Here is a 60948-nt window from a genome sequence, read left to right as displayed (position 1 = left end):
GATGTTCTCTACTAAATCCTTTCAACAAAAATAGTGCAATATCGCGAAATGATCAAGTTCGACACATAGAATGGACCTGCTATCCCTGTTTAAATAAGAACATCTCTCATTTCAGTAGGCTTTTAAATGACAGAAACAGTTCTTTCTATGAACAACCCTATTCTTATCCAGTCAGGAAGAAACTGTTGTAGCGTGCATACACACACTACATCACCATGACGACACACATACAACAACTAGCTAGGCCTAGATCAGGGGTAGGGAACCTATGGCTCTAGAGCCAGATGTGGCTCTTTTGATGACTGCATCTGGCTCTCAGATAAATCTTAGCTGACATTCCTTAACATGATAAGTAATTAACAATTCCGCTGGTAATCACATTGTTAAAAATAACGTTCAAATTATAAAACATTCTCATGCATTTTAATCCAACCATTCGTTTTCTGTCACACCTGTCCAATATGCCGCATTAATGGTAAGAAGTATTATATTTATTATTGGTTAACTTTAAGAATAATAATGTTATTAAAAAGAATAAGAGACCCATTATACTCTAAAAATGTTGGTCTTACTTAAAAATGCACTCATTTAGTTGTATTCAGCGTTAAAAAATATTATATGGCTCTCACAGAAATACATTTTGAAATATTTGGCTTTCATGGCTCTTTCAGCCAAAAAGGTCCCCGACCCCTGGCCTAGATGCACACGGTATTTTCAAATTCAGTGTCATCTTTATCGTGGATTTCAATGACATTAAAAGGTGTTAAGACAAACTCCATGTTCCATGATTTTCATACAGCCCCAAAACAATGTGGCATGGCATTAGGGACTTAAGTAGGGTGGGCGCGTCTGCAGGCTGAATGGGAAAATCAGACTAACAGAAACGTGCGTAACTTTAAGCGTGTAAAACAACTCTTATGCGCAAACGGGAGAATAGGGCCCTTTGAGCTTTGTGATTGACTGGCAGCATGAATAGTGGTAGTATATTGATGAATATTAATGTAGTACTCCCTTCCAGACTCACTTCCTGGCAATGTTTTTAAAATTAACATTATGTGCAGAAAAAAAAATCACACTGATGTGTGCATTTTCATAGAGAGCATTTTTTTTAAAGCACCTGTGATCCCTCACTTTGTTGAGTTTTCTTCCCACAGTCAAGATTTGTCTCTGTAGTAAAATGTAAACAGTCTGATTAGGGCAATATAGAGTTGGAATTGTCTAAACCTGCCAAATCAGGGGCCACACTTCTGCCAAGGTCCCATTTCATTGAAAGGATTTAACACTAACTTAACCCTAAGGGTATTTATTTATGCTGTGGCTTTTTATGGTTAGCAATGAGCTGGCTCACCCCACCCAACTCCCACCCCTGTCAGACAAAAGGAATAGAAGTATGTCTCAAAGAGCTGCCTGTTGGGGCGCATGGGAATTGGGTCAGATTTAGGTTTACTTCAGCAGTGAAATACCACGGTGAGTGTAATGCTAACTCTCTAGTCTACAGCAGTGGTTCTAAAACTTTTTTCACTAAGTACCACCTCAGAAAACACTTGGCACCACCAAATGACCAACATTAAAATACAGTAGTGTAGTAGGCCCAAGTATTAATTAAAAACAAAGCAGAGGTTTTATTCAACAAGTATATTAAAATTAGAGCCATCATTACACACAGTTTGAACAGTAACACATTGTTTGAATATTTGATTCACTGATTCTTTGGCGCACCACATGATGGATACAGCAGTTTATGAATCACTGGTCTACTCTCAAAAACTACATTTCAGACAAGTTGCTACTTATTTCCTACACTTTGAATCATGCGGTTAATAAAGGGGTGTGGCTATTTTATGGATTTTTCTTTGCTGACGACCATAATAAAAATAGTATAAAACAAGCAAATACACTGAGAAGGTGTTTTGTTGTTTGGGCTATGGTGCAATCTTTTGGATGAGTTTCCTTCGATTTACTGGTGGTAGTGCTTTCAACCAGAAGTAGAATGCTGTTCAGTCTTCTAGCCATTTATAGCGTTTTTACTGGTATGGATTCTTCATTCACAATTACAGGCAAAGTTTGTAAGTTTTACAATATATCTAAAACTGTTTATACTCACTAAACCGTCCCATATGTTATGTCTGTAGGATTTTTTTTAATGTATATTTGTACATGCTATCGTAATGAACAGCAATAAATCAATCAAACTTTATTTATAAAGCGCTTTTCATACATAAAAGAAATGCAACGCAAAGTGCTTTTCAAAGTTAAAAACAATACCCCGGTGACCCATATCCCCATTATCACATACGTACGCACGAACACAGATACCAAACACAAACACACACACACACACACACAACATACACACTAATGCAACTATATGGACCAATGATTGCATGGCTGAGTACAGAGGGGACGTGAGTAAACACTATCACAGAAGCCATCTGCACCAGGAAGTCAACAGACCATGGCCCCCAGGACGCTGACACAAAAGCACCCCCACATGCACGGCCGATAACCCCTGAGGCAGATGGCTCATCTGAGGAACTTCAGAAAATAACAATAACACAACTTGTAAAATAGTAAGAGCCGTGTGTAGAGATAGATAATACAATACAAATAAGACATGTAAAGATTGATCTAACAAAATAAAAATACAAATATATATATACATATACAGTAAATAAATAATAAATAGAACTAAATAAAATCTTGCATAACAAATGAAGCTAACATCGATAGCATTATATAATATGCTAACACATTTACAAGTGTTTGTGCTAGTATTATTAACTTACAATGACATTCTTTTTGTATTGTTTCAGTTCCACAAATTCCCCAGTAAATTCACCAATGCGGAATTATTGGGTCTGTTTTGTCAGATTTGCTACTGACAGTTTGTTTGTGTTTTAGGTTCTCCTCTGTGTGTTTAGTATTTCCTGTCCTTAGTTCCTGTCTAGTGCTCTTATTTTGGTTCCGCTTCCTGTTTGTCTCCCTGTGTCCTGTTTTCACTCAGCTGCGGCTAATTGGCATCTGGTCACACCTGATGTCAATCAGCCAGCTCCTACTTTACCTGCTTTGTTCCTCCAGTCAGGGCTGGATCATTGTATTGTATTGTATTGTTATTGCATCATGTCACTCTTGTGTCTTTGCTACCTGTCGTGTCTGGCACAATTTCAGCTATTACCTGTCGTGCTACATCTTGTCCTGGTCGTCGTAGCGGTAAGCTGTTTTTGTTAGCCATTAGCTATTTCCAGTATTTCTGTTTGTTATCCTCTAGCTTCCATGCTAAAGTTCCTTTTTGTTTCTTGTTAGCTTCTATGCTAAAGGCCGTTTGTTTATTATCCGCCCATGTGCGCGCTTTTGGTTTGAACCCTTTGTTTGATTTTGTCTTAGTATCTTTATTAAATCATGTTTGCTCACTCCATGCCTGCCTCCATCTCTGCATCTTGAGGTTCGACACCAAATAACTCTGACATGTTTAAGCTGATTGGAGAGCTAGGTTCTTATTTGTTTGATCAACTGTTTTACTGCCGTGTTACAGACACCCTTTGGAAACAATTAAGGTATTTAAATAAACATTTACAGAATATTTTTTTGTCATTTTGCAACGTATATACACTATATTGCCAAACGTATTTGGCCACCTGCCTTGACTCACATATGAACTTGAAGTGCAATCCAATTCCTAACTCATAGGGTTCAATATGATGTCAGTCCACCATTTAAAGTTAAAGTTATAGTACCCATGATTGTCACACACTCTAGGTGTGGCGAAATTATTTTCTGCATTTGACCCATCACCCTTGATCACCCCCTGGGAGGTGAAGAGAACAGTGAGCAGCAGCGGTGGCCGCGCCCGGGAATCGTTTTTGGAGATTCAACCCCTAATTCCAACCCTTGATGCTGAGTGTCAAGCAGGGAGGCAATGGGTCCCATTTTTATAGTCTTTAGTATGACTCGGCCGGGGTTTGAACTCACAACCTACCGATGTCAGGGCGGACACTCTAATCACGAGGCCACTTTTGTAGCTAATGTAGCTTCAACCCTTCTGGGAAGGCCGTCTACAAGGATGTGTAGTGTGTTTATAGGAATTTTCGACCATTCTTCCAAAAGCGCATTGGTGAGGTCACACACTGATGTTGGTAGAGAAAGCCTGGCTCTCAGTCTCCATTCTAATTCATCCCAAAGGTGTTCTATCGGTTTCAGGTCAGGATTCTGTGCAGGCCAGTTATGTTCATCCGCACCAAATTCTGTCATCCATGTCTTTATGGACCTTGCTCTGTGCACTGGTGCACGGTCATGTTGGAAGAGGAAGTGGACCGCTCCAAACTGTTTCCACAAGGTTGGAAGCATGGAATTGTCCAAAATGTTTTGGTATCTTGGAGCATTCAAAGTTCATTTCACTGGAACGAAGGGGCCAAGCCCAACTCCTGAAAAACAACCCCACACCATAATTCCTCTTCCACTAAATTTCACACTCGGCACAATGCAGTCCAAAATGTACCATTCTCCTGGCAACCTCCAAACCAAGCTCTGTAGCAACTGACTGTGCAGAAAGTCTTTGCACTATGAGCTTCAGCATCCACCGACCCCTCTCCGTCAGTTTACTTGGCCTACAGTATCACTTCATGGCTGAATTGCTGTTGTCCCCAAACTCTTCCATGTTCCTATAATAAAGCAGACAGTTGACTTTGGAATATTTAAGAGCGAGGAAATTTCTGGACTGGATTTGTTGCATAAATCCTATGACAGTTCCACGCTGGAAATCACTGAGATCCTGAGAGCGGCCAATTCTTTCACAAATGTTTGTAGAAACAGTCTCCACATGCCTAAGTGCTTGATTTTATACACATGTGGCCGGGCCAAGTAATTAGGACACCTGATTCTGATCATTCGGATGGGTGGCCAAATACTTTTGGCATTATATTGTATTTGCGGTTTATAATCCAGTGTGTCTAATATATGAAAACATTTTTTTTTCTCTAAAATGTAGTGGGTGTGGCTATTATACTGGTGCCTATTTAGTCCAGAAAATGATGTTGCAATACACTCACTGAAAATGGATGCATCTTTTTTCAGAAAACGTTGCTTGAAATTGGAAATCGGACCTAAAGTCTTACTGAAACCCACTACTACCCACCACGCAGTCTGATAGTTTATATATCAATGATGAAATATTAACATTGCAACACATGCCAATATGGCCTTTTTAGTTTACTAAATTGCAATTTTAAATTTCCCAGGAGTTTTTTCTTGAAAACGTTGCGTAATGATGACGTGTACGCGTGACGTCACGGGCTGTTATGAAATATGAGCGCTGCACACACACACAGCTCAAAGTCGTCTGCTTTAACGGCATAATGACACAGTATTTTGGAGATCTGTGTTGCTGAATCTTTTGCAATTTGTTCAATTAATATTGGAGAAGTCACAGTAGAAAAATGGAGTTGGGAAGCTTTAGCCTTTAGCCACACAAACACACAGTGATTCCTTGTTTAAAATTCCTGGAGGTGAAACTTTATTATGGATCACAGCGCGGTCAAGCCAACATGGATGCCGACCAAATGTCAACCAGTAGGTTTTGGTGAGAAAATTGTGGTTAAAAAGTCTGTTCTTACCGGAGAAAAGTGGAGCTTGTGCCGTCCATAGCTGCCGTCGACTCGCCTGAGACACTGCGCGTCAAGACACCCGTGGAGACACCCTTCCGAGTACCAGGTAATATTAAACCCACTAAAACACTAGCAACACAATAGAAAGATAAGGGATTTCCCAGAATTAACCTAGTAAATGTGTCTAAAAACATCGGAATCCGTCCCAATGCAATCGCGTTTTTTTTTACTTATTTTTTTTTTTATCATTTTCTTTTTTTAGTCCGTCGCTATTATTATCCTCAAACATGAATATTTCATCGTCGCTCAAATAATGGGGAAATTGTCGTTTTCCCGGTCCGAATAGCACTTTTAGTTGGAGGCTCCCATTAAAAACAATGTGAATATGTGAGGAGCCATTGTCATTGTCTGCGATTTCCGGTAGAGGCAGGGCTTTTCTCTTAACACCGAAAGTTACGAACTTTATCGTGGATGTTCTCTACTAAATCCTTTCAGCAAAAATATGGCAATATCGCAAAATGATCAAGTATGACACATCGAATGGACCTGCTATCCCCGTTTAAATAAGAAAATCTAATTTCAGTAGGCCTTTAAGGTACTTTCTGTTCAACCACATTACGGACGATGGCACATTGAGCCCAAAGTTGAACTATTATGTCGCAGCTGGAAGTGTTGAGGGCAAGACGGCAATGATTAACACTCTGCTGAGACAGAGGCGCCTGTCAGGTCGATGAAATGACGACTCGCCAGACAGAGTGTATTTCCTTTTTAAAACAAACCAAAAAAAAGCAGAGCTGCACGCAGAGCTCCATGTTTTTCCACCAGTCACCCTTGAGACGTCTGCATTTCACTCGGTGATATTGCAGCTTTGACTCCCGAGACTCTCAGCAGCGGCCTTTAATCACACGTTACCTCTCCCGTGATGACAGAGCAGGCAACTCTAGTGAAAGCCAAAACATTGCACTGACCAATTAGATTTGAAATGCCACACTAATGGTGACGTTAGTGGCAGTAGGCACTGAAAGTGACATGCTTAGCTGGGTACTGAGGGAATACTGATAAAGGTTAATGTACCCAGAATGCTTTGCTTTGCACACCATGACTCCTCCACACGGGAAAAAAGGGGGTTAACAATTTGACAAGATTAATTTCCTAGGTTATGTATCATTAATTTAATCCGTGTGTTGTGTAAGTGAGGTAATTGATGAGTTGATTATGCATAAATTGAGCCCTGGAAATAGATCATGTTTACCAGGTGGTATGCATAAAATTAAAAAATGAAAAAAAAAAAGCTTATAGGGATTTAAAGTTAAAGTACCACTGATAGTCACACACACACACTATGTGTGGTGAAATTACCCTCTACCTTAGACCCATCCCCTTGTTCCACCCCCTGGGAGGTGAGGGGAGCAGTGCTCGGGAATCATTTTGGTAGGAGGTAATGGGTAATGGGCAGGGTTTAAACTCACGACCTACTGATCTCAGGGTGGACAGTCTAACCACTCGGCCACTGAGCAGGTTTAAATCAAATTAAAACACATTTATCAGATATAAATAGTAAGGGGTGTTCCAATCAGGGATTTACGCTGCCGGTTCTGATACCAATCATCCATGAATAAAATTGTTCGTTACCAATACTGTTACCCATCACATGAAGTAACTGTAAAAGTTTCTAGTTATTTATAACCAGTCCTATTGGCATTTGAAAATTATCAGCATGATATTTAAACTAAAAAAAATAAAGTCACTAATACTAATACTATTACTCATTTGAGCGTTTAAGTCCCATCTTAAAACTCATTTGTATAGGCTAGCTTTTAAATGGAACCCCTTTTTTACCAGTTGATCTGCCATCTCTTTTCTGCTCTGCTCCCCTTTCCTTTGTAGAGAGGTTTTTAGGTGACCACAGATGACGCGCTAGCTGTTTAAAGTTGGGACCACTCATCTGTGCATCAGTTGGGGACGTCTTGAGTAGACTTGTCTTCACTAAAGATGATCTCCTGCTGGCCCCACTATGGACTGACTCTCACACTTTTAACGAGATCCACTTGACGCCCATTGCACCGTTCGCCCAGGATGGGGGTGGTGGGTGGGCGCGGTGGCTTTGGGTGTCCGCTGTCCCCGTATCTGCGGTCCCGTTCAAGGCTTCTCACTGTGTTCCAATGGGTTGAGTTTTTTCTTGCCCTGATGTGGGATCTGAGCCCGAGGATGTCGTTGTGGCTTGTGCAGCCCTTTGAGACACTTGTGATTAAGAGCTATATGAATAAACTTTAATTGATTTGACTCCTATGTTTTTGCCTTTATAGTCACCCTTTGTCCATTGATGTATTCCCTGAATTTACTCTCGGGCGGTATAGCTCGGTTGGTAGAGTGGCCGTGCCAGCAACTTGAGGGTTCCAGGTTCGATCCCCGCTTCCGCCATCCTAGTCTCTGCCGTTGTGTCCTTGGGCAAGACACTTCATCCACCTGCTCCTAGTGCCACCCACACTGGTTTAAATGTAACTTAGATATTGGGTTTCACTATGTAAAGCACTTTGACTCACTAGAGAAAAAGCGCTATATAAATATAATTCACTTCACTTCACTCTCGTGTCGACTATATTCTGATAATACCATTGGTGTCGACAATGCCAATTCATGGAGGGATCCGCACTACTTACTGGATGTACCTTGCACTTCCCAGTACTGCAAAGCTGACACATTAACAGTTACCGGCTGTTACATTATCTTCTCTACGCTTATTCATCTACTTGGTAATTTCCTCTTAATAACTGCAGTAAGGCGCTTCTTAAAATAGATCATGGATTATGTTTCAACTTTTAAGATATCTTAGCTGCTTAGCTGCTTAGCTTGCATGCCTGCTCCTGCTTGTTCTCGGTGTGTAACGTGACTCTCAAGACCAGGGGTCGGGAACCTTTTTGGCTGAGAGAGCCATGAAAGCCAAATATTTTAAAATGTATTTTCGTGAAGAGCCATATCATATTTTTTAACACTGAATACAACTAAATGCGTGCATTTTTTAAGTAAAACCAACATTTTTAGAATATAATAAGTCTAATTATTTTTAATAACATTGTTATTTCTTGAACAGGTGCGGTAGAAAATGGATGGATGGATTAAAATACATTAGAATGTTTTATATTTTGAGCATTATTTTTAACATCGTGATTACCAGCGGAATTATTCATTACTTATCGTGTTAAGCAATGTCAGCTAAGATTTATCTGAGAGCCAAATGCTGTCATCAAAAGAGCCACATCTGGCTCCAGAGCCATAGGTTCCCTACCCCTGCTCAAGATACTAAGAAAAGCAGTTTATTTTCTGCAATTGTGAAGATTATTATAAACTTAAGGAATTGTTTCCACACTGTGCATGGAGACACATAATTGCCCGCTAGCGAGTCAACCACACACTAAACAATACTGGGTTATTTTGATAACCCAATTTATGAGTTGCGAGTGTTAGGTTATATTTTGGATTTATTTTTATGAACATCAATCAATTTTTTGGGTTATAAGGGTATTATTTTAACTCAATTCTGGATTTTCAAAACTATGAACCATTTTTGGGTTGTTTTTTTAATGACTAATGCATTTTTGGGTAAAAGGCTTTTTTTTATTAAAAAAAAAATTCTTGAAGGGAATTTTATTATAGATTAATCTCATTAACATTATATACAATCACACGTCTTATGTACGTGAAAATATACGAGCATGCTGTATGGGACTACTATGACCATACACGACAATTATTGTAAAAAAAAAAAGTCATATCAGTCATATCTTGCTTTTGAGTATATTTTAATGGAATAAAATGATTCTGATCAGTAGTTGGGAAGGAGTAGGACAAACGGGCAGTGAAATTTATAGGTTTTAATCAACTATTGGGTCGGGGAGCGCTAAATTCAGCAACCAAATAGTTGGGTTTGGAATAACCCAACATTGTAGTGAGCATAACTCAGCTTTTGTGTTGAATACATTCAACTCAATAGTTGGGTTATGAATCAACCAACATTGTGTTAGCATAACTCAACTTTTGGGTTAAATAATTCACTCCAATAGTTTGATTGGGAACAATCCAACATTGAATTATCATAACTCAACGTTTTGGTTAAATAATTTAACGCAAAAGTTGGGTTAAAAAAATGAACCCGAAATCCATTCATACATCCATTTTCTACCGCTTGTCTCGTTCAAGGTCGCAGGGGGTGCTGGAGCCTATCTCAGCTGCATTCGGGCGAAAGGCGGGGTACACCCTGGACAAGTCGCCACCTAATTGCAGGGTGAACCCGAAATGTTTAGTTCAAATAACTCAAATAAGGTATTCTTCCTTTTCTGAACCAACTGAAAATAAATAGTTCCAGCCAGAAGGGATAGGGATTGAGCAGCGATGGCAATCACATACTTTTTCGAGAAAATTGGCCAAATCAGATTGGTGGCCAATCGATCGGAATATCCCTAATGATTAGTAGTATTGGTGTGAAAATATTTTTGTGTATAATAGATCACCACTATTCATAGGGGTTACTTTACAAGACGCCTAACAAAATATTTGCAAAGACCACAAGTAATTCTAAAAATGCCTATTTTAGATATTGTAAACTAGAGGCAAGAGGTTCACAATTCCTAGTAGGAGACCTTTGGCAGATTCTTAAAACAACTTCAAAAATATGTAAATCAACCCCACAATTTTTCTACAAATGTAAATGTGTTTGAAGATAAATTAACATTGAGCCAACACATGGCAGTGAACAGACAGATAGAGGCAGAAGACATCATATTGGGAGTGGCGTGGATCAGATGGTACAGCGGTCATCCAGAAACTTGAGGGTTCCTGGTACGAATCCAGCTTCTGCCAACCTAGTCACTGCTAGTGTGTCCTTGGGCAAAACATTTCACTTCACCTTGCTTCCAGTGCCGCTTACACCAGTTTATGAATGTTTAATGGTGCTCAGCCAGGTTTCTGTCAGCGAATCACTAGAGTTCTTCCAAACAGTGCACCTGTTTATTCACCTGTGCATTCCAACGAGGAGGAGCAACCACCATAGCTGGTCTGCCATTTTTTGGTCGTGGTCCCCGTGATTGACCGACAGCCCTTTGTCAGTTAGCAGTTAGTTTATACTTGTTTGGATGGGAAAATCGGAATCGTTTTGAAGCCTGTTCAGTGGCCTTGTGGTTAGAGTTGTGACAACTGAGTGAGCAGCACAAATAGAATACAATTTAATATTTATTAATGAATTAGTCATCTTTGTTGTTAGTAAGAACATTCCTAAAATAACTTAAGCTGCATTTAGATGTCGAAGAAATTAGAGCCCTTAAATATGTTTATGCTTTATAATCCGACTAATCGTAAAGATAATCGTTGAATAATCAACTATCAAAATAATTGTTAGTTGCAGCCTTAAAAGTCGGATGGGATTGGCTCCACTCTTGTTGTACTGAACAGGATTATTATAAGCGATAAAACAGGAATACACAAGTTCAGTACAGTTTGATATTGTAAACATGATTTATTTTAATTTTGTTTTTCCACATGTTTCTCAAAATGTCAAAGGTAGTTTTTTGTTACAGATGTTCCTTCACTTTTATTTCTACATCATTTACATCCTTGTGGAGGTCCTTGGAGAGTACATGTAACACTGAAGGACTGCAAATCTTAATTGGTTACTGTTCACTCTTGCGAGCGTGAACATCTGGAACCCTTTTGTACTGTAATAATTTAATCAGAGCAACCATGTACTCTGTTCAACTCTAGCAAAAATAAACTTCACAGGATAATGAATCAGTAAAGTGTCCATTTCTTCTCATTTTATTGCATTTTTTGCAGATAAGTCAAAGTCTGTATTGATTCATTCATTTTCACATTCATTTAAAAACAAAAAATAAAACACATTGGACCACTAAGGTCTGTGTACCTTCCATTCATTCTATTTCCAATTCTCAAACCCAAATCAAAAAACAAAGTTAGGGCCGTTTTTCGATTTTTACTATTTATGAGGGATTTGAAAACAAACAGAATAGTGTTGATTTTCATAAAAATATTGCCATAAAATTTGATTTTGTGCTGTTTTCTTTCCATTTATGTTTATTTTTCCAGATAAACACAACAATCCAAACCACGTTTTTCCAAAATGCAAAAACCTGTGTTTATCAGTGTGATGACAAATTGAACTTCCGTGTCTAGCATGTTTTTAGCATAACAGTAGCACATTTGTTCAGCAGGCGCCCTATTGTCATTTAAAAAAAAATGTCATTAAATAGCTGTCCAACTTTTGTTTTGGAAATAAAAATAGAAAAAATGGGCCAAAATTATTTTTTTGATTTGCTTTGGCGAATTGGAAATCGAATGGACGGGAGGTACACGGACCCACTAAACTAAGCAATACAAAATACATTCAATGTTGAAGATGCAAATTTTGCTGTAGTATAAAATGTTAACTGTTGCTAAGTATTTGTGATGTTTATGAAATGTATTGTTTTCTAGAATTGCAAAGGAATCAACCCTAAACTTCACATGACCGCACAAACCAATCAAGTTATTGTCTCTGGCAAATAGTTCATATTGCAACATTGATGTTTGACATGCATGCATTTTTTTTTTAGCAACTATTGCATATGGTAGTGAGCTGTGCAGTAAATGCTTCTTATAGGTAACCACAATTTCTGGATGTTATGATGTTCGTACTAGTCACGATCCAAAGATTCGTTACTATTTTGGAATGTGCTAGCAGCTCTTTGGTGGCCATGGCTTTTACTTCACCCACTCAGGGTTCAGCTTTGTAGCAGTAGACACCAAAGAGCTTCTGCTGCTTGTCTGGGAAACCAACAAAGCGCACTGCAGCCTCCGTGGGGCTGCAGTTCTTGCGGGGTCGGGAGATTGGGTAGCGGACGCTGCCGTCGGCCAACCAGCCGGCGTCGCAGCGATCATAGCCTTCGAGCTTCCACGCAGAGAACATGTGGCCCACCTTGGCGATCTCTGCGCCGTCGTCAATGCAAGCCTGCACTGCCTCGTCGAAGGTGAGGCTGTTAGGCTGCGTTAGCCAGTAGAAACGTCCTGAAGGCGGCAGACAAAACAGAACATTAGAACAGGAATCACGTTTCAGTCTCATAAATAAAAGGTTGATGCGTGTCAGATTTATGTCCAATTGGAAATCACACTGCTGCAAAAATGTCACAAATTGGCCCAAACACAACAATGAATTATGGTCCACATGTGGTCAAGATCTGCTCGCCAGATGTATCCTTGTTTATTCAGACCATTCTCCTCACCATTCTGCTGAAACCTTTAATAGTTCTGATAACTACACCAGAGGTGTGTATGGTGACATGAATGGAGACCATGGACAGATGTATCAACCAACTACAGCAGAGCCTTGTGCTGACCATCATTTTCTCCTCGTATTTTATTACTACGAACTTACTCCCACCCCAAACTGAATACTCACCCTTCAAGATGGGAGAGTAGCAGAACACGTCAAAGCGGCTCAGGTATTTGTCACGCTTTCCATAGTTTCTGACGCCAGCTATGCTGTTGGCGCCGCCGCAGGGCCCTCTTGGCTTTGTGATGGGATACTGCACGGTGCCATCATGCAGCCAGCCAGCATTGCACCAGTCCAGTCCGCCTTTCCATTCATCGAACAACTGGTCAAAGGTGGCGATCGTTGCTTCCTGATCCAAACAAGCTTGCATCGCCTCATCGAAGTTAAAGCTGTAGCGGCCGAGAGGTGGAAAGTAGGGAAACACCACACCTACGACGGAGGATATTCAGTTATAATTGTTAAGATTGTGAAATTGTTCAATGGAAACAATCGATAATCATATAACAACAATGTAATTACCATCAAGGAGGCCAGCTCGCACCTCCAGTTCAACCTCTTGTACAGTGTCCATCATCCCGTTAATGATCTCACAGCGATATTTTCCAGTGTCATCGGTCGAGACGTCAGTCATCACCAAGGAAGCATCATCACTATCCAGCTCCTGCAGGTGGACGCGATCCTCGAAGCTGCCGTAGGTCATCTTGTGGAAGCCCATGGAAAGCAGTACGTCTTCATTCAGAGCCTCATCCTCCTCTACCTTGGTCCATTTGACTCGAATGCCGACGCCGAAGAAGCTCTGAGCACTTCCTGGAAGACGACATGGCAATGTGACGGTGGCCCCAAGGTCGGCGGTCACCTTAACTAGAAAAAAAGAAGAAGATTGTTCAGTGTCATTTTGTTTGCCATTACTCCAATAATAAATGTAACCACTGAAGCGTATCAGTGAGTCAGTTGAAACTAAGTGGAAGACATGTTCTCATTCATCCAGGTCATTTTACTCTATGGGCTTTCCATCGATCGCAACTGTATCGTTCAGTTTGTATTTAACCTTTTGCCTCGCATCCGAGCAGGCCTCATCAGTTCTTCCACATAGACTTAGATTTATCATATCTGACCAATGGGGTGGGCTGCATGGAAAACTTGATGAATGTGTAGCTTGTCATCCGTTTACTCGGGACATCCAATCGATGACAGTTCAGTTTGTCTTAGACAACACTTCGCATTTCATTCGAGCATACTTCACCAGTCCATGTTTATAGACTTGCATCGGTTGGATCTAGTCAGATCGAGACATTCATTACACCTACGTACTGATTAATGTTTCCTAGCAACCTACTCTCAAAATGGCTAGACATTTATGTTGTCCCATGGGCTTTCACAATCTCTGTATCCGCCATATCTAGACCTCACAAGTCTTTTCTTAGATAAGTGGGCCTGAAGCAGCCAAGGGGTAATGACTCCCTCTAGGCAATAATAGGGCGCAGATGGACAGATATAGACAACCTTTGACCCCCTTTACCGCAGATACAGCCCTGAACAATCAGCCTAGTAATTGAAGTCAGGATCTGCAGTCTGAAACCGTCTGCGAGTGATTTTGACGGAAAGTTGTGTTGTGAATACACAAACTGGAGCTGTGCTTGGACTTCACTGTCACTGGATCTAAAAGATTTCCTTCCTTGGCAGTGAGTGTAGCCACTGTTGTCTTTCCATCCCCACATAATTGGTCTTTTTGCACATTTACACTCAAAGGATTTAAACCAAACAGCAGACATATCTTTGTTCAGAGGCTGTAACATCATTAATATTCAGCTTTACTACATAGGAACATAGCAGAAGCACCATTGACCATCTACCCTTTGGCTCAAATTACACCATATAAAAAAACACTAAAATGTTCATTGACTGTTAATTTAGGATTATAGTATTGTAATATGAGGGTTATAGTTACTCCTTTGTGTGCTAAAAACTGTGTATACTGTAGATTTTACTGTCACAAGGAATGACTCAAGCCTTTGCCATGCCTCATAAATATACATTTAATGAGGTGTGCTTCAAACCGGAGGGACTTGAAAATTCTTGGAACAGAGGAAAGTGACGTCAAGACAGACCCTCATCATGTAACTCATAAATAGAAGTAAGAAACGTGTGCCCCTCTATTTTCTACTGATAACAAGTGAAATGACATAAAGTGTTTTGTCTTGATTAAAGGAGACTTAGTATGCAAAATCAACTTCGTCTTACCTATTGGTACCGGTTTTGTGTATTTGGGATCTCCTTAAGTCCCCAAAATGTTTAATCAAACAATGGAGGCATTGCAGAGATATTCATAAAACGTTACTTGCCTTCCTTCATATTTCGTCCAATTAAGCCTTTTGGAATTTTCCCCAATTTGGGAGGTTTTTGCCAGTTGTGAAGTCAGTGGATATCTCCATATATGGTAGAAATTTACCTAAAGAGCTTTGCGCAAGTCCGCCATTGTAGTCTGACATTGTAATCAATGAGCTCTTTTTTTTCTCTAGTGTCAACATATTTATTTCTTCTTACAATATGTCATTTTACTCTATTTTTTCAATTTTTTCCAATTTTACTACTGCAATGTAACACAGGCTGCACTTTGTTCACTCTTGGTTTAATTACATCCTTTATATTATTTTGCCCTTCCTGAATGCTGGAATTTAGTTTGACAGATAGGTAAACACTCTTTTAAAGTGTACATGCAGTGCAATACATGAAGTAAGCCTGGCATAAACTGGGAAACATTTCAACGCAACCACAGAGGGTAAAGGTTTGCTCTATTTCCGCTAGCTTAATGCTTACATAGAATGGAAGCCCCCATTGACAGGCTAACAAAATTAGCAATATGATATTTTTCAAACCTTTAACGAATGACATTTTATTTATTGTCATTTTTTTTTTTGCCAAGTAAGGTATTTCGACTAACAGACACATAGTCACCCAACTAAACAAATTTGTACTGCAGAGGCCAGTCTGATGCACGCATTGTGCGTTAATTCGCTACAGAAGCCTCAAGAATCAAGTTGTATGAAACTTGATTGGCAAAAGTTGGCTGCACATTTATCAATTGGAAGATGAGAAGTTATCATTCTGTGTAGCAAAATATTAAAACAAAAAGAAGAAAAACACATGGGAAACACTGTTGGTAACCTAAAGAAACACACCCAGTTTCTAGGAAGAAGCTTTAACATCTTCTCTTCCTTGGCTGCTGGCATGTTTGTGTCGTTATGGTGGAATAATTAACAAGCACAGCTGGTGCAAACACCGCGCGCCAACACCTACTCTCTAATTCCAATGTACTCGCCCTTGTTGTTGCTGAATAATGAGCACAAACATAGAAGGTGGGCACAACACTGTTGCATGGATGCAAAGAAGTCATTCCCAGCAGGCCAGCCTGTCATGTTCAATACAACTCATATTTAATAAGGATATAAGTCCTCAACATCTGATCTTGTAACATGAACTCCAACTCAGGCTTTGGATTCAGGCAATTTCCAGGCAAGCCTTTTTGCTTCCAAAAATCCTGGCATCCCATAGGGAAACACCTACAACTAGAATCACACGTAACAGACTATTTATGTACCTTGCAGAGAAACACAGTCGGCCGACGTTCAGCTTAAGGCGCCAGACGTTGGACTGTGGGTTATTAATCTCAACTCGGTTCCTGTCAGAAGGCCCGTTACTGTGGCAAATTGCCAAAAAGCTCAGAGCGCCATAGTGAATCAGTAAGTGTAAGGGCAGACGGCACCCTGTGAACACACAGACAATACGGTTCACATGGTTTTACTGAGGCTATACCCTACTGCAGTGTGTTTCAACCTTTTTTGATTCAAGGCGCATTTTTTTTCATTGAAAAAATCCCGAAGCACTCCACTAGCGGAAAACATAAAAAATGAAACTCAGCAGCCGATATTGACAATAAAAAGTTATTCTCGCAATTGTCGGATATACATTCAAACCATAACCAAGCATGCATCACTATAGCTCGTCTCAAAGTAGGTGTACTGTCACGACTTGTCACATTTGCCGTGACTTATTTTGAGTTTGTTGGTGTTTTACCTGTGTGTAGTGTATTTGTTCTTGTCGTGCGCTCCTATTTTGTTGTTGATTGCCATGTCATGTACAAATGTACTTTGTGGACACTGTCTGCTGCTACACACGCTGTAAGTCTTTGCTGTCATCCAGCATTCTGTTTTTGTTTACTTTGCAGCCAGTTCAGTTTTTAGTTTCGTTTTGCATAGCCATCCCTAACCTTCAATGCCTTTTCTTAGCGGCCCTCGCCTTTAGTATATTTTTGGTTTAAGCATTAGATACCTTTTAACCTGCACGCTGCCTGCCACAGTCGTCTGTATATTGTGATCACTACAAACCATGTTCCCGACATCCACAAAGCAATTAGCTACTTGCTGCCACCAACTGATGTGGAAGAGTATTGCACGGTTACTAGACGACACAGACACTCAACAACGGCACATTATTGGCTAATTATAATTACTGGTTTGCAAAAAAAAAAAGATTTTTAACCCCATTAGGTGAAATGACATCATCTCCCACGGCACACCAGATAGTATATCACGGTACACTAGTGTGCCGTGGCACTGTGGTTGAAAAACACTGGCCTACTACATGGATGTGGCAACTCCACATTGGAGATATGGTGGCCTGTCACCATGTTATTATTACTTTTATTTATAACAGAAATGTGAGTTATTTGTACGGTTGTCAAAATTGTCATTTCATGAATTTGTTATTAAGTTTTCCTAGTAACATTACAGGATTTTAACAAAAATAGGAAAATAAATACCGCACTGATGTTTTACTTATTTTATACCACACACACTTTTTTTAAAAGTTGACACCAAATGGCAGGAAAAACTCATTTGCAGAGGTCATTCTAAAATGACTTTACTGTTTCGCTTAATTATAACTGACCTCATAATCCTTATGTGAATTATATTTATATAGCGCTTTTTCTCTAGTGACTCAAAGCGCTTTACATAGTGAAACCCAATATCTAAGTTACATTTAAACCAGTGTGGGTGGCACTGGGAGCAGGTGGGTAAAGTGTCTTGCCCAAGGACACAACGGCAGTGACTAGGATGGCGGAAGCGGGAATCGAACCTGCAACCCTCAAGTTGCTGGCACGGCTGCTCTACCAACCGAGCTATACCGCCCCTTATCATGCTGTAATGTGAGTTGGTCTTACTTCCTAAATGCTGTGTGTCTAAACTCTGCTGAGCAAAAAGTGCCAATTAAGACTTGTTCAGGAAAATCAAACAGAGCATTTGCAAAAGCGGTCATATTTTGACAATGTAGAACAAATCGCAAGTGGAAATAGAATGTAAAGCAGCATATCAAACAGTAAACCAGATGACTGCTATGTACAAACCCCATTTCCATGAGTTGGGAAATTGTGATGGATGTAAATATAAACAGAAGACAATGATTTGCAAATCCTTTTCAACTTATATTCAGTTGAATGCACTACAAATACAATATATTTGATGTTCAAAGTCATTAACTCTTTTTTTTTTTTTGCAAATAATAATTAACTTAGAATTACATGGCTGCAACACGTGCCAAAGTAGTTGGGAAATGGCATGTTCACCACTGTGTTACATCACCTTTTCTTTGAACAACACTCAACAAACGTTGGGAACTGACGAAACTATTGGTTGAAGCTTTGAAAGTGGAATTCTTTACCATTCTTGCTTGATGTACAGCTTAAGTTGGTCAACAGTCCGGGGTCTTGTTTTCGTATTTTACGCTTCATAATGTGCCACACATTTTCGATGGGAGACAGGTCTGGACTGCAGGCGGGCCAGGAAAGTATCCGCACTCTTTTACTACGAAGCCATGCTGTTGTAACACGTGGCTTGGCATTGTTTTGCTGAAATAAGCAGGGGCGACCATGACAACGTTGCTTGGATTACAACATATGTTGCTCCAAAACCTGTTTGGACCATTCAGCATTAATGGTACCTTAGCAGATGTGTAAGTTACCCATGCCTTGGGCACTAATATACCCCCATACCATCACAGATACTGGCTTTTGAACTTTGCGCTTATAACAATCCGGATGGTTATTTTCCTCTTTGTTCTGGAGGACACCACGACCACAGTTTCCAAATATAATTGGAAATGTGGACTCGTCAGACCACAGAACACTTTTCCACTTTGCATCAGTCCATCTTAGATGAGCTCGTGCCCAGCGAAGCCGGCGGCGTTCCTTTGTGTTGTTGATAAATGGCTTTTGCTTTGCATAGTAAATTTTTAACTTGCACTTACAGATGTAGCGACCAACTGTAGTTATTGACAGTGGTTTTATGAAGTGTTCCTGAGCCCATGTGGTGATATCCTTTACACACCTGAGGGATCAAAGGTCCGTAGTATCATCGCTTACGTGCAGGGTTTTCTCCAGATTCTCTGAACCTTTTGATGATTTTACGGACCGTAAATTCCCTAAATTCCTTGCAATAGCTCGTTGAGAAATGTTGTTCTAAAACTGTTCGACAAGTTGCTTACAAATTGGTGACCCTCGCCCCATTCTTGTTTGTGAAATACTTAGCATTTCATGGAAGCTGCTTTTATACCCAATCATGGCACCCACCTGTTCCCAATTAGCCTGCACACCTGTGGGATGTTTGATGACATTCCTCAACTTTATCAGTATATATTGCCGCCTTTCCCAACTTCTTTGTCAAGTGTTGCAGTTTTAACTTAAAATATGTTGTGTTTGTAGCATATTCAACTGAATATGGGTTAAAAAGGATTTGCAAATCATTGTATTCCGTTTATATTTACATCTAACACAATTTCCAAACTCATATGGAAACAGGGTTTGTACTTTTTCTAATTAGTATGCGACTCATATTGCTTATTAAAAAACAACAAAGGCTGTAACGTGTGCTCAGCTGTGCAAACAAATCACACATGCACTTGTGAGTCACTGGCCATTGCGGGAACGGTTTTAACATTTGTAAAAAATATGTTTTTAATCTACCAGTTGCGATATCCACTGAGTCAGCATGCAGTGGACATATGTGTGTGTTATATATATATATATACATATATATATATATATATATATATATATATATATATATATATATATATATATATATATATATGTATATATATATATATATATATATATATATATATATATATATATATATATATATGTATATATGTCTATATACATATATATCATATATAAAGATATACATGTATTAACATATATATGTATATATATATATATTATTATATACGTATATATGTCTATATACATATATATCATATATAAAGATATATTTCATGTAAATATATACATACATACATACATATATATATATATATATATATATATGTATGTAAGTGTATGTGTATATATATGGATACATATGTACGTATATGTGTTCATTTGTATGTATGTACATATATCAACATGCATATATACATACACATTTTACATACACACATATGTATGTATATATATGTATATATATACATATATATAAACACACACATATATATATATATATATATATATATATGTATATATATATATATATATATATATGTGTGTGTATTTACACATACATATATAAATATATACACATCCATTTATATATAATTATATATACACACATACATATATTTATATACACATTTATATGTATATATAATTTTAATTATATATGTATAATTATATATTGAATATATATAAAATGTTGATATGTATATATTAATATGTACACCATATTCAATATATATATAAATACAAAAAGAAAAAAAAAATATATATATAAATATATATATATATATATATGTATATAAAACTTCATACACACACCCACACACACACAGAGAATGCAGTCAGTGCAATCACGCATGTGGAAAGTTGTAATCCATTCAATCATACACTTCCCGCTAAAATTCAGAACAACCAAAGGGCTCTTGAGTATAAAATTGCACGCAGCCCCACATCCACCAGACAAGGTCACCCCCATGACCCTATTCTGCAGTGCAACCAGTCGTGTTCATGGTTCTGCCTCACTTCAAGAGCATTTAGAGCAATTATTCATACCGCACAGTGTGGTGGTCTGCATGTAGCAGGTTAATGAGCCAAATGTTACTACTCCAGACCCCTCTAACCCAGTGACCTCTTGGCTTATTACCAAGAACAAGTCATTTCCGGATAAGAATGTAATCTTACCTGAATATGGTGCATCAATGTCCGTCAGCTGAGTGTACACACTGCCTGCCAGGGTTAAGGCGAGCAAGGTGATGTACAGCAGACTCGTCATGTTGTCTTTTTTTCTTTAGTAGTAATTCAAAATGAAATCAAAAATGTAATGTTAATACTTGGCGCTTATTATTAAATTTTGGGCTGGAATCTTCTTTTCGGTGCAGCAGCCACCTTTGATGCTACTGGAAAGTTTGGGCCCCTCCGAGGTCTTGACAAGCGTCTTTTATTGAAGGCTTGTACGGATCAGACCACTCCCCTTACCATTAGCCCATCATCATGCACAGCTCTTTACAGGCTCCCTTTTGGCACATTATGTGGAAGCCCCCTCCTCCACCTTGGCAGAATGGAGGACTTGACTGTGTTCTTGACAACCAGCACGTAGACAATGTATGTATTTATTGAGACTATTTTGATTCGTTGCTTAACTGCAGTGATTCATTTATAAAAACAACTCCCTTTATTGAGTGATTGATTGCAAACCACATTTAGAAGCTGATGAATCAGTATAAAGTAAGATCGGACAAAGGGTTATAAATAGTAGGACAGTCCTATATGTGTGCTTTAATACCCATCCAACCATCCATTTTTCTACCGCTTATTCCCTTTGGAGTCGCGAGGGGTGCTGGTGCCTATGTCAGCTACAATCCGTTGGAAGGCGTGGTACACCCTGGACAAGTTGCCACCTCATTGCAGGGCCAACACTGTCTATCTGTGTTTTAATACTATACATGTTTTTTTAGTCTACTGTCTAATAATTATCTTTAAAACAAGTTATGTGTGCTTTAGGCTTTTATGGAAACACAAAATCCGCAAGCAGTCCTTAACAATTCACATGTGTACTTTGTTCCCTCCATCTAATGAAAACAATTTTCCCTTTAAATGGCTGTTAAAAGTGCAGTTACACTCAGTTTTAAAAAAATAAGAAGCTTTTTAGTTTTGCTTATTTGAATGCTCTGATATCTACGGATGGGTACTGAATTTGGTACTTTTATAGTGTAGGTACCAACCAAAGTCCATAAGTTCAACCGGATACGGTGCCTTATTTTGATACCTTTGTTGAATAAAAGCACCCTGAAAGATCTCAGCCGGTCTGCTCCTGGGTAATGTTACACTTTTCCATGCCAACAAAGCAAGAAGAAGGCGCTCAAAAGTAGAGTGCGGCTCCACTTTTCCAAACTCCCAAGCTCAATGCTATTTTACACTGAATCTGCCATTGACCTGCTTTTGATTAGCATTTGTGATTTTACATTGCGAGTAATGATTCGGTATGTAAATCATTAACTTACTCAACTATTAATTTATGATAACTGTTGTATTCATTACTCATTGATTTAATTGTGTTACCAATTTAGAACGGGAAGTGACCAAGAGGTACAATTAAGCTCTACTTCTTCCTATTCCTTTTTCGGAAATGTTGTAATGAGAAATAAAAAAAAATACAGTATATTGTATCATATTGTAACTGTATGCATTTTCGAAATAAACTTAAACAACAACAACACCACCTCCAAATTTGGTAATGAAAACTACAACTAAGATGGACGTTACAATCAAACATTTGGTGTTTAAGAAGTACAATACTTACAGTTTAAACCAGGGATCCCCAAACTACAACGTCCCCCCAAAAAAAAACAATAATATATTTTTTTAAATTATTATTATTTTTAAATCTGTCCTATCTAATCCATTTTCTACCGCTTGTTACTTTCGGTGTCTCCTAGCTGCTCAGGCAAATCATATTGTCTAAAAATGTATTTTCCCATGGATAACGTGACATGTGAAGTGAAGTGAAGTGAATTATATTTATATAGCGCTTTTTCTCTAGTGACTCAAAGCGCTTTACAAAGTGAAACCCAATATCTAATTTTTACATTTAAACCAGTGTGGGTGGCACTGGGAGCAGGTGGGTAGAGTGTCTTGCCCAAAGACACAACAACAGTGACTAGAATGGCGGAAGCGGGGATTGAACCTGCAACCTTCAATTTGCTGGCACGGCCGCTATCATCATCATCATCATCATCATCATCACCAGCCCCCGAGTCAAAAAGTTTGGGTACCCCTGGTTTAAACACTTTGTGAGGCTCCACAAAAGAAAAGGCTGATACATTCAACCTAATTGCAAAGACTACTTCCTGACTAATGCAACACACCGTAGTCTGTACACCGTAGTCTGTACACTACTGCCATCTAACGTCTTAGAATTGCAACCACAGGCAACGTCTACGACATAATACTAGCAAATGAGAGATAGAAGTGTAAGAAAACAAGGTAACGATTGTAAGTCATTTAAAAATACATTTGATTTTCTTTGTTAAGAATTAACATTCATTAAGATATTTGAACTAACTAACTAACTAACTAACTACCTTATGTGGACCCCGACTTAAACAAGTTGAAAAACGTATTAGGGTGTTACCATTTAGTGGTCAGTTGTCCGGAATATGTACTGCACTATGCAATCTACTAGGGCTGCGTATCTTTGGGCGTCCCACGATTCGATTCAACATGGATTCTTGGAGTCGCGATTCGATTATAACTCGATTTTTTCGATTTAACGCGATTCTCGATTCAAAAACAAGATTTTTCCGATTCAAAACGATTCTGTATTCATTCAATACATAGGATTTCAGCAGGATGAATGATCTTTATTGTCATTGTGAATGTACAGGTACAGGTCCAACGAAATTTAGGTTGCTTCCCTGAGGTGCTTTGCATTTAGGAAAAAGAAGAAACCACACAATACACAGAAACAACACAATATACACAATATGCAATTTACAATATGGCCTAAGACTACTCTAAGAGGCAATGTAAAAAACGAGACAATAAAAAGTATAAAGTAACTAGTAAAACTGACTAGAGAGGAGTAGCGCTGATTCCCAGTGTGCTGAGGGGGTGGGAGTCAGTATTTCTTACCTCCTATGCTGTGCAGGCTTTTTATTGTGGATAAAATATGTAAATAAATGTGGTAAATATTGTCCAGTTGGCATGTAACCACTGATTGCACAGTCCCGGATTGTGATTGACCGGTGGCTTCCTCATGTTGCACATGAGGGAGTTTTTATTTTTAATTTTATTTTATTTTTTTTACATTCCAGCTACGTTTATTGCAGTTATGGTCCGGGGGTAGAAACTGTTCTTGAGTCTATTTGGGCGGGTTCGCATGGTTCTGAAACGTCTGCCGGAAGGCAGTCGTTCGATGTGGCTGTTGCCGGGGTGGGATGGGTCCTTGAGTATGTTGGCTGCCTTCTTCAGGCAGCGGGAGTTGTACAGTTCTTCCAGGGAGGAGAAGGGGCACCCGAGGATTTTTTTTGGCCAAGTTGACGACCCTCTGGAGAGCTTTCCTCTCTGCTGCTGTGCAGCTGCAGAACCATACGCAGATGCAGTATGTGAGGATGCTCTCCACAGAACAGCGGTGGTCTGGTGGTGATTCCTGAGTACTCTCAAGAAGTAGAGCCTCTGCTGTGCCTTCTTGACGATGGCCGTGGTTTTGGTCCTCCAGGACAGGTCCTCCTCCAGTTGAACTCCCAGGTAGCGTAGGGATGAGGCACTTTCCACACAGCCCCCATCGATGTACAGGGGCTGTATGGCAGTTGTTCTCCTCCTGCTGTCCAAGATCACTTCCTAGGTCTTGAGCTGGTTCAGCCTCAGGTTGTTCACCCTGCTCCACACTGCGAGCTGCTCCACTTCGTCCCGGTATGCCGTCTCCTCGACCCCAGAGATGCAGCCCACCACCGTTGTGTCTACCCCAGTCTGCTGACATGGTAGCAGAGTAGTAGATTTTTTTTTAAAAGCTTTTATAATTGTAAAGGACAATGTTTTATCAACTGATTGCAATAATTTAATTTAGTTTTAACTATTAAATTAACCAAAAATATGACTTATTTTATCTTTGTGAAAACATTGGACACAGTGTGTTGTCAAGCTTATGAGATGCGATGCAAGTGTAAGCCACTGTGACACTAATGTTCTTTTTTAAATTTTTTTACAAATGTCTAATGATAATGTCAATGAGGGATTTTTAATCATTGCTATGCTGAAATTATAACTAATATTGATACTGTTGTTGATAATATTCATTTTTTTTCATTACTTTCGGTTTGTTCTATGTCGTATTTGTGTCTCCTCAATTGCTCTGTTTATTGCAGTTCTGAGTGTTGCTGGGTCAGGTTTGGTTTTGGAATTGGATTGCATTGTTATGGTATTGCTGTGTATTGTTTTGTTGGATTGATTAAAAATGAGAATTGATTCTGAATCGCACAACGTGAGAATCGCGATTCAAATTCGAATTGATTTTTTCAATCTACTAATAAAAGTTTCAATCAATCAATCAAAACAAAAGTACCAAAGATTAGTGCCATTAAGTACTACAGCATTATTTGCTACTTAAACATCGTATTTCTCAAAATTCCCATAGTTTTAAGGGCTATTCTTTTTTTTTAGTAATTGACTTTACATCATAATCTTAATTTTAGCATAAATAATTATTCTACTTTAAAAATGTTAAAAGTGAGACAATAACTATTCAAATAAAATATTTAGGTTCTCCCCATATCAAAAATCTTTTTTTAAAGATTCTGCAACATCCCGAGGATGTTAATTTAAGAATTGCAAGTAAATAATGCTTGTTTTCAGAATAAAATACTTGAAGTCCTGCTAATTCCTACGTATACAAGTCTTAAAGCAGGATATCTGTGAGGATTGGGTCGCATTGTGATGCGGATTCATTCTCTCAAAGATGCAGTCCGCCCTTGGACACAGCGTGAAGGTAAGAAACAAATGATTTATTAAAGAATAAAACAGACTTTGAACAAAACAAACAGAACTAGCATGGGAGCTAGAGAAAACTAAAAGGGCTTAGCATGGAAGCTAGCAAAACGAAGGCTTAGCGCTGAAGCTAGCAAGTACAGCACTGGTAATCAAAGTCGTCACTGTTGTGTGAAACATAAACTACGAAACCAGACAGAATCAACAAAGGAGGCAGGCTTAAATGAAGACAGTGATTAACATAAACAGGTGTGCGTCTGGAACCCGCGGCAGGTGAAAATAATACGTTACTATGGTAAAAAACAGAGGAGCACAAACTGGAACTGAATGAGTCCAAAACAAACAGAAAACACTAAAAGACTCAAAAATCTAAATCAAAACATAATCCGGGCAGCGGATCACAACAACATCTTTTTTTTTTTTTTTTCAAGATGGCGCCGCTGTAGTGGCTGCTGTTGGCAGGAGCTCTGTGCTCTTGTGTTCATGTGTTATTATATATATATATATTTTTTTTTTTTCTGCCTTTTGGTCCGGGACCCTTTGGGACGAGGGGTGGCACTTTCGTGACCTCTGCGGTGCTTTTTGTGGACTTTTGTGGAGCCGTTTGGCCATGGAGACCAGCTGCTGGGTCTATGCTACACCAGAGTCAGATTGGAGAGACTGGAGGAGATGTGGATGAAGAGACAGGGTTGTGGAGCTGGCACTGAGCACTGGGACGGACAAGTGTCTTGGCTGAATGAGCAGGTATCGGACACCTCTGTCTTCTTGGACATATCCTCGCTCATCCATGCGGACTGGACACTGGCCGAGAGTTGGTTAGCGGCCGAGAGTGGAGTCGGCTCTCTTGGTTGCTTTGTTGGGTCTGCTCCTATCTCTGGCCATACTCTCTCCACCCCAGCGGACGACGTCGTGGAACACCGCAGAGGCAACCACAGAGTATACGTTTCTTTTACTTTTTATTCATAGCTGTATGTAGAAGTGGTTGGTTGTTTCAGCGCCGCTGCTTAAATGTCTTTCAAGTCCTTTGTTTTCCTTGACGTTTGATGTTTCCCTCTTACACACATGTAAGAGGAATGTGTACTATGGCTGAGTTGTTTTTTTTCCCCTTGGCCTCAGTCTGGACCCCCTCCTGAAGGAACTCTCCTGAAGGAATAAATAAAGTAATATCTATCTATCTATCGTAACAAGTAGAAACCCCGTTTCCATCTGAGTTGGGAAATTGTGTTAGATGTAAATATAAACGGAATACAACTATTTGCAAATCTTTTTCAACCCATATTCAGTTGAATGCACTACAAAGACAAGATATTTAAAGTTCAAACTCATAAACTTTATTTTTTTTTTGCAAATAATAATGAACTTACAATTTCTTGGCTGCAACACGTGCCAAAGTAGTTGGGAAAGGGCATGTTCACGACTGTGTTACATCACCTTTTCTTTTAAAAACACTTAATAAACCTTTTGGGAACTGAGAAAACTAATTGTTGAAGCTTTGAAAGGGGAATTCTTTGTCATTCTTGTTTTATGTAGAGCTTTAGTCGTTCAACAGTCCGTAGTCTCCGCTGTCGTATTTTACGCTTCATAATGCGCCACACATTTTCGATGGGAGACAGGTCTGGACTGCACGCGGGTCAGGAAAGTACCTGCACTCTTTTACTACGCAACCACGCTGTTGTAACAGGTGGCTTGGCATTGTCTTGCTGAAATAAGCAGGGGCATTAATGATAATGTTGCTTGGATGACAACATATGTTGCTCCAAAACCTGTATGGACCATTCAGCATTAATGGTGCCTTCACAGATGTGTAAGTTACCCATGCCTTGGCCACTAATATACCCCCATACCATCACAGATGCTGGCTTTTGAACTTTGCGCCTATAACAATCCGGATGGTTATATTCCTCTTTGTTCTGGAGGACACCACGTCCACAGCTTCCAATATATAATTTGAAATGTGTACTCGTCAGACCACAGAACACTTTTCCACTTTGCATCAGTCCATCTTGGCTTCACGGTGGCAGAGGGGTTAGTGCGTCTGCCTCACAATACGAAGTTCCTGCAGTCCTGGGTTCAAATCCAGACTCGGGATCTTTCTGTGTGGAGTTTGCATGTTCTCCCCGTGAATGCGTGGGTTTCCTCCGGGTACTCCGGCTTCCTCCCACCTCCAAAGACATGCACGTTTGTAGTCTGACAATGTAGTCTATTAGCTCCTTCTTTTTCTCTATCCTCTTGTTTTGGGGCATTCATCCTTCACTGTTGCCATTTTCTAATACAAAGTAGCATACAGTTCTAACGTATGCCTGTCAGTAGACTAGCTATGGAAGCGCTAAAAATGATTGGTATGCCAAAGACATGCACCTGGGGATAGGTTGATTGGCAACACTAAATTGGCCCTAGTGTGTGAATGTGAGTGTGAATGTTGTCTGTCTATCTGTGTTGGCCCTGCGATGAGGTGGCGACTCGTCCAGGGTGTACCCCGCCTTCCGCCCGATTGTAGCTGAGATAGGCGCCAGCGTCCCCCGCGACCCCAAGAGGGAATAAGCGGTAGGAAATGGATGGATTTGCTTTGCATAACAGAGTTTTAACTTGCACTTACAGATGTAGCAACCAACTGTAGTTACTGACAGTGGTTTCATGAAGTGTTCCTGATTCCATGTGGTGACATCTTTTACACACGGTCTTTGATGCAGTACCGCCTGAGGGATCGAAGGTCCGCAATATCATCGCTTACGTGCAGTGATTTCTCCAGGTTCTCTGAACCTTTTGATGATTTTACGGACCGTAGATGGTAAAATCCCTAAATTTCTTGCAATAGCTCGTTTAGAAATGTTGTTCTAAAAATGTTCGACAATTTGCTTACAAATTGGTGACCCTCGCCCCATCCTTGTTTGTGAATTACTTAGCATTTCATGGAAGCTGCTTTTATACCCAATCATGGCACCCACCTGTTCCCAATTAGCCTGCACACCTGTGGGTTGTTCGAAAAGAGTGTTTGATGAGTATTTCTCAACTTTATCGGTATTTATTGCCACATTTCCCAACTTCTTTGTCACTGTTGCTGGCATCAAATTCTAAAGTTAATGTTTATTTGCAAAAAAAAAATGTTTATCAATTTGAACATCAAATATGTTGTCTTTGTAGCATATTTAACTGAATATGGGTTGAAAATGATTTGCAAATCATAGTATTCCGTTTATTTTTACATCTAACACAATTTCCCAACTCATATGGAAACGGGGTTTGTACAATTAACTAGCTGCATGGACAAATATTTGTACTACTTTTTAGCATGTTTGCTTTTTATATTATTATTTTGTCAGCTCTATCTTGCAGTGTACGGGTATTGATACCCACGAGCCATCCCCACTGATATCACACATTGCGGCAACAAGGTGCAGATATCGCTCTCAACAAGCCCTCCACCTATATGACCATATATACGTTCAGCTCACTTGAGTTATCACAGCTGTGATCATCTAAGCTGTCGTGTTTTTTTTCTCAATACGTCTGCTTGTCAGTCTTTCTAATCTCACCGACATGACAGTGCGGTGGGTCTCTGTTGTATATTCTACAGTCCCAGCATGTCCCGGTCTTGGATCCTCCCATTCTCCAGAGTTCTAGGGGAAAGTTACATAAGACAGCCAAACTGAACATACAGTGGAATTACAAACCGATATGGTCCCAGTGGGCATATTACTGGTACTCCTTGTTCTTAAATCACAAATAAAAACCCCTTCTCCTCGTTGCTCCGTTCTTTGGATGCGATAATAAGCTGCATTGTATAGTATTCGATGGTCGTACCAATGGGGCAGCACGGTGCAACAGGGGTTAGTGCATGTGCCTCACAATGCTAGGGTCCTGAGTTCAATTCCGGGCTCGGAATCTTATGTGTACAGTGTGCATGTTCTCCCCGTGACTGCGTGGGTTCCCTCCGGGTACTCCGGCTTCCTCCCACCTCCAAAGACATGCACCTGGGGATAGGTTGATTGGCAACACTAAATTGGCCCTAGTGTGTGAATGTGAGTGTGAATGTTGTCTGTCTATCTGTGTTGGCCCTGCGATGAGGTGGCGACTTGTCCGGGGTGTACTCTACCTTCCGCCCAAGTGCAGCTGATATGGGCTCCAGCACCCCCCGCGACCCCGAAAGGGACAAGCGGTAGGAAATGGATGGATGCATGGTTGTGCCAGTTTTAAGGATGCAGGAAAGTGCGCTGCAAAAAGTCAGTGTTGCCTTCATGCTATTTAAAAGGTGTGGCAGTTATGAAAAAACAAAAAAATACAAAAATTAGGGGTATTTTATTTGAACTAAGTAAAATTATCTGCCAACAGAACAAGACAATTTGGCTTATCAAAATTTTCCAAAACAAGTAAAATTAGCTAACCTCAATGGACCCCAAAATACCTTAAAATAAGTATATTCTCACTAATAACAAGTGCACTTTTCTTGGTGGAAAAAAAGAGACCTTTTTGCTCAATATGTTGAAAAATATTCTTAAATTAAGTAATCGCTAGTGCCATTATCTTGACATAATGATATGCGCTCGGCCTCACATTTCTTGAAACCAGCAAACGTGTGCTAAAAACTAATGTTTTGTTATTAATGGAAAGGCAATAAGGCAACTGCTTGTTACTCTCAGGGTCTCCTAGCCGCTCAGGCAAATCAGATGGTCTAAAAATGCATTTTTCAATCGACAACATGACATCATTGCGCCAAGTGCGTGCTCTTTCAGTCAAATAGCGCGCATATATACAGCCCGGCCCCCGGCCAGATTTTTTTAAATTGTAATTTTGCGGAATTTATCTGAATGTGCATGAACTATCTCTGTTCAAAATTGTTTGAAATGTCACATGTTAAATGTTTAAATATTAACTGTCTGTTTACTGTACTGTGCCAACTCCTATATGAGTACGTATTTTCTATTTTTTCATTGAAAATAAAACAGCAGAGTCCATTTGGCTGCCATCTGTTTTAATTATGAGACACAATTTTGTCAAAATCATTATTTTTTTTGTTCATGCTCGAAATAAGAAATTAAAACTTTGAAAAAGTAGTTTTATGTTTGTGAGAGTTGACGACACAGCTTTGCAACACTTGCTATTCTAGTTTCAAGCATGTTTTACTTAATATAGGTCATAACATCTCAGCTACAAGCTTTAATATCTTACTGAGATCATTTAGGACCAAAACCCTTAAAACAAGTAAAACACTCTAACATAAAATCTGCTTAGTGAGAAGAATTATCTTATCAGACAGAAAATAAGGAAATATCACCCTTATTTAAGAAATGTAATCTTACTTAGATTTCAGTTTTTGCAGTGTGACATGTCAGACCCACATGTTCCTATTCAGGTTTTCAAAATACAGTTGCCATGTTGCCAAACAGCCAAAACAAACTTGTTTTTAAATCCATGTTAAGTCAAAATAGTTTTGAGTAAACACCCTCCCAGCAACTACTTGTATGCAAGGAAACTTTAATTTTGCCATATTTCAGTGAGACGACAGATATGTAGTGTCGGTGTTGGCAACGTCCGTTCCGGCGAGACAGGGCACATAAATCATTAAAGAAGGAGATGAGCCATAGAGGAAACCAGTAGGACAAAAATGTTCTTGGTTTAGCATGACTGGGTCATCAGTCATCAGTGAATTGAACTGCACAAGGAAAGAAATGCATTTAAAAAGACATAGAAGTATTGGTGATCCAGCTACGTGCGGTTCTGAAGATTTGTTCTCATTGTGGGATTGACTATAAAAATAATATTACAGCTGAAGAGAGAGTCATTGTTATTACATAACTGCCACACATTTTTAATAGCATGAAGGCAACTTGGGGTGTAAAAAAAATAAAATAAGATTAATCGCGATTCTTGTTCATAACGACCCTTGAACAATTAAAACAAATAAATGTTTTTCCATGATTTTGTTTTAAACTGTCCTGTCCAGCCACTCAGGAAAATCATATAAATGATGTAGATCAGGGGTCTTCAAACTACAGCCCGCAAGAAGTCTCAAGGTTTTTTTTTTTTCTTAAGTGTCCTTTCCAATCTACTTTCCACCGCTTGTTACTCTCAGGGTCTCCGAGCCGCTAAGGCAAATCATATTGTCTAAAAATGCATTTTCCCATAATGTGACATCATCGCCTTAGGCCTAGTGCGTGAGGAATTTATATATATATATATATATATATATATATATATATATATATATATATATATATATATATATATATGTATGTCAAGCCGTGACATGGATTTGGGTTGTTTCTCCGACGCAGATGATGATTAGCACGAGCAAGACGTGACTGTGAGTACATCTTTTTTTATAAAACACTATAACTAATAAAAGATAAACAAAAAGTGCTCACAGTGGAGGTACAAAACTTAGCTACACAATACAAACATCCAGCGTTGAACAAGTAAACGTGCTGCACAACTGCTTGGATCGCAGATTTTAGATACATGCTGGTATAGTAATCTGATACTTTTTACTAATATCGGACCTATATCAATATCGGATCAGGACAATAATAATAGTATGCTTTTTTTGCAGTTTTTAATTTTGGCTTTTTGTGATGTTTATCTCAAAAGAGCTGCCTGGAAAAGGGTTGCCAAGGTGAAATTTAAGGATGTAATCAGATGTGAGCTGATAGTTAGACAATCATGGAGTCCATAGCTGTGATGTGAAAAAATGAACAGTTATATTGATTACTGTCAGGCCCGACTGTTTTCTCAGCAAGGTGAAAAGAAAAGAATCTCGCAACAAAAACTATTTAGAGCAACAATTCTCAAACTGTGGTAAGCGGGTTCCATCTCGTGTTATGCCAAAACGTACCACTTAAATTAATATGGTAATGCAATGTTATACTTTATATGAGTACTGTGTTTTATTTTCCCACATTCACACACAATGTTACTTTTCAAACTGTGTGTAATCGTAATTTTTTCTGGCTCAAATTGAGGCAGAGGTGTACAATCTTGACTATGGGCCAGATTTTTAACGCCAAGAAATTTCAGTACTTTTAATTTAAAGTAATAATGTTGTAAAGAACACCGTAAAATGTATTGTCTTTTTTTTAGTTTGACGGGTAGTTTGTTGTAAAATCATAAGTCAAGCAGATATTTAAGTATTCATTTTTAATTAGACCAAAAATGTTTGGAAAGTGTGACGATATACTGTTATATTTGCCGTACTAATGGACACTACTAAAGTTGAAAAGGCATGCAATTTCAAACATCACATTTAATTTTTCTGTAAAAATGAAAATAATCCATTACATTTACTGAGAAAATATTAAGTACGTTATTAACACTTTTTCAGGTGTTCACGGGCCGAATAAAATAACATCGTGGGCCAGATCTGGCCCCTGGGCCTTGAGTTGTCACCTGTGGCCGACTCGCTTGCATAAGAGAATGATGGGCTCATACCTTGTGTGGTGGGGGACACTTTTGCTAGAGACACTCATACAGTAGATGATTTAGAAGCAGCCTTCAAGCGCTCTGTGGACAACAATTTCTTTATGTTGTCACCACCATGAAATATTACATTTTAACTGCCTGTTACTGTAACGATTGCGTGGCATCGTGTTGAGGGTTTGTTCTCTCAGAGATGCAGTCGGGCTTCGGACACAGCGTGAAGGTGAGAAACACTGATTTATTTAACATCAAAACAGACTATGAATCAGAACAACTTGCACAAGGCACAAAAGGCAAAACAAAAGAGCTAGCATGGGAGCTAGATAAATAACAAAGACTTAGCGTGGAAGCTAGCTGGTTGCGAACAGGAATACGGGATCGGAAACAGAGTCGTCACTGTTGTGAAACACAAGCTAGGAAGCAAGAACGGGTGAACAAAGAAGGCAGGCTTAAATCAAGGCAGTGATTAACAAAAAACAGGTGTGCGTCTGGAAACCACGGCAAGTGAAAATAATACGTTACTATGGTGACAGAACAAACAAGGACGTGCAACCAGAAACTAAGGCAAACAATAGCAGAACATAATACAAAAAAGACTCAAAACCTGAACATTATATGATCCGGGCAGCGGATCATAACATCCATCCATCCATTTCCTACCGCTTATTCCCTTTCGGGGTCGCGGGGGGCGCTGGCGCCTATCTCAGCTACAATCGGGCGGAAGGCAGGGTCTACCCTGGACAAGTCGCCACCTCATCGCAGGGCCAACACAGATAGACAGACAACATTCACACTCACATTCACACACTAGGGCCAATTTATTGTTGCCAATCAACCTATCCCCAGGTGCATGTCTTTGGAGGTGGGAGGAAGCCGGAGTACCCGGAGGGAACCCACGCATTCACGGGGAGAACATGCAAACTCCACACAGAAAGATCCCGAGCCTGGATTTGAACCCAGGACTGCAGGACCTTCGTATTGTGAGGCAGACGCACTAACCCCTCTGCCACCGTGAAGCCGGGATCATAACAGTTACACTAATTTATCTGCTCTGTTTCACCTGGACTCTTGACTTTCCTCCTCGTGAGCTCGCTCTTTGTGTGTTTATTGTTCTTCTGTCAATGGTCAATAAAGCAAACAAACAGTTGTACATTCATAGATTGAAAATAAACTGTGTCTTTAAAGAAGTGGCTGATTTTGCCTACCATATCTGCAACGCTAAGAAGCATAAATGTTACTCTGACATGGAGGAAACTTTTTTTAAAAATAAACACGACCTGCTTGTAATGCTTTCTTGGAGTAACTCCTTTTTAGTTGACTTTGTACCAGTCCATCTGTACCGTCATGAAATAATATATATAATATATAATAATACCTTCTTCAATCAATCGGTCTATTATATATTGTCAGAAAAGGTTGGAAAGGAAGCTAACACAACTAGAGCTGTGATCACTTACCAGAGAGAAAATGTTCACAACACAGTCTGCCGTCTTCTGTAGAAGTCCAGTGATCCCTCCGTATTATGCCTACCATTTGTTACAGCGGTCAACGTTACGTACCAAGTAGCGGGAAAAAACACAATTCGATCCTCTTCTTCTTCTTTCCGGTGCAATGCTGTCGATATAGCGGCTCTATAGTGGCACAACGCTGCAACTGCAGTTAAAATACTTAGCTGCCGCAGAGGGACGTCAATCACTTAATCAACACGGTGTTGAGCGATATCAATCGCTCTGACTGGGGGTTGCACAAAAATAGCTGGAGGCGGCCGCTTTTTGAACAATTTCAAACTAAGGAAAAACCTTAGTAATATTACAGTGGCAAAAAATATTAAATAACAAAGTTCCAATGAGAGTCACACACACACTAGGTGTGGTGAAATTTGTCCTCTGCATTCGACCCATCCCCTTGTTCACCCCCTAGAGTGGTGAGGGGAGCAGTGGGCAGTAGCTGTGGCCACGCCCGGGAATAATTTTTGGTGATTCAACCCCAAATTCCGAACTTTGATGCTGAGTGCCAACCGGTGAGGTAATGGGTCCCATTTTTAGTCTTTGGTATGACTCGGCTGGGGTTTGAACTCACGACATACCAATCTCTGATTAAATATTAAAGTTAAACTACCAATGATTGTCACACACACACCAGGTATGGTGAAATGTGTCCTCTGCATTTGACCCATCATCTTGTTCACCCCCTGGGAGGTGAGGGGAGCAGTGGGCAGCAGCTGTGGCCACGCCCGGGAATACTTTTTGGTAATTTAACTCCCAATTCCAACCCTTGATGCTGAGTGCCAAGCAGGGAGGTAATGGGTCCCATTTGTATAGTCTTTGGTATGACTCGGCCGGGGTTTGAACTCACAACCTACCGATTTCTGATTAAATATAAAATTTAAAATACCAATTATTGTCACACACACACTGGGCATGGTGAAATGTGTCCTCTGCATTTGACTCATCATCTTGATCACCCCTTGGGAGGTGAGGGGAGCAGTGGGCAGCAGCGTTGGCCGCGCAGGGATGTAATGGATACTGTTTCGTTTTTTTTTAGTCTTCGTTATGACTCGGTCAGGGTTTCAACGAAACAACCTACCGATCTCAGGGCGGACACTAACTACTAGGCCACTGATACTTGTTACATGCCTTGTTTTTCATGAATACTTAGGCCTACGATGCTACTGTATTTTAATGTTGGTCATTATGATGGTACCTGGAGAGCCATGTGTTTTTTTGAGGTGGTTCCTGCTGAAAAAAGTTTGAGAAACACTGATTTAGAGTAAACAAAAAAACATGTATTTTTTTCTTTATGGTCAGTTGGTAATGATTGCTAACTTTTCAACCCCGTCCAAAAATATTTAATTCACCCGATCAAAAGGTGGTATCATGGTCTTTTTTTTTGTCCTGTCCAGCTTCTCAGACAAATCATATAGTTGATGTAGATGCCCATATCGGCTTTTCAGATTTACTTTACAAAAGAGAAGAGTAGGATACTTTTCTTGTTGCCTTATTTGAATTTGACTTTATTAAATGTATTTATATTATCATTTGGTGCAGCCGGGCCAGAGCAGGAGGGGATAGAAAGAGAAAAAAAGGAAGACAAAGGGAGAAATTGTGGGGATAAGAGGGGGATTAGACAGAGAGACAAAAACCACAACAACAGACACAACAATAACAACAAAAGCAACAACAAAAATAGAACAACACCAGCACATACGATATGTACAGATGATCGTAAAAGTGATAGCAAAGAAGCAGTTAGCGAAATAAATAATAATACAGAAATGACAATGAGCATTTTCACACTACAACTGGAGCAATATACCAATAGAAAAAGCGCTATTGATTATGAACAATACCAGTAGTTTACCTCTATTATCAACAACATAGTTGTTCAAATGCAACAATACGTATACAAAATGATAACTAGAAAGAATAAAAAAATAAAATAAAAAAAGGAATACTGGAAGATGGAGGGGGAGAGAGTGAGGTAACCTATATTAATCTTGTAGATTGTTATAGTAACAATGGGTTAAGCTTTGTCAGTGTATCTTGGTCTTTAAAACACATGGTTCTTGTGTCAGAGAATACGCGGCAGACATGAGGAATGAAATCTACTATAAAAATCACTTTTTGTGATATTTTGAATAAACTCATGCGTGGTCAAATGTGCAGCAAAGTACAGAAAGTACCGGACGGTTTAGACTTTTTTCGGATGTCTGGAACGCAAAAGGATTTGGAGCTCCACCCTAAGCGTCTTTCACAGGTCTGCTGCACCCGAGCCAATTCTCATGGCCATGAGCGCATACACAGCTGCCTCTCGGATGATTTAGCTTCCAGCTCTTAGCGGCAACTTTACAGGCCAGCAAACAACGAGCACTTCTTCTGCTCCTGGCCTTGAGAGCATTGAGAGACATCTGAAAAGGGACCACCGCGTCTCATGGGAGCCTCTTACACAAGACACACGGAACAGGAAAGGTGGAAGCGGAAGAAGCCCGAATTATCTCATCAAATTCATAAGAGGCATGCGTTTGTCATTATGTGCGTGTGCCTCCCCGAAGATGAAGAGGAGATAAGCAAAGTAACTAAGTAGAAGAGCAGCGTCTGAAGCGTGTGTGTGTGTGTGTGTGTGTGTGTGTGTGTGTGTGTGTGTGTGTGTGTGTGTGTGTGTGTGTGTGTGGAACAGGAAAGCAAACGTGCTGACTGGACACAAACGTGGGCTTTGACATGATACAGATGGTGTGTGTTGGCTGCATGTTATCATCAGGAGACAAAAAAAAAATTGTGTCTTGATCCTTTGTCAAAATGACTCAATACATGTTGGTGGTCTGGTGTTGATTTCTCAGGTCATTTTTAATTACTTCTACGAGGATTTGTTTCTACATTAAAACAGTTATTTGGTCTACATAACATGTAATGGTGGTAAAAATGTTGCATGGATTATGTTTTACAGACCGTTTTTCAAGCCGATTTCTGACCGTTTTTTTCAGAATACGCACTTTTTTCTAATTTACGTGCCTCTGCTTCTCCTCATCGTTTTGTTGTAGTTTTTAGCACTTCCAGAGTGAGTCTACTCACAGATATAAGTTAAAACTAGTGTTGTCAGGATACTAGAATTTTGGTACCTGTCAAACTTGGACTTGGATTTGGGTTGTTTCTTCTATGCAGAGAATGTTTGGAACGAGCCAGGCGTGGACGTGAGTACATCCATCCATCCATCCATTTTCTACCGCTTATTCCCTTTTGGGGTCATGGGGGTGCTGGCGCCTATCTCAGCTACAATCGGGCGGAAGGCAGTGTACACCCTGGACAAGTCGCTACCTCATCGCGGGGCCAACACAGATAGACAGACAACATTCACACTCACATGTTTAATTTATTTAATAAACAAACAAACTACAAAAAGGCAAACCAAGGACGCGCTCAATGGTTGATAATAAACTACTCAAAACAAAACTAGCACAATGGCATGACTAAAGACAAAAAAACAATACAAGCACTGAGGCATAAATACAAAACTCCCTTGGATCGAAAACAAGAGGCATGGATAACAAGGTGTTCGTGGAGATGAAGGAGGTGCAGCATGGATAGGTGAAGATGCCAGGACGAGGACAGAAAAAGAATGGCTTAAATAGCAGCTGTGATGATTAGTGACAAACAGGTGTGAGGCTGAGGACAGGGACGTGACTAGGAGACCAGGTGAAACTAATGGGTTGGCATGGAGACGAAAACAAACCAGGAAGTGCAAAGACGGAACTAAATGTCCAAAAAATGATACATAACATGACCAAACATGGCAAAAAACAAAACATAATCTACAGGCGTCACAGTACCGGTACCAAAATTATTTTGATCCTTTTCGGTACTTTTCTAAATTAAGGGAATCGGTGCGGCGTCTTCCGTAATGCGGACATTGTATCGATCAGTTATGGTGAAGAAGGAGCTGAGCCGGAAGGCAAAGCTCTCAATTTACCGGTCGATCTACGTTCCCATCCTCACCTATGGTCATGAGCTTTGGGTTATGACCGAAAGGACAAGATCACGGGTAACAGCGGCTGAAATGAGTTTCCTCCGCTGGGTGGCGGGGCTCTCCCTTAGAGATAGGGTGACAAGCTCTGCCATCTGGGGGGAGCTCAAAGTAAAGCCCCTGCTCCTCCACATCGAGAGGAGCCAGATGAGGTGCTTCGGGTCTCTGGACAGGATGCCACCCGAACGCCTCCCTAGGGAGGTGTTTGGGGCACGTTCGACCGGTAGGAGGCCACAGGAAAGACCCAGTACACCGTTGGGAAGACTATGTCTCCTGGCTGGTCTGGGAACCCCTCGGGATCCCCCGGGAAGAGCTGGATGAAGTGGCTGGGGAGAGGGAAGTCTGGTCTTCCCTGCTTAGGCTGCTTCCCCCGCGACCCGACCTCGGATAAGCGGAAGAATCTGGATGGATGGATGGATGGATTTTGTCAAAATTATTAAGGACAAGTGGTAGAGAATTAAATATTAATCTACTTGTTCATTTACTGGTGATATCTGCTTACTTTCTCTTTTACCATGTTCTATCCACAATGTAATAATCACTTATTCTTCTGTTGTTTGATACTTTACATTAGTTTTGAATGATACCACACATTTTGGTATCAATCCTATAAGTCATTACAGGATCATACATTTTTTTAAGAGGCAGTATAGTACCGAATAGGATTCATTAGTGTCACGGTACTATACTAACGGTACCATACAACACTAGTTCAAACTATACACTACTTTGTTTTAGAAGTGACAAAAGCACAGAATGCATGTGCAGGTACGAGCCAGTCTGCCCCACAACACGAGGATATGGAAAAAGAAGGAGCACTGACAACAGCACAAACTCGCGCAAAGCATATTGGGTAAATGTCTACCTTATATGGTGAATCCATCTAACATTATGTCACTAGTGGGGTAAATTCCTAAAGGCTGGTTTGGAGAAGTGTGAAGATAGGCAAGACTGTTTTATCAATATCTCCACCATTGATTTTGAAATTTCAGGGCTTTTGCAGATCCCAAATACATAGAAAACGGCATAAAAGGTCCCTTTTAACTCAGTGTCAGGATCGCGGGCAGCAGGGGAGATTTTAATTTGTTTCTGTCTACACTCTAGTATTCATGTTAGAACAATACACAAGGCTGTAGGTAGGTGGCAGCAGTGCTCAATCTAATCAACAGGCTCCCTGTTCTACCTAGTAGGAGTAGTAAGTACAATGGAACTTTGGTTTACCAAGCCTTTATTGTACGAACTTTCAGATTTATAAAAATATAAAATATGCCTAGTTGTACGAATCTTCTCTCCGTGTACAAACAATTCACCCACTCATGTTGTGCCCATCAGCACAGCCATTGGCTGCGCTCTCCATTGCTTTTAATCCAGCAGTTGCTGCAAGTTAACAATTAAAATGTGTGACGATCTGTCACTTCACATCTGGTTGTGTTCCCTTGTTCTCACCTGTCCCTGACTGGCAGCCTGGCATATCTGGTTGCAGTTGCCAATCAGGCTGCTATTTATACCTGCCTCAGGTCTCGAGGATACATTTCGTTAGGGACCTTTTATGACTGCTCCTCCTATTTTGAGTATATTAAAGACACTTACTGTACTTGCACGTCGGTCTCCTGTTTCCTGCATCTAAGGGTCACAACTACCGCAGCCATGCCAGGTCCTAATAGAATCCATCCATCCATTTCCTACCGCTTATTCCCTTAAGGGCCGCGGGAAGGCGCTGGTGCCTATCTCAGCTACAATCGGGCGGAAGGCGGGGTACATCTTGGACAAGTCGCCCCCTCATCGCAGAGCCAGCACAGATAGACAGCCAACATTCACACTCACATTCACACACTAGGGCCAATTTAGTGTTGTCAATCAACCTAGCCCCAGGTGCATGTCTTTGGAGGTGGGAAGAAGCCTGAGTACTCCACACAGAAAGATCCCGAGCCCAGGACTACTCAGGACCTTCGTATTGTGAGGCAGACGCACTAACCTCTCTGTCACCGCGCTGCCCTCTGATAAAATCTTCAGGCATAAAGGTGACCTCGTGGGAATCCCTGTTGGCGACGTAGAGCCGACTATCTGGGCCGCACAATTCCTGGAGGACGTGAAGGCCAGGTTTGTGTGGTACCGGCCCATGGTGGGCTCAATCATTCTCTCTCTCGCTCGGCCACCGCCGCCTGCGCTCCACCCGGCTCAGTCACCGGTCGCTGGTGCATCGGTACCTCTCACGTCTGCCTCCTCGTTGGCGGCTTCTGTGGTCGCCCACCTTGCCTGCTGCAGTGCCGTCCGACTCGCCACCGCCACCTGACTCGTCCACGGATTACTCAGATAGATTCGGGGGCACTTGGCCTGGGACCCACCACCAAGTCCTCTCTCTGCCCTCCTGTGACTTTAAAATTGTTCTGTTTTGTTTGTTTGTGTTTCCTTGGTTGGTGTATGTTTCCTGTCGGCGCTCTTATTTTTGTTCCCCTTCCTGCATGTCTCCCTGAGTACTCGTTTCCCTCACCTGTCCCTGATTGGCAGCCTGGCACATGTGGTTGCTGTTGCCAAACACAGCGATCAAGCACTGACAAGCTCCAGCCTCTGCGTGACATCGAGAGAACAAGGGTGGATGAATTAAGGATTTATCAAACAGTTTTTCAGTTTACTTGCATTTCCTGCGTAGAAGATTCTAGGACATGCAGTTTATTTCGGACCTGGCCATCGGGAAAAAAAACTACACAACGATTTTGGGTTTAATACTGTCCGGTGTCACGTTATTGTGAAGACATATACACCGAAATACCGCGTAGCTACAGTACCGTTACACCCCTGATGCGTACTGTGGGAGTTTACCTACATCAGGAAGGAAATTCTACAGCTTTGCTATATTCAAAAGTCAAATAAAGGTCCGGTTCAAAAGTAAACAGATTTGTGATCACACAAATAAACACAATGATAACCCAGCAGACACAAGACATCAATACAACATTGATTACACATACATGTCCTTTAAAACTGACTTTGAAACTATGTAGCAAAATAGTTTTCTTTGTAAATTGAAACAATGTTGATGTCCAACCTTAGATCCACGTTGTTGGTTGAGAAATGACCAAATTTCAAGGGTCAAATCCATTTGGGAACCCAACATTGATAGATAGTCGTCAAAGAGCATGTTGTTTCAATGTTGCATTTGAGTTGCTCAATGTCAGAAGCTAATTAAACAAGTTCTCAACGTTGTTTTAATGTCTTGTGCCTGCTGGGAAAAGTTATTTTATTCAGTGTCATAATATGAGCACTTAGACATCATCTTCACATCTGTACTTTTACATCTGACATTTTAAACTTAAATGTTTTTGCTTTTTTAAACCATTTACTCTAAATTTCCTGAATGTTACTGATTATGTGGTGATGAACCTGACTTTTCTTTGTTTTGTTGTGAATGCTATTTTTTTCATTTTGTTCATATGTATACATCAACCTGTCTGGGGACTTCAGACGGAAATTAGCCTTTGGCTAAACTCTGATATATTTTACATATTACATTTATTTTATCATTAATATGTGCAGTCCCTATTTTAAATAAATAATTTAACTAAATTAGTTAGCATTTTTCTATTTTCTACCAATATGAGTCCAGAGAAAGCCACGGAGAAGCGATCTGTGGTTTGAAATATTCAGGAAGTTTCCTCAGAGTTGTCGATACTGCCTTTCTCCCCTCTTTTTTCCGTTGCACACCAAAAAGATTAACCAACAAGGTGAAGTGGATTTTATTTAATCTATTATTGTGTATTACTAACCTAATCAAGAAGCAGTGTATGAACTAGATGGAACAATGGGATTGGAGATCTAAGGAGAATTGTAGACTTCAAGACATCGTGAAATTTTGTGGTAGCCTGGAAGAGATTGAATTCCAGCATTTTATCCAAAGTGGTTGACATTTTTCAGTTAAGTGCCGAGCAAAGAACAGCATGAAAGCTTTTGTGGAATGAGAGGAAATCACTCTTCTACCAAGCAACATTGACAGCTTGACAAGCTGATTTCCTTAAAATGAATGTATGGAACAGAACAGTCCAACCACTTTCTAAATGCCAAGTGGCCTTGGCTGCTCTTTGCTATTCAGTTTCCAGTTACTCTTTCCCAGATTTGTGTATCTTGTTCATTACAACCAAGCTGAAACCGGTGAAAATGCATCATGCACCACATTTTGGAGTTGCGTTGCATGGTAGTTCTCATCTTCCAAATTGAAAGTTATGAGTTTGATCCTCGGTTGTCTGTGGTCATGTTGAAGTGTCCTTGAGCATGATAATAGTGCCGAATGAAGGAAAAAGCTGCTATCTTCCTCAGTGGTTCATAATTTATTCAAACAAAACCTCACCAGGCTGCTGTCAATTTTCAGATTAACCGTCTAAAATGTATTTTATAGTATGATTGTTTGAAGGAAAGAAATTGTCCGCCCGCAAAGGGGGACATCCCATCAGATTATGGGTCCACTTTCTCTCTCTGTACACACATTTGTCACTAGGGTGAGATGTGTTAATGAGTGGCAACATCCACATGGTGCGTTGCCTTGGAAATCACATTAAAAAAAATTATATATATATATATATGTATACATACACATACCTATGTGTACATACATACACACACACATATACATATATATATATATACAGTACAGGCCAAAAGTTTGGACACACCTTCTCATTCAATGTGTTTTCTTTATTTTCAAGACTATTTACATTGTAGATTGTCACTGAAGGCATCAAATCTGTGAATGAACACATGTGGAGTTATGTACTTGACAAAGAAAGGTGTAACAACTGAAAATGAGTTTTACATTCTAGTTTCTTCAAAATAGCCACCCTTTGCTCTGATTACTTCTTTGCACACTCTTGGCATTCTCTCGATGAGTTTAAAGCACACCGGTGAAGTGAAAACCATTTCAGGTGACTACCCCTTGAAGCTCATCAAGAGAATGCCAAGAGTGTGGGGAAAAAGTAAGCGCAGCAAAGGGTGGCTATTTTGAAGAAACTAGAATCTAAAACATGTTTTCAGTTATTGCACTTTTTTTAAGTCCATAACTCCACATGTGTTCATTCACAGCTCATTCATAGTACAAATTCCAATGTATCAACACTTTAATCCCCAAAACAAAACTGAATAAAACAATTAATGCTGATTTTTTTTTTTTCATCCAAATGAAGAAGTTAGGATTAATGACTACAATGAGCACTTTTGGTCGTGCACAGCTTTTCAAAGTGGTGTTTGAAGCATGATACTAATAAATCATATTCCCCAGTGTCACACGAGTCTCCAAGGGAAGAGTGCCGGCCTGACTAATTGAGAACTGCTGTAAAGTAAGGCACTGAGCCTTCTGAGTGGCCTTGTGGTTAGAGTGTTTGCCCTGAGATCGGTAGGTCGTGGAGTCATACCAAAGACTAAAAATGGGACCCATTGCCTCCCTACTTGGCAATCAGCATCAAAGGTTGGAATTGGGGGTTAAATTACCAAAACGATTCCTGAGCGTGGCCACCGCTGCTGCTCACTGCTCACCAAGGGATGGGTCAAATGCAGAGGGTAATTTCACCACACCTACTGTGTGTGTGATTATCAGTGGTACTTTAACTTTTAACTTTTATTCAACCAAAATGTGTCAGTTACTGCACATCTCAGAAAAAAATAACCTGGTTGAGCAGAAAATAGGTATCCACTGCATTGAACGGTGGCCTTTAAAAGGTTAAAAGGACACATGCAAGGATTTTTTTAAACTAGCGCTCTCAGGTTTATTGGAATTTGCTGTAAATAAGACCAAGTTTTGAACAGAACTCAATTGGCCTTTGGGCCGCCAGTTGAATAGCCCTGCTTGAAGGTAACAAAAGTCTTATTTGAGTTCTATTTTTGGTTCCTCTACTCATAGGTAATAAGGAATGTGTTAATCCTTAAGAACAGTAGTTCTCAAACTTTTTTCAGTGATGTACCCCCTGTGAAAATGTTTTTGATTCAAGTACCCCATAATCAGAGCAAAACATTTTAGGTTGAAAAAAAGAGATGAAGAAGTAAAATACAGCACTATGTCATCAGTTTCTGATTCATCAAATTGTATAACAGTGCAAGATATTGCTCACTTGTAGTGGTCTTTCTTGAACTATTTGAAAAAAAAGATACAACAATAACTAAAAACTTGTTGAAAAATAAACAAGTGATTCAATTATAAATAAAGATTTCTACAGATACGTAGAAGTAATCATCAACTTAAAGTGCCCTCTTTGGGGATTGTAATAGAGATCCATCTGGATTCATTTCTTCACAAAAAAAGAAATCTTTAACATCAATATTTATGGAACATGTCCACAAAAAATCTAGCTCTCAACACTGAATATTGCATTGTTGCATTTCTTTTCACAGTTTATAAACTTACATTCATATTTTGTTGTAATTGTAGTATTATTCAATAAATATATTTATAAAGGATTTTTGAATTGTTGCTATCTTTCGATAAATATATTTATAAAGGATTTTTGAATTGTTGCTTTTCTTAGAATATTTTAAAATAATCTCACATACCCCTTGGCATACCTTCAAGTACCCCCAGGGGTACGCGTACCCCCATTTGAGAACCACTGCTTTAGCACACTCACACACTTGTTGCACTGAAGGACTTCAGGTGAAAGTAAAAAACTGCTATAAAAGTAAAAACCCATTTACCAGTTTGAACATTTTAGATTATGAGAACATTTGGTGAGTATTTATATAGGTTTGCATCATAAGCAGCTGGTTTTTCGTCCCTCGTCTGCTTGCCTGGATGCAAGTGTGCCAGGTTTTCACCCAAGGGCATTATAGCAGCAGCTGCAAAAAGCTGTGGGAGAATCACCACAGTCCCTTAAACAATTTCCGATCATGTAATCGTGCAAAATTGTGTCTTATTCACCACTGGACTGTTTGGCAAAATGGATTGCTGGCAACTGTTTTTGAAATATGGCCCTAAAAACCAGGCTGCATGTGTGATTCACTTTAACTATCAGTCGTTGACACCACCTGTTGGGACATTCTCATATTTAAGGAGTATAATACTAACAGAAATATAGTGTGTATACATATAAATATAGAGATGACTATTCACAAAACCATGACTCAGAACATTAATGGATTTGAGTCATGTTTCACTAAACAAAAGGTCTATGGTCTCAAAGTATGCATGGACCTTACAAGTGAATACATCTGACCTGTGGTTGAGGTGAGCTAATGGAGTCGGTGTAACCATAACACAGTGAGTCATACATGGATATATACACAACGTTACTCTAATATGCCACATACAGCTGGAGCTCCCAGTGATTTACAATATGTGGATATTTCCTAATACAAGCCTGAGAAGTATTTTCCAGTGCAACGGTAGGTGTGAAAGTGTTTTGGCAAGAAAAACAAATTCGAGGTAAGGAACATGTTGTGGGTTCCGTTGTTATGGTATCAATAACAACAATGAGTCTGTTTTATTGCTGTTAGAATTTGTTGTGACTCTTTCAAAAGCATCGGTCTTAATTAGTTTAGGCTTGGACTTTTTACGAATAACTTGTATGTAGAGACTCTGTTACGATATTTGACAATTGATCAAAAACGATTATCAGTGCTGTGATTCAGAATGTTGATCAAGGCCTTTCCTTGAAACCATAAAAGCCTAAGGACTATTCACGCTAAGTATACTTAACACTTCAAGTCCAGCATGTTTGATCCTCACTTAGGTTTGGCACGCTTGGCAACTTCTGTCCACGATTGAAAAAGTATGCACGCACACACGCAACACGGCTGAGTCAGAAAAGAACTATTAGGTAATCGCTCCCTGTTTGATAATCACCACCTTTTATTATACAATTCAATAGAAATTCTCAAATAATTCACAAACTCAAAACACACAACATTCATCAATCTATGATAACCAGGGCTGGACTCTGATTATCAAATGTTTGCTTGTTTAACTTTGATGGACTGAATTGCCTCATTGTTTTAAAATTGTAGTTTTATCTAGTGGTGAGTAGTTTTGTAACGATACCAATATTTTGGTACCGGTACTAAAATTATTTTGATACTTTTTGGTACTATTTTAAATAAAAAGGACCACAAAAAAAGCATTATTGGCTTTATATTAACAAAAAAATCTTAGGGTACACTAAACATGTTTCTTATTGCAGTTATGTCCTTAAATAAAATAGTGAACATACTAGACAACGTGTCTTTTAAAGGCCTACTGAAACCCACTACTACCGACAACGTAGTCTGATAGTTTATATATCAATGATGAAATATTAACATTGCAACACATGCTAATACGGCCTTTTTTAGTTTACTAAATTGCAATTTTAAAATTCCCGCGGAGTTTCTTGTTGAAAACGTCACGGAATGATGACGTGTGCGCGTGACGTCCCGGGTTGCAGGGGACATATTAGCGCAGCACCATTCGCGGCTAAAAGTCGTCTCTTTTCATCGCGCAATTAAACAGTATTTTGGACATCTGTGTTGCTGAATCTTTTGCAATTTGTACAATTAATAATGGAGAAGTCAAAGTAGCAAGATGGAGGTGGGAAGCTTTAGCCTTTAGCCACACAAACACATGGTGTTTCATTGTTTCAAATTCCCAGAGGTGAAGCTTTACTATGGAGCAGAGCGGTCAAGCGAACATGGATCCCGACCACTTGTCAGTTTTCGGTGAGAAAATTGTGGTAAAAAGTCGCCTCTTACCGCAGATCAGCTGAGCTTGCGCCGTCCATGCAGCTGCTGTCGACTTCCCTTAGAGACTGGCGTCAAGACACCCGTGGACACACACCTCCGACTATCGGGTACTATTTAATCTCACTAAAACACTAGCAATACAATAGAAAGATAAGGGATTTCCCAGACTTATCTTCATAAATGTGTCTAAAAACATCTGAATCCGTCCCAATGCAATCGCCTTTTTTTTCTAAACTTTATTTATCTTTTTTTTTTCCTAGTCCTTCGCTATCAATATAATCATCCATGAATCTTTCATTCTCGCTAAAATTAATGCTGAAATTGTCGTTTTATCGGTCCGAATAGCTCTTGCTGCTGGAAGCTCCCATTATAAACTATTTGAGGACGTGAGGAGCCCTCACCCTTGTGACGTCATCGTCTGCGACTTCCGGGAAAGGCAAGGCTTTTTCATTAGCGACCAAAAGTTGCAAACTTTAAGGTCGATGTTCTCTGCTAAATCTTTTCAGCAAAAATATGGCAAAATGGCGAAATGATCAAGTATGACACATAGAATGGACCTGCTATCCCCGTTTGGGATATGGCAAAATGGCGAAATGATCAAGTATGACACATAGAATGGACCTGCTATCCCCGTTCGGGACCCTTTGGGACTGTGCAACAAGAGGTGGCACTTTCGTGACTTCTGCGGTGCTTTTTTGTGAACTTCTGGATCTGCCTTCCGGGAGCCTTTTGGCCATGGAGACCAGCTGCTGAGTCTCTGCCACATCGGAGTCCATTTGGAGAGACTGGAGGAGATGCGGATGAAGAGACAGGTCTGCGGAGCTGGCACTGAGCGCCGGGACAGACAAGCTTTATTGGCTGAATGAGCAGGTATCGGACACCTCGGTCTTCTTAGACGTATCCTCGCTCTAAAATCTGGACTGGACACTGGCCGAGAGTTGGTGGAAGGCCGAGTGTGGAGTCGGCTCTCTTGGTTGCTTTGTTGGGTCTGCTCCTGTATCTGCAGAGGCCACCACAGTGTATATGTTTTTTTTTGTTTTTGTTTGTGTTCTGTTGTTGTTTTACTTTTGTGGCTGTGTAGAAGTGGCTGGTTGCATCAGCTCTGCTCTGTTAATGTCTTTAATGTCCTTTGTTTCTTTGATGTTTCCCTCTTAAACACAGCGTTTACCTGTTTGTCACCTTTTTTGTAAGGGGCGCCGGAAGTTGGCAGACCCGTCAGCAATCCTGTTCTGTATCCCTGTAATGTTTGTCGACTCTTGAATGGGATTGGGTTGAAAATATTAATTTTCCCTCAGGAATTATTATAGTATTTCTGAATCTGATTCTGATTCTGTAATAAATACATTAGCGCTAAATTGGAATTATTAATGATAAATTCTGTGTTTTCATTGCTCGAGCATGAAAAAACAGAAATAGGTTTTTTAACATTAAGGTCCTGTCACTTTAAAGGCCTACTGAAACCCACTACTACCGACCACGCAGTCTGATAGTTTATATATCAATGATGAAATATTAACATATCAACACATGCCAATACGGCCTTTTTAGTTTACTAAATTATAATTTTAAATTTCCTGCGGAGTTTCTTGTTGAAAACGTCACGGAATGATGACGTGTGTTTGTGACGTTTTGGATTGGAGGGGACATACTAGCTCAGCACCAGTTACGGCTAAAAGTCGTCTCTTTTCATCGCGCAATTACACAGTAATTTGGACATCTGTGTTGCTGAATCTTTTGCATTTTGTTCAATTAATAATGGAGACTATAAAGAACAATGCTGTTGGTGGAAAGTGGTGGATTGCAGCTGTCTTTAGCACCGAGACACAGCCGGTGTTTCTTTGTTTGTTGTGAAGCTTTAACACAGAGCGGTCAGGCGAACATGTTTCTCTACGTCAACCAGCATGTTTTTGGATGGCAAAATTGTGATATATATCTTACCGGAGACATCAGTGGATTATTCATCCTCCTGCAGTAGCTGTCAAAAAAGGCAGCTGTGAGCTTGGCTCCTCGGCTTCTCTCTGAGACACTGGCGTGTTCACCGCAGCCATCTGACCTCGAGGTATGTCTTTACAATCTCACTAAAACACTATTAAAACAATAAGCAGATAAGGGATCTTCAAGAATTATCCTAGTAAGTGCGTCTAATTACATCTGAAACGCTCACACTGCCGCCGCCCGGAGCCGTCGCTTTTTATTTTATTTATTTATTTTATTTTTTTTCCTAGTCCTTCACTATCAATATCCTCAGCCACGAATCTTCCAACCTCGCTTAAATTAATGGGGAAATTGTCCTTTTCTCGGTCCGAATAGCTCTTTTTGTTGGAGGCTCCTATTAAAAACAATGTGAGGATGTGAGGAGCCCTCACACCGGTGACATCATCGTCTGCTACTTCCGGTAAAGGCAAGGCTTTTTTATTAGCGAACAAAAGTTGCGAACTTTATCGCCGATGTTCTCTACTAAATCCTTTTAGCAAAAATATGGCAATATCGCGAAATGATCAAGTATGACACATAGAATGGACCTGCTATCCCCGTTTGAATAAGAAAATCTCATTTCAGTAGGCCTTTAATTCGAAACAGTAACAAAATGTATCTTTTCAGCCTTTTATCCTCACGTAAACGGCGTTCTGTGTAGTCTTAATATGAAATTATTTTACAGCGGGCTCCCAAATGGGAAAGTCTGAGCATACAGTCTTATAGTTTAAGTGCGAACAAGAAGGCCATCAGTAGTACAAGAGAATGATGACGCTCTACCCCAATACCGTCACGTGATCATAAATTAAGCAAAAAGACACGCAACAGCTGCCAAAAACAACAATGATGAGCAACAAAGCTGTGATTGTGATGTAATTGCTACTTTTAGCACTATGGTAACAAAACCTCGTCATCATCTACCAAGGAGATACGCAGTACAGACATTCACACAATAATAATAATAAAACACATGTCATATTGTTTTAAATATGACCACAATCTTAAACTCGGGCCACCAGAAGAAAAAGTGCTTTATTGTTTCCTTTACTATAGTATACTCCTCTATTCACAGTAGAATACTGTATTATTGTGGTCAACTGTGGTTTAATATTGTAACTTTTGAATACAGCTTTTGTTGTGAGAATGAGGCGTTGTTGGTCAATCGTATGTGTGATAACAGACATTTCCTTTCTTTTACTGGACCCGATTCACTTTTTAAAATAGTACACAAACAGTATCAAACAATAAAGGACTACACACACTAATCAATGTGAACACAAATGTATCCAAAGTTGTCTTCTTTATATTCGTGGTGGTGCCCCGTATAGTACACGAACAATCCTCATTTAAAGGCCTACTGAAATGAGATTTTCTTATTTAAACGGGGATAGCAGGTCCATTCTATGTGTCATACTTGATCATTTCGCGATATTGACATATTTTTGCTGAAAGGATTTGGTAGAGAACATCCACGATAAAGTTCGCAACTTTTGGTCGCTAATAAAAAAGCCTTGCCTTTACCGGAAGTAGCTGACGAGGTGCGCGTGATGTCACTGGTTGTAGAGCTCCTCACATCATCACATTGTTTACCCACCAGCAGCTAGAGTGATTCGGACCGAGAAAGCGACAATTTCCCCATTATTTTAAGCGAGGATGAAAGATTCGTGGATGAGGATAGTGAGAGTGAAGGACTAGAAAAAAAAAAAAGGGCAGTGAGAGCAATTTAGATGTTATTAGACACATTTACTAGGATAATTCTGGAAAATACCTTATCTGCTTATTGTGCTACTAGTGTTTTGCTGAGATTATATGGTACCTGGAAGTCGGAGGGATGTGGCCACGGGTGTGGTGACCGCCAGTGTCTCCGGTGGGAGGAGGTAATAGTCCGCAGCCGCAGGAGGAAGCAAGCTCCGCTCATGTCTAGAGTAAGAGCTGACTTATTAGCACAATTTTCTCACCGAAACCTGCTGGTTGACATGTGGTCGGGAACCATGTTCGCTTGACCGCTCTGTTCCATAGTAAAGCTTCACCTTCGGGAATTTTAAACAAGGAAACACCGGCTGTGTTTGTGCTGCTAAAGGCAGCTGCAATACACCGCTTCCCACCTCCATCTTTCTACTTTGACTTCTCCAATATTAATTGAATAAATTGGAAAAGATTCAGCAACACAGATGTCCAGAATACTGTGTAATTATGCGATTAAAGCAGACGACTTATAGCTTGGATTGGGCTGGAAAAAAATGTCCGCTACAACCGGTGACGTCAAACGCACGCGTCATCATACCGCATCGTTTTCAACAGGACACTACGCGGGAAATTCAAAATTGCAATTTAGTAAACTAAAAAGGCCGTATTGGCATGTGTTGCAATGTTAATATTTCATCATTGATATATAAACTATCAGACTGCGTGGTCGGTAGTAGTGGGTTTCAGTAGGCCTTTAAAAAGGCGGTCTGAACTAATTTTGAAATGTACACAGTCTTAATAGATCACATGCAACACGCTCACTCATCGAAATGGATGTATACAGCAGGGGTGCCCACACTTTTTCTGGAGGCGAGGTACTTTTCAATTGACCAACTCGAGGGGATCTACCTCATTTATATATATCATTTATATTTATTTATTTATGAAAGAGACATTTTTGTAAACAAGTTAAATGTGTTTAATGATAATACAAGCATGTGTAACACATATAGATGTCTTTCTTTCACGAAGACAAGAATATAAGTTGGTGTATTACCTGATTCTGATGACTTGCATTGATTGGAATCAGACAGTAATGATGATAACGCCCACGTTTTCAAATGGAGGAGAAAAAAAGTTGTCCTCTCTGTACAATACCACATGAAAGTGGTTGGTTTTTGGCATCTAATTCATCCAGCTTCCATACACTTTACAAGAAAAAAATTGGCAGCAAATTCCGTAGCTTGCTTGATTGACATTCACGGCACCCGAGGGTCTTGTGAGATAACGTTGGCTGCTGCCAGTTCATTATTATGAAAAAATTAAAGAGAGGAAGGCGAGAAACACTTTTTATTTCAACAGACTTTCGCGCCGTCCCTTCCGTCAAAACTCTAAAGGCCGACTGCACATTTCCTATCTTCACAATAAAAGCCCTGCTTCATGCTGCCTGTGCTAACAAAATAAGAGTCTCGGAAAACTGGCGTGCACAAGCGATCTCTCAGAAAGCTGGCGTGCACATCACTTGTGCACGCCAGCTTTCTGAGGGATCGCTTGTGCACGCCAGTTTTCCGAGACTCCGTATTTAGTTAGCGCAGGCAGCATGAAGCAGGGCTTTTATTATGAAGATAGGAAATGTGCAGTCGGCCTTTAGAGTTTTGACGGAAGGTACGGCGCGAGAGTCTGTTGAAATAAAAAGTGTTTCTCGCCTTCCTCTCGGTCATATTTTAATAATAATGATCTTGCAGCAGCCAGCGTCATCTCACAAGACCCTCCGGTACCGTGAATGTCATTTAAGTGACGTCTTGGTGAAGATTGATGATCACTAATTTTTAGGTCTATTTTTTTTAAAAGCCTGGCTGGAGATCGACTGACACACCCCCCGCGGTCGACTGGTAGCTCGCGATCGACGTAATGGGCACCCCTGGTATACAGAGTAACGGTATTTTTCGTTCGTCGGCATCCTTCCATCTCAGGAGACGATGGGGTAGATACAGTGGGACTGTGATGGCCCTTCCCACCGACGGAGATGGCCCCTGGCGCCCGTTTCCTTTGCCAATCGGATGGGCTTAGAACCGGTACCTCTCCATGGGACCTCTCCAGTGGATCTACATGGCCTGGTCATGGAACTATGGAGGGCAAGCTGTTGTCCAGGCAGCTAGGCCCCCTTCTCCGCATGGCTGGAGCAACGAGGTTCGATACAGTTTGGAACCAGCGACGCCGCAGTACCGGTTCCTGCGATAGCCAATCAGATCACAAGTTGTTGTCAGATGGCCTCACGTTGAACGTGACATTTACGTGTCCTGTGATTGGATACTCACTGGGACCGTTAGTGGGTGAATTTGAGAACACATGCAGTTTGGCTAGCAGAGAAATCACCGAAACTCACTTTTTTAACACGCAAAGAAGAAGAACAAAACATTGATTAGGTGGCAGATATATATTTGCAAGGCCGTTTTCAAGAAGGATATCTAAAGAGAAACGACATCTTGTGAGACGATGTCGGGCTTTTCCACATTTCATTTCAACCCCCCGACACTTCCACTTGAATCAACCGACTACGAAGGGCACCACTGGCTTATACGGTGTCGAATGGGTTCTACAAATTGTGAGTTCAAATATTACATATTTTAAATTTTTTCACATTTAAATTTTTTTTACAATTTTAATTTTGACAGTACCACATAAGACACTTTTTAATTGCTGATGCGGGTTTATTGATCTTTACATGCGCCAGAAAATAACCCGTTTTGTATACTGTTGAGGTGATTTAATACGCAGTAGTGCGTGAATTATTTCCTTTATACTATTTCTCCAGCAATGATCATGTGGTGACATCATTTATGGTATTTTGAGAGGTAATAATTGCCGTCGGACATCACTGAAGTCCTAGGTGGGAAACCACTGCCCGCCACTGCACTTGACAAATATTCTCCTCCATGGAGCCGTGCCAGCCAAGGGCCGGCTCTCTACACACAGCCTTGCACGGTGCACCTTTCCGGGGAAATTTCTGTGCTTGCCTCTGGAGACGAACATTTCCCAAATGACTTCTACGTGTCAGGTGATATGTTTATTTTGCAAATATGATGACTACATGTCGCCATAAAGCTGTGTGAAAAACACCTGCGACTACTGCATCCAGTTATTGACGCGACTAGCGATTAAACAAGCTTTAAATAATATAGTTGTTTGTGTTAAAATAATAACTGATGCTTCTTTCTTTACTTAAAAACACGTCAACTCAAATTCATTGGTGCATTGTTATTGTGCTGGCTTCACGGTGGTTGAGGGGTTAGTGCGTCTGCCTCACAATACAAAGGTCCTGCAGTTCTGCGTTCAATCCCAGGCTTGGGATCTTTCTGTGTGGAGTTTGCATGTTCTCCCCGTGAATATGTGGGTTCCCTCCAGGTACTCCGGCTTCCTCCCACTTCCAAAGACAATTTAGTGTTGATTGGCAACACTAAATTGGCCCTAGTGTGTCAATGTGAGTGTGAATGTTGTCTATCTGTGTTGGCCCTGCGATGAGGTGGCGACTTGTTCAGGGTGTACACCGCCTTCCGCCTGATTGTAGCTGAGATAGGCGGTGGCGCCCCCCGCAACCCCAAATGGATTAAGCGGTAGAAAAATGGATGGATGGTTATTGTGCTTTTTTATTATCTAATTTATATTTTTTATTCATTTTATGTCAATAAAAGACTGAACTAATCCCGAGTTTATTTATTTTTTAGAACAGATACTATAACACTGACAGGTAAAAAATAATGTAAAAAATCTTGATATTATTAGATTTTGGATTTTTTTTTCCCCAATATTGACCAACTCTGTAAGGATCTGATAATCAACTTGGAATAATCACAAATAAGGAAGCAACACCACACAGAAGTTTGTAACAACAATATTTTCTCTTGAAAACACCCTCAAAGTCCACAGACCTATATAAATGCACTCAAAAAACTGAACAATTTAAGTAAGATAGTAATCCATTAAGATGCTCAGAAGCAAGATAGCATCCGCTGACAGGTCTCTAGTCGGCGTCTGACGTCACTCCATCGCGCCACGTTTGCAAAGCATCACAACACACCTTGGTTACATGCACAAACACTTATTATGCTAATTGATAGAAAATGGATGGATGGATGGATTGTATTGATTTATGTCAGTGGTTCTCAAATGGGGGTACGCGTACCCCTGGGGGTACTTGAAGGTATGCTAAAGAGTACGTGAGATTTTTAAAACATATTCTAAAAATAGCAACAATTCAAAACTCCTTTATGAATATATTTATTGAATTATACTTCAACAATATATGAATGTAAGTTCATAAACTGTGAAAAGAAATGCAACAATGCAATATTCAGTGTTGACAGCTAGATTTTTTTGTGGACATGTTCCATAAAGATTGATGTTAAAGATTTATTTTTTTGTGAAGAAATGTTTAGAATGAAGTTGATGAATCCAGATGGATCTCTATTACAATCCCCAAAGAAGGCACTTTAAGTTGATTACTTTTGTGTAGGACTCTTTATTTATGATTGAATCACTTGTTTATTTTTCACCAAGTTTTTTGTTATTTTTATATCTTTTTTTCCAAATAGTTCAAGAAAGACCACTACAAATGAGCAATATTTTGCAAGGTTATACAATTTAATAAATCAGAAACTGATGACATAGTGCTGTATTTTACTTCTTTATCTCTTTTTTTCAACCAAAAATACTTTGCTCTGATTAGGGGGTACTTGAATTAAAAAAATGTTCATCACTGAAAAAAGGTTGAGAACCACTGATTTATGTGATATACTTGATATTACATACATTCTGATATGATGTACTGTACAATGTAAAAAGGCCTGTGCATTGCCTGTATGAATATTATTTCCATCTGAGTAATGACTTGTAATGAATAGAATCTGTGTGGTCTTCACAAGATGATGACATAACCACATTGCCCTGCAGACAGAGTGGACTTGTTTAAAGGGGAACATTATCACAATTTCAGAAGGGTTAAAACCAATAAAAATCAGTTCCTAGTGGCTTATTTTATTTTTCGAAGTTGTTTTCAAAATTGTACCCATCATGAAATATCCCGAAAAAAGGCTTTAAAGTGCCTGATTTTCCCTATCTGTAAATCCAACCGTTCATTTTCCTGTGACGTCACATAGTGATGCCAATACAAACAAACATGGCGGATAGAACAGAACGATATAGCGTCATTAGCTCGGATTCAGACTCGGATTTCAGCGGCTTAAGCGATTCAACAGATTACGCATGTATTGAAACGGATGGTTGGAGTGTGGAGGCAGATAGCGAAAACGAAATTGAAGAAGAAACTGAAGCTATTGAGCGAATAGCTATTGAAGCTATTCGGGGATCGCCTTCCAACCAACGATTGCATCTTTTGACCACTGGACCGTTGATTGGTAAGTGTTTGTTTGGCATTAAATGTGGGTGGAGGGAAAGGCTGGATGCAAATATAGCTACAAATGTACATACAGCTAGCCTAAATAGCATGTTAGCATCGATTAGCTGGCAGTCATGCCGTGACCAAATATGTCTGATTAGCACATAGGTCAATAACATTAACAAAACTCACCTTTGTGATTTCGTTGACTTTATCCTTGGAAATGCATCTGCTTGGAGTGTCGCAGGATGTCCACACATTCTTGCCATTTCTGCCATGTTAGCATTGATTAGCATGCCGTGCTAATCGATGCACACTCCACGTAAGACAACTTGAATTCGTCCCTGATCGACAACCCACCGACGAGGCATGATGTCTCCAATGTACCGGAAAACAGTCGAAAAAACGGAAAATAACAGAGCTGATTTGACTTGGTGTGTGTAATGTGTTTGAGAAAATGGTGGATTGCTTCCCATTGTAACGTCACGGGTGAAAGGTCATCGCTCCGACACCGAACAATTGAAAGGCGTTTGAATCGCCAAATTCACCCTTTTAGAGTTCGGAAATCGGTTAAAAAACATATGGTCTTTTTTCTGCAACATCAAGGTATATATTGCCGCTTACATAGATCTGGTGATAATGTTCCCCGTTAAGACTTAAAAAGCAGTTTCTGATAATACAATTCCCTGCTGTGAGACTTTGCATCTCTTGTTCCAATAAAAATTGTAATAAAAATGCATTTTTCAAATCTTTATCTACACCAATTACATATAGTACCAATAAGAGTATCGATAAATACTGGTATCAATAAGGAATATCGATAAGGGTATTGTATCAATACAATTTGAACAATATACATCTCTAATAGTACTCACAATTTTTAGATTGCACACTGTTTAGCGCGTGGTATTTGGATATCAGTCAATTGGGTCAAAAGTCTTGTTCACGGCCAAAAAAAGAATTGGGGCTTCCCTGATTATATCGCTCTAAAAATGGTCTGTTCCAATGTCTGACTGTAACCTATTTTTGTGACACATAAGAAAAAATGATTGCGCTGTAAGGAATGTATCGTTTTAGTTATAACATGGAAAACTATACATTCCATCCTTTCATTTATTCCTGCTGGAGCTGTGTCAAGGTAGAGCAGAAGAGAGCCGCAGGGGTAATTAAAGTTTGTCGTCAAATCCCTCAGGTTTAAATGCTTCCACCGTTCACCGTGAGTTAACTCGAAAGTATTCTTGCAAGAGGTTCAATTGTGCCAAAAACGTCCCTTAAATAAACACCTTCTCTCTTACTAAGAAGAACAATCGCTTTCCCCCCAATAAAAAGTTGTATAAGGGGCTATTAAAAGAAAGCCTATTCTCGCAAAAAACACGGGTTTGAACAATTTCCTTTAACTCATTTTCTTTTATTACTTTGAACTCATTATTGCAAAGTTTATAGCGTGTATATGTACATACTGTATATAGTATTAGAAATGTGCCAATTGTTCAGTTGCCAATCTATATCAGTTTTGTGAAAAAAGGCCGATTAATGACTTTTAATGCCGATTACAACACTGATGACACTATTTTAGTCCCCCGGCTGACAACAGCTAGCATCTATTTATGTGTCTACATACACAGTGTGGAGCCGCTCCCTTAACGTAATAATGTTTACTTCTTTAAATAAACTAAATTTCATAGTATCTTAAGTATTATCAGGTAACATTATCACTGGAGAACGAGGCCGCACATGTTTCACACCAAGTAGCTAAGTTAACCTTTTAAACTAGCTTTAAACAACACCAATAAATAAGTGCTTAGTTACTTTAAGAAGTGAAAATGGAACCATGTTCTAGCAGAAAATAAGCGGCGATGAACAAGATATTAAAAAGTAGATTAATAAGAGTGTAGAGAGGGGAGAATACAACAACAACTGTTGGTGTGTCAGCATTGTCACGGTCAGTACAGGACATGTGAGAGGAGGGTAGAGTGATGCATAAATTGGTGTTGTCGATACCAATGGTCGTATCAGATGGATGTTAGAGTGATTAGGTAAATATTTTTATTTTCTCAAAAACTTAGATAAACAATTTAAATGAGCAGTAGGTGTTATTTTTTACTTTAGTTTATTTATGCATGGGTGTCAACATTGTTTTCATTGAGAGCAACATCACAATAATACAATTATGCATGCGGGTGATTACCTGTGATTAATCACGACTAATCGAAATTCAAGTGTGATGCATATAATTTAAAATAAATAAGGTGTACCCTGCCTTCCGCCCGATGCTAAAAAATGTAGATGTAATCAGAATAGTATCGACTTGACACGCTCCAGTACTTGGTATCATCACCGTGGATGTTAGGTGTAAATCCACCAATGGCGTTTGTTTATACTGTGGCGTCCCCGGAAGAGTTGGTACTGCAGGGAATTCTGGGAATTTGTTCTATAGTGTTTATGTTGTGTTGCGGCACAAATATTCTCCCAAAATGTGTATGTCATTGTTGTTTAGTGTGGTTTCACTATATGGTACAGTTTTATGACAGTGTCTGCGAAGTTCATACAGCCACCCTTAGTGTGACATGTATGGCTGTTGATTAAGTATGCACTTCATTCACATATGATGAGTTTGTTACAATTTAGGATGATTGGACATAATGAAATATTGCCTTGACTTAGCCAACTATGGACACGTTTTTCTCATCTGATATCATGGCTCTGATGTAATCTTAGTGCATCCTACAGGGCTGATACTTGAAATAATCGGATGTGATTTGTCTCCATGGAGACAAGGATTATTGATGTTGAAGTAGTTATAACACTAGCCATGTATTAAAGCACCTCTTCCTGAGAATATTCTGCAGATTCATTAGTATCGCGGTACAACCCTATTCCAGTGTATATTTATAAAAAGGGTCCTGTGGTCGAAGTCAATGAAAAACAAGGTGATGGGTGTGAACTTGCCATCAAATGACATTATGAGCGTTTAAGTGTGGGGTTAAAGAATGGGCGGACTCGCACCGCTTTAATGAACAACTCTGGGTCCTTAAGCCACACATGCTTTTTATTCGGGACTGTGCAATACCAAGTCAACTTTGAGTTCAGGGTACAGAACAAAGAAGCAGCCAAGGACACGGGTGGGGTTAGTTTTTTGGAATAGTGAACAAAAGACACACGTCAGACTGTTTACTGAAAGAGTTCATACTTTATAAGGAAACCAAACAGCATTGTCACGCTCGTGATGAAAACGGACGAGGCGTTGAAGGTCGGGTTCACACAGCGTTGCTTGCAATTGGAAACAGAGTGACCTTTTTTGTGATTGGAAACAGACGGTATGACGGTGCATTGAAGGGCGGCACAATTAAATCTGTTAGATGCTTTATCTATTCAATTATAACATTTTTATACAATTATTCATTACAAAATGAGAACAAAAAAATACTTTGACATGAAAATAAATGTAATACATCCAACGATAAACTTTGTCGGTCCATTAGGCTGAAATCAAATGACGGCACAGCTTCTCAGAAGTGGAAACTTCAAATGAAATACTGTGTCCCTCTCGCTAGCACGTAGTGAGGTAGAAATATAGATGCCATATGTTGTGAGAGATTGAGGGCGAGGGATTTTGGGAGCCAAGCAACGGTTTGCACTCCTTGGGCCTGAGAGCAATTAATCATTGCACAGAAAGAAATAAAACAGTGCATATTAGTCGTACATGTGTGGTCACTGCATGCATTTACAGAGCAGGGCCCTAATTGTGATCCACATATTTTCCCACGTTAGTATTTGCCAGTGAAACAAGTACTTTTCTTAATGGTGTTACTATTGCTGTTACTATCTGGACTCTTGAAAGAGGTTCCGCAGCCTTCGTAGCCGAACCTCCAGGTCATGTAACAGCTTTTCCCCTCAGGCCATAAAACTCTTGAACGCTTCATAATAATCCCCTCAATCCCCCCAAAAATGGATTAACTCACTGGAATATAAAGACAATATAACATACACCCATAAACGTGGATGCATATGCAAAAGTGCTATATATTTATCTGTACAGTAACCTATTTGTTTATACCTGCACCTTATTGCTCTTTTATCCTGCACTACAACAAGCTAATGCAACAAAATGTCGTTCTTATCTGTTCTGTAAAGTTCAAATTTGAATGACAACAAAAAGGAAGTCTTGTTTAGTCTATTGAGACAGTACTTCTTTTTAGTATACAAGTCATTCATACCACCTTTTTTAATAAAACAACAAAAACATAACACAATGTTATTTCATAATCTGCTCCAAAAAGGTCAGCGAAAACTGATTTGATGTAAATCCAGCCATTAATTGGAT

At 39.8% G+C, this 60948-nt stretch overlaps 1 protein-coding gene across 1 annotated transcript; it reads right to left on the bottom strand.

Moving 5' to 3' along the window:
• Positions 1-11385: 11385 nt before the first annotated feature.
• LOC133556404 (hyaluronan and proteoglycan link protein 1-like) lies at positions 11386-21397 on the bottom strand. Its single transcript, XM_061906310.1, has 4 exons — positions 21152-21397; positions 13438-13779; positions 13045-13347; positions 11386-12653 (listed from the first exon to the last, which is right to left on the bottom strand). The coding sequence occupies exons 1-4, from the start codon at positions 21240-21242 to the stop codon at positions 12364-12366; spliced, it is 1026 nt and encodes a 341-aa protein (XP_061762294.1). The 5' UTR covers positions 21243-21397; the 3' UTR covers positions 11386-12363.
• Positions 21398-60948: the final 39551 nt, after the last annotated feature.

The sequence above is a fragment of the Nerophis ophidion genome, linkage group LG07 (assembly GCF_033978795.1).
Source record: "Nerophis ophidion isolate RoL-2023_Sa linkage group LG07, RoL_Noph_v1.0, whole genome shotgun sequence".
NCBI lineage: Eukaryota > Metazoa > Chordata > Actinopteri > Syngnathiformes > Syngnathidae > Nerophis > Nerophis ophidion.
This window is presented reverse-complemented; position numbering and strand designations above follow the sequence as displayed.

What these genes read in the sequence shown, in the direction of transcription:
- LOC133556404 (XM_061906310.1), bottom strand. Translation starts at nt 21,242, where the DNA reads ATGACGAGTCTGCTGTACATCACCTTGCTCGCCTTAACCCTGGCAGGC. An exon ending in CATTGATGCACCATATTCAG is followed by an intron (nt 13,780 to 21,151) that starts GTAAGATTACAT and finishes CTTTTTTTCTAG; the next exon opens with TTAAGGTGACCGCCGACCTT. An exon ending in GCGAGCTGGCCTCCTTGATG is followed by an intron (nt 13,348 to 13,437) that starts GTAATTACATTG and finishes CCTCCGTCGTAG; the next exon opens with GTGTGGTGTTTCCCTACTTT.